The sequence below is a fragment of the Nicotiana tomentosiformis genome, chromosome 6, assembly GCF_000390325.3.
Source record: "Nicotiana tomentosiformis chromosome 6, ASM39032v3, whole genome shotgun sequence".
NCBI classification, from domain to species: domain Eukaryota; kingdom Viridiplantae; phylum Streptophyta; class Magnoliopsida; order Solanales; family Solanaceae; genus Nicotiana; species Nicotiana tomentosiformis.
The window spans coordinates 21,306,049-21,361,530 of NC_090817.1; the positions used below are offsets into that span (position 1 = coordinate 21,306,049).

The window sequence follows — 55,482 nt, forward strand, 5'->3', positions numbered from 1 at the left end:
AGAGAAGTAAGCGTGTGTGTAGAACTTAATTTCCACGCAAGTTAGTACTCCTAAACCATGTAGGAAAAATAGTTTCTAAATTTCCTTCCCATATAAATGTCTCTTTCGACTGCCAAACAAATTATCTCTTTCAATTTTTACATAATAGTTGTGTTGTTATTAGGGTTAGCAGTTCTTGCTGTTGAGAGAGTGTAGCCATGGATATAGAATCAGTTTTTCTGAACGTTTTTTCCATAAAGAAGAAGCCAGATATAATTCAGTTGATTAAAGCATCTATTCAAGTTGTTGCATTGAAACACCCAACAAAGTTTAAGAAGCACAGAGATGAAATACTAATGATGTTACTGAATCCGGAAAAACACAGTGTTGGTGATGAAGAAATCGACAGTGTTAGTGATATAGAAGAAGATGAAGAAGTCGACAGTAATGGCGGTGCTGAGTTCTCTGTTGATGATCAAGAAACATGCCATATTCTTGGGCGACAAGAAAACTACAACATCAGTAAGACCGAATCTACTGTATTGAAGGTAAAACTAAGTTTAAAGAAGACTCGAGACATTGACGACAAGGTTCAACACAAGCATGTTGATAGTGATAAAGAAAAGAAGACAGAAGCAGGAAAGTGTCAGTCCGATAATACTAAAAGCAAGAACATGAGTTGTGTTACGGGATCGGCAACCAAGAAACAGAGGCTTGAGGGAGTAGAGAATCTAAAGAAACAGAGTTATACAGTTGCAAGACAAATGCAAAAAACAACACAAAGTTCTACAGTTGCAAGACCAATGCAAAAAACAACACAAAGCATCAAAGATATGAAGAGTTCAAGAATGAAGTTTGAATCAAGTAAAAGAAAATTTGAGGAAAGGGTTGCAGAGCAAAACAAAGCGAAGAGAAGGATCATAATGGTGGACTTTCATGATATGCCTAAACCTGCTAAAGATTCGTGTGCTCCCAAACGCTGCTGGGACAGGAGGAGGAGGTTTTGAGCGAGATTCTGATTTGATTTGTTGCAAGTTTTGCCACAAGAATCTTTACTTTCCTTTTTGTCTTTGTAATTGTGGAGAGTTTCATCATTCACTTCATTTTTTTATTGAGCATTGTGTATAGCTGTTATATATTTGAAGGATCAAGTATTCATTCCCTCCTCATGTGTATTTTGGCTCCAAAGGGGTCTTTTCAGTCCTACTTTTCTGCACTCTGTCATTTGTATCAGTACTTTACTATGCCTTTCAAGTATCATTCTTTGTTTAAAACTCAGAGTTGCTTTACTGTCTTTATACTCTTAATAAATCTCTTGTAATCCAGTTTTTCCTTGCAAGGGTGTATATATGCTAAAATTAGAAAGGAAGATATGCTCTTTGATCTAACTATCTTTCTTTTCCCTTATTAAGATTTGACAATAATCAATCTTTTTCTTGTTGCTATTAGTAAATTCATGTAGTTGCAACAACAGGTGAGGTTGATAGTTGATATTTAGTGTACTTAAATAGCCAAAACTAGATTTCATACCTCCGAGGCAGATAAGCTCAAGGAGATGTTTAACAGGTTGGGAAAGTATAGATTAAATTTTCAACTCATGGTTGCATTAAACAGAGTTTGTATAGTATCAAAGGTTACTTACACGAACTTGTTAAAGATGCTTTCAAGTTATCAGGATAATGGTTCCGTTTTACGTCTACAGCATGAGATGGAACAAAAGTCACATTCTCCCACTGGTTGCTTACAGTACTCACACATGAAATGCAGTAAACCTCTCCAGAGAAGAGATAATCATCTAGCTATGCATAAAGTGAAATATATAAAGTTTCCATGTTGAAAATATTTTGATAATTCTTTTACAATTAGTGAAGTGACACCACCCAAAATGAACTTAACATGAAACAATCCATGACAGAGTTAAAGTTATGGCCTACAGTCCACTGCAGTTGTTTATTGCAAGCAAGTAGAGCAAAAATGCTGAGTGATGTTAGTACTCTAAAGAATAGTGGGGCAATGCACACTGCATCTTGCAAGCATGGCTCTGGCCAGTGAGAGTTTTCCACTACAGTTCTATTACTACCATTTTTGGCATAAGTTAAATATCATTCAACAATGTTCAAATTGATCTGTAGGCTGCATTTTTTATCATTTTTCTTGGCTGGTCGAGCCACACGACAACTAAAACATTAGGAAAACCAACAAACTAACTCCACTTTCCTGTATAAAAAATCCAAGTAAACCAGCCTACTTGAGCAACAAAAAATGAAAGTGAAGAGTCTTTTGAATTCTATATCTATTGTGCTCCTATTTTGCGGCCATACACTCATAAACTCAATCAACTCTATTTCAAATTTCCTTTATAAAGACTTGGAGTCAGGGTGCCTGAAAATAGAGTTTTTCCTTTCAGGTTCGAACGGAGAAAAAATAAAAAAGCTTGGCTAAACTAACCTTCTGACAATTGATAAAGTAAATGTAGAGGCTGGACACTTCTGATTCAACATAGCAAGGACTTCAGCGTGTCAATGTTAAATTAAGAGCACAAATTCTTAGGACAGCAAGGGAATGGAGCCTCATTTTCATATACTATGATTTTCTTGTTTCCAGATCTGCAAAAAACTAAAAAGCTTCGGTTGCTCTTAATTCCAGTATACATGGCACTATGTCAGCGGCAAAAAGTGAGTAGAGGACATAAGTGAGTAAAGGACATATGTGAATGAAACAGATTTTACCAACACCAGACTACAAAATTCTCAACATTTTATATTTAATTTAGTGTTTAACATTATGAGATCTACAACACTAACCCTAACATCCTAGAGAGTGCACCCAAACAAAACCCAATCGATTGGATGGTATAATTGGATTATGTTGAAATTAACTCATAAACGAGAATATTACTAGTCCCTCCAAAGTTTAGACAAGTTGAGCAACTTTAACTTTCGTGTTCTAACTTTGAAACCCTTATTTTCGCTGAGATGAAATCTCAGTAACTTAAAAACAACAGCTGCACCTGTTGCCAGAAGTTAATGAGAAAATTCTACAAATGACTGTAACACTGCGTATCCCAATAGATTACAGTGACTGGTTGCATCACTTTGTTGACACATTCAGATGCAGCAGCAGTCACTTTGCTAGAAGCAAAAACAAAACTTACCTACTTGACTACTTCAGTTGTTGAAAGTGATAATAATGAGAAAAGGAAACAGCTGATGAAACCATTTGCATGCATAAACTTAGTACTTCAAGTCAGACTGAAACTAAAACACAGCGCTCTCTGGCCTCACAGACCAACAACCTTAGGTAAGACAAGGGCAAAAACTTACCTAAAACTTGCGAAGATGAGATGCCACGCAAAAGACCAATCATCTCAGTTTAAATACAACCAGCTGCAGCACCACAACTCATTTTGCCAGAACCTAAAGTCCAACAGAAAATTCATCAAATGGCTAATCCTGGTCCAGTGCAGCCAAATTCAACCTTTGATGGCTAACGTGAAAAAAAGAAACATCTACCTTCCTCCTGCAACAGTAGTAAATAAGCATTTGATAACAAACCCAAATCAATCTTAGTTTCAGATAATGATAAAGGAAACGCAAAGTTAGAACAATCCCTACAAAAACATAATCTTTTTATTTGTTCTTTGGTAGGGTATGGTAGTTGTGTGTGCGCGTGGGGGGGAGGGGGGTATTCCATAGCACCAGTGAGTAGTGAAAATCCTTAATACACAAAGGATAACAAGGAAAAAATAATTTGACGCTTCAAACATCAAGCACAAAGTACAAACGCTAATAAGATGTAACAGCCAAATGAACTACAAATTTCATTAATAAGACTTGAAAATACTAATAAACCAGAGGTTTTACATATATTGATCGAAACAAGTCACTTGATTTACATCACTAACCCTAACATTCAGCAAAAAGACACAAAAAACAATGCCCTAGATCAGAGAACACGAATTAACCATAATCATAAGCGTAACAAGTTTCATCCTAAGCCCTTTCACCACGAATCCTCCTAGCGAGCTGAATGTCCTTGGGCATGATAGTGACCCTCTTGGCGTGAATGGCACAGAGATTTGTATCTTCAAAGAGGCCAACAAGGTAAGCCTCAGCAGCCTCTTGTAGGGCAGCAACAGCACTGCTTTGGAACCTCAGATCTGTCTTGAAATCCTGTGCTATTTCCCTCACTAGCCTCTGAAATGGCAACTTCCTTATCAACAACTCTGTCGATTTCTGGTACTTCCTGATTTCCCTTAAAGCTACAGTTCCAGGACGGAAACGGTGAGGTTTCTTCACTCCTCCGGTCGCCGGAGCTGACTTTCTCGCAGCCTTAGTAGCTAGCTGCTTCCTTGGAGCTTTCCCACCTGTTGATTTGCGAGCTGTTTGTTTAGTACGGGCCATTTTTGAAAATGACAGATTTTGTAGATTGCCAAAAGCTTCGATTGTCTGATAATGGTGAATTTGTGAGATGTGTAATGGGGAAGTTTTATAGGAGGGAAATGGGGCGGGAAGTTTGGGAAATTTTGAAAAGAGTTTGAATTTTTTTGAGAGTGAATGAAGTCCGTTGATTGGTTGAGATTTAGTTAACGGTGGAGATTTGAGGAGGAGATGATAGCTCGGATAGTAATCTATGTGCTACCAAAGTATCAAATCTGTAGTCGCCACGTGGATAAGCTAGTTACTCCCTAATTTGTTTTCTTTCCTACATTTTTTTTAAAACATGTTTTCTTTCTAATTGTACTTACGTGTTTACTTGTCGTTTCTATTTTTACCACAATTTAAACGCATCTAAAAAGATGAATTAAACCCATCTAAAATATTTTCTGTTTAATTGAAATTAAACTGCTTATTTCAGATAGAACCTTCAATTTCTCCATACGAAAGGTAGGATTTAAGATCTTTTTGTGCTTTCTCCATACTTGGTCGATGGATTGGAGTGGAAACGCTTTTGATAAACATAATTCTTAGCAAATATCTCTAAAACTAATTCTTCTTCTGTGATTAGTATCATCTATTCTAACCCAAGCCAAATGTAACATTTTTTACAGGCAAATGTTTACTATATTCGAGTCAACAAAAGCTTTTACTTACAATATTACAGGTTCTAAATTCATATATATGTCATCATGAAATCTAAAGAGTGAGGGCCGGCTCTAATATTTTGAGTAGTAACGTCGGTGCTTTAGGCCCCAAATTTGAGGGGGGCATTTTTAAAAAATAATATGTTTATAGGTATTTTTAAAAATAATATTTAGTATTTTTAATACAAAAGTAGAGTTGTTAACTCTATTTTAAAAGGCAGAATTGGACTCGTTCGGAGCTCGCCCTGGGCGGAGCATTCGTAAAACGCCCTTGGGGGCTGAGATTATGTGTGGGGCTTAGTTCCGTGAGATTTACACCTCGGTCGTCGGGGCTTACGCCTCGGACACGCCTAACACCCAGCGTACTAGGCTCGCCTAATAGAACTTTATGCAATTGTGTGTAACTAACATTGTAGATCCTCAAAGTTTTTTAATAAATCGTTGATTATTCAAAATTACTTTTTTCTTAATCATAAATCATTAAGTTGAGAGTATTTTATGTCATAATTAAAATAAAAATTATTGCACGTTATCCACTAAGACTGCTATGATAGTAAATTTTAACTAAATCTTTCATTTAAAAGTATTTATTTATTAACTTTTGTTATGTCTTTATTATATAATAGTCCATAATTATTTTATAATTATTTTTCTAAATATTATTTTTTCACATTTACGAGATGCAATACTTATTAATTTAATAGTTCAGTATTAGCTAGTAACTATTTACAAATAATTAGTTATCATGGTATAGTATGGTGAATTATGTGTCACTTTATTGACTTGTTGAAACTTAAAAATAAATGATGCTAGAGAATCATATTTAAATTGTGAATTATGTTTTTATATAAATTCTCCTTCAAATAGAAAGCATATTAAATAAAAGGAGAATTTAAAAAAAATATCAAATTATAATATCGAAATTCTTTCAAGATTCATTACTCCTTAAGAGATACATGTAAGATTTCGCATCGAATACATTACATTTGATGTTTGAGTTGTAACGACGTTGCAACTAATTTGCATATTATGATATATGTCATACTTTTCTATTATTCATAGTTGTATTATAATTTATAAATATTTAAAATAGATTAGTTGTTATAATTTTGTGATTTTAATGTAATTTTTATAATTATTTTTTATTTTATACTATCTTAAAATTACGCCTCGCCTCGTCAGAGGTAAAATGCCTCGCCCCACGCCCCACGCCCCACGCCCCACGCCTCACGCCCCCGCCTTTTAAAACATTAGTTGTTAATATAAAAGGAAAAAAGGCTCTTTAGATATATAAATAAAATAATAATTTAACTTACTTAAAAATTGGTAGATGAATAGTTTCCCAACGTTTTAATTTTTTACTTTTTATTCCTCCATTAGGTAACGTGTCAAATTTTTCTCTCCCGTTCTTAATTTGTTTAAGTCAATCCTTCTTTTCTTTGATCTCTTCGTAATTCAGAAAACCCTACATATTTTCTGTCTTTCTATTTAATATTTTTACTCACCTTCTTTCTCCAAGATTTTAATATTACTCATCTTATTTTTCTAAATTTGATTAGTTCAAGTGTTCAACAAATACATTTAAGCTTCTAATAGTTCGGTACTTCTATTGCTCTATAAACTCTTATCTGATATCAACAATATCTAAAGAAAGATTAAATGAGTTGGCTATATTATCACTTGAATAGGAATTATGAGAGAAAATCGTTTATAAAAAATATTATTAATAACTTTGTATCTCAAAAATCCAGATGAATAGACTTCAAATAAAAAAAATATCTTATAACTTTCTTTTAAAAATATAGGCCTCATATTAAATTTTGAATTTAAGCCTCGTAAGTGCTTGAACCGCCCCTGTAAAGAGCTCTACCACAACTATAAAAGTGATAATAGAGTTTAATCGTCAAACTATACTTCGTCGTAGGGTATTTAAAGAAAATCGATAAATCGCATCAAACTGATAAACCGATTCAAATCAAGAAAAAAAAAATCAACCAGTGCTTTGGTGTGATTTGGTTAAGAATTGAAAAACAATCTGACCATAATTAGTTTAGTTTGGTTTGGTTTTAACTAAAAAAGTCAAATCGAAATCAAACCACGCCGATATTATGTGTATGCAGTTTTTAAAAATATATTACTTTATACGTAAAAAAATTATTATAAATATTTCTTAAACTTTTCATAGTTTATATATATTTCTTAACATATTATTTCAGGGTTTTGACTTACAAATTTGAATGGTCCAATATAAGAGTGTATAGAATTATAGTCTATAGATGTCTAGTAACTCAAATAAAGCTCAAATTAAATTTTTATTATCTCTTATTAACAATATGTTTTATGAGTTTAACTATATTTATTGTTGGTGACAGTATATTTTAGCATAATACCATGATTGTTCTTATATTTTATGTTATTTTCTTAGGAAGTACATGTAATTGTACTTACTAGGATAAAAAAAAATAGTTGAAAGCACTAGCTACATATTTCGTGTTGCAGAGACCTTATCGGGAAAAAAATCGAACCAAACTGGGAAAATGGAGAAAAATAGAGACCATAAACCTTATTTTTATACTCTTCTCGTGAATAGCAGAGTATAAATCTTTAATTGATAAATTGTTTAGTTATATCTGCCAACCTTGCCAGTGAGAGTGAATTCAAAGGCCTTGTGTAACGATCGGGCCGATCGTTTTGAGTATTTTAACCCCGATCCCTTAATTTATGCTTCCTCTATATTAGATTGTTATTACATGACTTGTCGAGGCATTTGATTTTAGTTTAGGGTGAGTTTCAGAGTGAAAGGGGGACACATAGTCCCTAAGTTGGAAGGTTTAGTCGTATGAGTTGATCGCAATTTGACTTGTGTGAAGACGACTCCGAAATGAAATTTTGACGGTCCTGATAGCTCCGTTTGATGATTTTGGTCTTAGCAGCGTGTCCGAATGTTGATTTGAAAGTCCGCATGTCGTTTCGGCATGATTTCGGGAAAGTTGGAAATTGGAGGACTTTGGAAAGTTTGACCGGAGTGGACTTTATTGATATCGGGGTCGGATCTCGATTTCGAAAGTTGGAATAGGTCTTTAATGTCAATTATGACTTGTGTACAAAATTTGGTATCAATCGGAGTTGTGTTTGGTATCAATCAGCGTTGGTTTCGGAATTCGGAAGTTCATAGTTGCTTAGGCTTGAATTTGGGTTGCGTTTCATTGAATTTAAGTTGTTTGATGTAATTTTTGGCCTCGAGTAGGTCCGTTATGTGTTTTGGAACTAGTTGGTATACTCGGACGGGGTTCCGGGGCCCCCGGGTGTGATTCGGATCGAATCTGGAACAAGATTGGACTTCTGTGAATATGCTGAAGCTGGGCTGGTTCTGGTGTCTTCACACCTACGGGGGGATTGGCCGCAGGTGCGGACTCGCAAATGCGAGCCACTAGTCGTAGAAGAGGAATCGTCCTAGCCCAGCTGGGATCCCAGGTGCGATCATTTGTCCGCAGAAGCAAAATTGCGGATGCGGAAACTGCCTTAGCAGAAGCGGAATTTGTGGAAGCAGCCTTGGGCGTGACTGCAAATGCAGTCGTTTCTTCGCCTAAGTGGGCTCGCAGATGTGAGCTTTTATCTGCAGATCGCAGGTGCAGTGTCCTAGATGCGACTAAGTGACCGCATATGCGGATTCACTGGGTAGAAAAAGGAAGAATTCAGAGTGTTTGGTTCATATTTTATTTTGGGATTTTAGGAGCTCGGTTTGAGGCAAAATTTCGAGGGATTTTCATAGGAATTGTTGGGGTAAGAATTCTTGACTCGAATTTGGTTAAATTATACTAATCTATCATTATTATTATCATGTAATTAAGGATTTGATTTGAAAAAATTGGAGAAAAAAGTGTAGAAGTTCTTAGATTAAGTTTTTGGGTTTTGAAAGTCAAAATGAGCTCGATTTGGATAATTCTTGTATGGTTAGACTCGATATCGAATGGGGGTTCGAATTTTATAAATTTTATCGGGTTTCGAGACTCAGGCCCGGGTTGACTTTTTGGTGCGATTTTTCACTTCTTTGCTAAGATCGTAATTTCATTATTTAAACTAGTTTCCTATATTTATATTTATAGTATGAAATTTGCTTTGGCTAGACTCGAGCCGTTAGGAGTTGGAAAATCAAGGGAAAGTCCTTCTAGTTGATTGATTTAGCGTGGATTGAAGTAAGTGACTTGTCTAACCTTGTGGGGGAGAACCCCATAGGATTTGGTATTGTTGTGACAATTGTGATATGCAAGGCCGTGTACGCAAGGTAACGAGTGTAAGTTATAAAGTATCATTTTATTGAGTTGTTATGTTTTGACATTTGTGTTATTGTTGAGAGGATTGTTTGGTTGTTTGCACGAGGTTTCTGCCGTGTTGTCGCTACTATTTGCAAGAGGTTTCTGTCGTGTCGTTGTTACTATTGATACACATGCGGTGGTGATATTTAGCTTAAAGTATATATATTTATATATATATATATATATATATATATATCGCCTCATATTTTACTCGTGTTTCGTGAATTTCAGATGTAAAATATATTGATTTATGTTAATTCGTGGTGTTTTTATATGTAGGAATCGTCCGGAGGCAATAGGGGATGAAAGGTGCGAGATTAGAGTCAAAACGAAGAAAAAAATGAAAAATGTTGATTTCCAGCGCCACTGGCAGTGCCCCTCGCCACATGTGGCGCAGTTTACAGAAAGTTCAAAGGGCTAGCGCCCCACGCTGCCCTGGGCGCTGGTGATGAGAATTTCTCCAACTTTGCCCGGGACAAGGTTATTTTGGCCCAATACCTACCCAACGCGTATAAAAGCAAGACTAAGCCTATTTTAAGGGGGAGAGACGCCACTTTGAAGGGAAAATACACACGAGAAACATCGGGGAGCGAGGATATCTCAGTTTTCTTCATCTGTTTTTAGTATTTTCAATTATCCAACACTTGTGAAATTGTTTGATATTATCATGAGTGGCTAAAATCCATAGTTCTGGGGTTGTGATTTAGCCATGAATATTGTTGTTTAACGTTGACTTAACCTTAATCACAATTCACCAATATATGGTTGTTTCTTCAATTCTGTGATTAATTGTTTAATTGTCTGGCCATCAGTTAGGTTCTATTTACTATCTATGCTATGTTTGGGAAAGTCATGTTTAGATTAGAGAATAATGGAAGAGAGAATGATCTTAAATCTGAGGGCGGCCGGAGTTTTGGTTAAGATAGGAATATACCTAGTCACCGTGCTTAATTAAATATTGTAATCTTAATGCATTCTTAATAGATTGATTTCATAGGAATATAGGCGTTAATTTATTTTGAATAGGCGAGTAGTACTTCGAGAAAAAGCTACGAGAGCAATTGTTCGATTAATTAGCAACCATGAATTGTATGAAAGGGAGAGTTAACTAGAACACAATAGGATTGGTGAATCGATCACAACCCTGAAATATTCGTCTCTACTAAATACACAACAACTAATTTGCTGCTTGGTAATTTAGTTACTAGTTAGAATTATTGCTTAGTATAATCACACTTTTGAACTATGAAATACTTGAGTGAATAATAATTTTAGTGAAACTGGTGGGTAGTTAATGCAAGTCTCTGTAGGTTCGACACTTGACTTATCATTTTATTACTTGTACGACCACGTATACTTGCGTGTGCATTTGGGAGCAACAAGTTTTTCGCTTAAAGTATATATATTTATATGTATATCGACTCATGTTTTACTCGTGTTTCATGGATTTCGGATGTAAAATATATTGATTTATATTAATTCGTGGTGTTTTTATATGTAGGAATCATCCGGAGGCAATAGAGGGGAAAAGGTGCGAGATTAGAGCCAAACAGAGAAAAAATAAAAAAAATGTTGATTTCCAGTGCCACAGGCAGTGCCCCACGCCACCTGTGGCGAAATTTACAGAAAGTTCAAAGGGCCAGGGCTAGCGCCCCACGTTGCCCTGGGTGTTGGTGACGGGAATTTCTCCAACTTTACTCGGGACAAGGTTATTTCGGCCCAAGACCTACCCAACGCGTATAAAAGCAAGACTAAGCCTATTTTAAGGGGGGATACGCCACTTTGAAGGAAAATACACACGAGGAACATCCGGGAGTGAGGATATCTTAGTTTTCTTCATCTTTTCTTTGTATTTTCAATTATTCAACACTTGTAAATTTGTTTTGATACTATCGTGAGTGGCTAAAACCCATAGTTCTGGGGTTGTGATTTAGCCATGAATATTGTTGTTTAACATTGACTTAACCTTAATTACAATTCACCAAATATATGATTGTTTCTTCAATTCTGTGATTAATTTTTTAATTGTATGGCCAACGGTTAGGTTCTATTTACTATCTATGCTATGCTTGGGAAAGCCATATTTAGATTAGAGAAGAATTGAAAAGAGTATGATCTTAACTCTGAGGGTGGGCGAATTTGTGGTTAGGATAGGAATATACCTAGTCACCATGCTTAATTAAATATCGTAATCTTAATGCATTCTTAATAGATTGATTTCATAGGAATATAAGCGTTAATCTATTTTGAGTAGGCGAGTAGTACTTCAGGAGAAGGCTGCGAGAGCAATTGTTCGATTAATTAGCAACCATGAATGAATTGTATGAAAGGGAGAGTTAACTAGAACACAATCGGATTGATGAATCGATCACAACCCTGGAATATTTGTCTCTACTAAATACACAACAACCATTTTGTTGCTTGATAATTTAGTTACTAGTTAGAATTATTGTTTAGTATAATCACACTTTTGAACTTGGATCGACTCGATTAAATAACAATCTTGGTGAATTTAGTGGGTAGTTAATACAAGTCTCTATGGGCTCAACAACACTCGACTTATCATTTTATTACTTGTACGATCACGTATATTTGTGTGTGCGTTTGGGAGCAACAGTGGTATAAGGTCTGGGTGTTGAAACGCATGCGGTGAGATAAGGTGGGCTTGATACGCGTGGCTAGCAGGGGAACTACTAAAATCCATGCGGTGTGATAAGGTGGGCTAAAATGCGGGGTGCTATTTCGAAAAATGATTTTCAAAAATAAATGTAAAGGCTCCCGCGGTGATATAAGAAAAGACTGTGAGTTATTTAATGATTTTGGACTACGAGTCGGTATCTCAGTAGAGCCCCTTATTGATCTTTCTCTATTTGTTGTATTTATTTTGGTTGTTGTTTCCTTAATATGTAAAATCTTTGTTTTCCTTTTGTGTTGTATTAACTGCCTTGATTACGTGTTGTTAACTTTTCATAAATTCTTTATTGTTTCACTTCCTTTGTCATTATCATTATGTCATTTTGTCTTTTGTCTTGTTTCTTATTATCTCCAGTAGGGCCTTGACCTGACCTCGTCACTACTCTACCGAGGTTAGACTTGGCACTTACCGGATACCGTTGTGGTGTACTCATACTGCACTTCTACACATGTTTTGTGCAGATCCAAGTACATCTTATTATTCCCGGTACTAGCGCGTTGAGCTTGCTTTTAGAGACTTCAAGGTACACATGCCCGCATCCGCAAGCCTCGTAGTCCCCTTTTATTCAGACAGTTGTATTTCTTTCAGACTATTACTTGTAGTAAATTCTAGAATGCTCGTGAATTGTGACTCCAGATCCGGGTGGTAGCAATTAATACAGTTTTATGATACCAAATCAAAAATTCAAGGGGTCGTGTTTTGAGTTCGGATCGGACTTACAGCTCTATTTTTATAATTTTGAATTTTTTTAGCCGAATCCTCGCCCCCGTATCCATACCTCGATCCGCACCCCCGAATCATAAAATTTAGATTTTTTCGAATCCGACACTCAGATCCGTGCCCGTATCTAATGCCCGCACCCGAGTCCGAGCAACTTAGTATTTACCCAATTGACAGTAATGTATGTGTTGAAAATATTGTTTTTTCTTTACTATTAAGAGAAATGGGTATTTAATTTTGGTATCAAACCTATACAATTCCCTTTACCGTTAGCTGCTACTACTACTAAGAGAAATGGGTACTAGTCCTTGAAGAAAGAGAAGTAAGCGTGTGTGTAGAACTTAATTTCCACGCAAGTTACTCATAAACCATGTAGGAAAAATAGTTTCTAAATTTCGTGTATAAATGTGCCTTCTATCTCTTTCGACTGCCAAACAAATTATCTCTTTCAATTTTTACATAATAGTTGTGTTGTTATTAGGGTTAGCAGTTCTTGCTGTTGAGAGAGTGTAGCCATGGATATAGAATCAGTTTTTCTGAACGTTTTTTCCATAAAGAAGAAGCCAGATATAATTCAGTTGATTAAAGCATCTATTCAAGTTGTTGCATTGAAACACCCAACAAAGTTTAAGAAGCACAGAGATGAAATACTAATGATGTTACTGAATCCGGAAAAACACAGTGTTGGTGATGAAGAAATCGACAGTGTTAGTGATATAGAAGAAGATGAAGAAGTCGACAGTAATGGCGGTGCTGAGTTCTCTGTTGATGATCAAGAAACATGCCATATTCTTGGGCGACAAGAAAACTACAACATCAGTAAGACCGAATCTACTGTATTGAAGGTAAAACTAAGTTTAAAGAAGACTCGAGACATTGACGACAAGGTTCAACACAAGCATGTTGATAGTGATAAAGAAAAGAAGACAGAAGCAGGAAAGTGTCAGTCCGATAATACTAAAAGCAAGAACATGAGTTGTGTTACGGGATCGGCAACCAAGAAACAGAGGCTTGAGGGAGTAGAGAATCTAAAGAAACAGAGTTATACAGTTGCAAGACAAATGCAAAAAACAACACAAAGTTCTACAGTTGCAAGACCAATGCAAAAAACAACACAAAGCATCAAAGATATGAAGAGTTCAAGAATGAAGTTTGAATCAAGTAAAAGAAAATTTGAGGAAAGGGTTGCAGAGCAAAACAAAGCGAAGAGAAGGATCATAATGGTGGACTTTCATGATATGCCTAAACCTGCTAAAGATTCGTGTGCTCCCAAACGCTGCTGGGACAGGAGGAGGAGGTTTTGAGCGAGATTCTGATTTGATTTGTTGCAAGTTTTGCCACAAGAATCTTTAATTTCCTTTTTGTCTTGTAATTGTGGAAAGTTTCGGCATTCACTTAATTTTTTTTTATTGAGCGTTGTGTATACCTTTTATATATCTGAATGATCTTTTACTCTGAAATAGAAAATTCACAATTATAATATTTTTTAAAAAAGGCTCGAAGGATCAAGTATTCATTCCTTTCTCAGATTGTGCGGCTTTGATGTGTTTCATCATGTGTACTTTGGCTCCAAAGGGGTATTTTCATTCCTCCTTTTCTGCACTCTTTTGTATCAGTGCTTTACCATGCCTTTCATACTGTCTTTATCCTCTTAATTAATCTCTTGTATTCCTGTTTTTCCTTGCAAGGGTGTATATATGCTAAAATTAGAAAGGAAGATATGCTCTTTGGTCTAACTATCTTTCTTTTCCCTTATTAAGATTTGACAATATATATAATCAATCTGTTTCTTGTTGCTATTTGTAAGTTCATGTAGTCGCAATTACAGGTAAGGTTGCTAGTTGAAACCCTTCAAGATTTAGCATCTGCATGCCTTTATTAATTGTTTTATTAGTATTTAACACTTAAATAACTAAAGAATGGAGGGTCAATGCACACTGCAGCCTGCAAGCATGGCTCTAGCAAGTGTTCTCTATTAAGAATTTGCTACTACAGTTCTATTACTACTTTAGTACAAGCTTTATTTTTTGGCATGAGTTAACTATCATTCAACAATGTTCAGATTGATCTGTAGGCTGCATTTTTTATGATTTTTCTTGGCTGGTCGAGCCACACAACGACTAAAACATTAGGAAAGCCAACAGACTAACTCCACTTTCCTATATAAAAAATCCAAGTGAACCGGCCTATTTAAGCAACAAAAAATGAAAGTAAAGAGTCTTACGAATTCTATATCTATTGTACTCCTATTTTGCAGTCATACATTCATAAACTCAATGAGCTCTAATTTCAAATTTACTCTGAACTGGTACATTCTGAAATGGAACCTCCTCCTGAAGGTCCACCTGAGGTTCTACAATAGGTGCAACTGCTCGAGCTCTGGACTGAGCTCTACCTCGGCCTCTGGCACGACCTCGACCTCTACCCCTGGCCATAGTTGCCACCGGGGGTTCTGGTCCCTGTCCATCGGTAGAGGTATTACGTGTTCTCACAATCTGAGAGAGAATAAGAGTAAAATGGTTCAATCATCGATGATAGAATAAAATCGCACGACAGAATAAGAAAGAAGTGATATTGTTCCTAAACTTCATAGCCTCTGAGAGATAAGTACATACGTCTCCGTACCAATCCTTCAGACTCTACTAAGCTTGCTCGTGACTCGTGAGGCCTATGTAACCTAGTGCTCTGATACCAACTTTCACGACCCGAAATTTCCACCTTCGGACCGTGATGGCGCCTAACATTTTACTTGCTAGGCAAGCCAATGTTAGAATAATATTATCCATTTTTAAAATAATTTTAAATTTAATATTAACAAGGAAGCAAATGCGGAAGCAATTTGAAATAATCCATAAAAATAACGGTGTCTAAATACCATCCCAAAATTGGTGTTACAAGTGCACGAGCTTCTAGAATGAATACAAATAAAGGTCTGAATAAAATAAAGCTTTCTGAAAATAAATATACAGCTAAAGTACAATAGACGGGGACTTCAGAACTGCGGACGCCATGGAGTTATATTTCAAGTCTCCTCTGGTAGCTGAAATCCGAGCAAGTCTATGGTACGCCACAGGGACCAACTCCAAAATCTGCACAAGAAGTGCAGAGTGTAGTATCAGTACAACTGAACCCATGTACTGGTAAGTGCTGAGTCTAACCTCGACGAAGTAGTGACGAGGCTAAGACGGTTCACTTACATTAACCTGTACGCAATATTAATAACAACAACAAATAATAGAAATAAATCAGGTAACTCATTTATAATAATTGAAGCCAACCCAGCAGTAATAATCCATTATTATTTTACCCAATTCTATTGCAGCGTGCAACCCGCTCTCACAATATATTCACATTCAATTCTGTTGCAGCGTGCAACCCGCTCTCCCAATATTTTTCTTTTAATCAAGTCTGTCATATATTTATTTCAATCAAGTATATATATAGACTTTTAAATAAGTCTGTTGCGGCGTGCAATCCGATCCCCCAATAATGACTTTTCAATAAGTCTATTGCGGCGTGCAATCCGATCCCCCAATAATGACTTTTCAAATGATGATAAAGGAAATTCAAAGTTTGAACACCCTACACCACATAGAGGATTTTTAAGTCCATGTTTAACTAGTAATGTTAGAACTTAGGAACTGCTAGTATTGAGTTCCATTTCCTACAAAGACATAATCTTTTTCTTTGTTCTTTAGTAGAGTGTGGGGGTTTAATATTTCATAAGCAGAATACGAAGTGCCAAGCACCAGTAAGTAGTGAAATAGGAAAAGATAATTTCTACACAAATGATAACAAGGAAAAAATAATTTGATGTTTCTATTGAGTTCCTTCTTAACAAATAATCAAACATCAAAAGTACAAACGCTAATAAGATGTAACAGCATTAATAAGACTTCAAAATACTAATAAACCAGAGGTTTTACATATATTGATCGAAACAAGTCACTTGATTTACATCACTAACCCTAACATTCAGCAAAAAGACACAAAAAACAATGCCCTATATCAGAGAACACGAATTTATCCATAACCATAAGCGTAACAAGTTTCATCCTAAGCCCTTTCACCACGAATCCTCCTAGCGAGCTGAATGTCCTTGGGCATGATAGTGACCCTTTTCGCGTGAATGGCACAGAGATTTGTATCTTCAAAGAGTCCAACAAGGTAAGCCTCAGTAGCCTCTTGTAGGGCAGCAACAGCACTGCTTTGGAACCTCAGATCTGTCTTGAAATCCTGTGCTATTTCCCTCACTAGCCTCTGAAACGGCAACTTTCTTATCAACAACTCTGTCGATTTCTGGTACTTCCGAATTTCCCTTAAAGCTACAGTTCCGGGACGGAAACGGTGAGGTTTCTTCACTCCTCCGGTAGCCGGAGCTGACTTTCTCGCTGCCTTTGTAGCTAGCTGCTTCCTTGGAGCCTTACCACCTGTTGATTTGCGAGCTGTTTGCTTAGTACGAGCCATTTTGTAGATTGGGAAATGCTTTGACTGTGAGATAATGGTGAATTTGTGAGATGTGTAATGGGGAAGTTTTATAGGAGGGAAGTGGGGCGGGAATTTTGGGAAATTTTGAAAAGAGTTTAAAATTTTTTGGCGTTAAATTAGTTAGTCCCTTAACTTGTTTAGTAATCTATGTGCTACCAAAGTAATAAATCTTTAGTCGCCACGTGATTAAGTTAGTTAATCCCTAATTTGTTTTCTTACCGATTTTTTTAAACATGTTTTCTTTCTCAATGTACTCACGTGTTTACTTGATATGACAAGTGTCAGCACAGAAGAAAGACATGTAATTGTTTTAGGCCTCCAAACCACTGCAGTTGTTTAATGCAAGCAAGATAGTTAATAATTACTTTTATTTATTTAAATCAAAAATCATTAAATATCTACATATTTTTAAGAAAACTATTATAAAAAATGAGGATACATATATAAATAAATAATCTCAGTGTAGAGATATATACAATTTTAAAACTATTTTATTTTTTAAGATGAAATTTTTTTTGAATAATAATTCATATGGTTATGCTATATGGATAAGATCATACAACTTAAAATATTATAATATATAAAATTAAAAATTATATAGGTGAGTACATAATATGAAGTAAACAGGGAAAAAATTATAATATTAAAAACTATTAAAAATAAAGGTAGATAATTTAGAGGGTAAAATAGGTATATAGTCATGAAAGTTTGAGAAATCTAGTTGAGTGACATTCTCAGTGCTACAGAAATAGTTAAGCAGTTTTTCTATTACAAACAAAAATAAAGCATAACTTTATTAAGTAATTTTAAATAGTTGATTGATTATTTGAGTAATGGAATCGATCTTTCATGTAGTTTTAATCTGTGGTCTTTTATTGCTTATTTATGTCAGTTTGGGTACTTTATGAAACCAATATCATCGACATTGTTTCTTCATGTTATAATCTTATTAATTATGTGGCTAAGCAAGAATCGTGCATGAGTTGAAATTTATTTTTTCTGATGGAAAGAAAAAAGGGAATTTTCACCATGATCTAGCTTTTGAGTTGATTTAAGTCTAAGATCTATTTTCTTAGTCAAAATAGTATGGGCTAGCCAGTTTTTGGACCGATAATTGAAAACTAACCAGTATTTTAAATTAATTAAAAATAAATATTATTGTATGGGGAGATAAAAACTGCACGAAAATACCCTCAATTTAAACACACCCTAAATTGGAACAATAATGTATAAAACGTATACGCTTATTGTTAATTATTGGTCGCCACATTTTTTACTTTTTCATTTATCTTTTTTATTTTTTTATGTAACGCAATTGTTTTTTAGTTTTTATTTTTTTCCTCCGCTCTAATGGAGAAGAAGAAGAAGAAGAAGAAATTGGAAGGGAAGAAGAGGACATGGAGAAACGGTTAGTTTTATTTTAAGCCATTTGTTGGACGCATGACAATTTTTTTGGTTCTAAATAATTCAATTAGAGATTCTAATAATTTCCTGTTAAAAAATAAGGACAAATACAAGCTAGTTTGATAACGTTAAGAATTTATTTGAACCGAACTATAAAAGGAGAGCATGGGTAAACCGTTTTGCATAATTTAGGGGTATTAGATTGCTAAATCGTGATGAAGAATTGATGAAAGAAGATGAACAAGAGAGAGAGAGGGAGAGAGGAGAAGTTTCTCGATATTTTTTCATTCCACACAAAATTTGTACAATGTATATGTATTTATCTAACTAACTCACAGTTGTCAACTAACTATTTATACCTAACTCTAGTTAACTATTAATAACCTACTAACTTTAGTTAGCTTAAGTGACTCCATACATTGCTTCACACGTGACTCGAAGTATCTCATTATTCCCCCTCTCTCCCCTCCCCCCCCCCCCAAGCTAGGGGACATGAAGATGTTCTTCATGCCTAGCTTGGATAATAAATTATTATGTTGAGGTCTCCCAAGACCCTTATTGAGAAAGTCTGCTTGTTGAAAAGCAGTTGCAAGATATAGAGTACTGATGAGATCATTTTGCACCTTTTTCCGGATGAAGTGGCAATAAATATCGATGTGTTTGGTGCGCTCGTGTAAAACAGGGTTTGCAGCTTTCTGAAGAGCTGATTTACTGTCACAGAATATGGGATCATGTAAGGAAAGAGTGACCCCTAACTCTTTGAACAACTCAAGGAGCCAAACCAATTCAGCCACTATAGAAGCCATGCTTCTATATTCTGCTTCTGCAGAGCTCCTAGAGATAGTGGTTTGCTTCTTGGACTTCCAACAAATCAGGGAAGAACCAAATTTAACCAAATACCTTGAGAATGATCTTCTAGTATTTGGACAGGAGGCCCAAGCAGTATCACAAAAGGCAAGGAGAGACTCAGAATAAACAACTGACAATAAACCCCTAGACTAGGACAAGACTTAACATATTTAATCACCCTAAGTGCAGCCTCCCAATGAACTTGACATTCAACTCCATGAGTGTGGCAACAGGCGTGGAACCAAAAAGATCCAAATCAACAATCAACTCCAAGGCATACTTCCTCTGGTGCATGAAAATCCCCTCAGCACTCCTGGAAAATTCAATGCCTAAAAAAATACTCGAGTTCCCCCAAATCTTTGATTTTAAAGGAGGATTGCAGCACATCCTTGGTATCGTGTATTAACTAAGAATCCTCACCAGTGATAAGTTGTAACGACCCAACCGGTCGTTTCGACTTTTAGAATCCCGTTACCTTAAATAAAATTCCCCGAATATATTTTTAATGATTTATAACTTGCAGGGATGGTTGGTTCGGGATTTGGATGTGTTTGGGTTGAAATCGGAACACTTGGTTCCTTAAGTTAACCTTAAAAGGTCAAGTTTGACTTCGGTCAATATTTTAAGAAAACAACCCCGAAATCGGGATTTGACGGTTCCAATAGGTTTGTATGATGATTTTGGATTTGGACGTATGTCCGAATCGGGTTTTGGATAACCCGGGAGCGTTTTGACGCTTAATAATAAAACTCAACTATTTGAAGGTTTAAAATTATTTAAATTTGGTTTGGAGTAGGATTTTGAGTAATTGAAGTCCGTTTGGAATTCCGAGTTTTGGAATAGTTCCGTATAGTGATTTAAGACTTGCACGCAAATTTTCGTGTCATTCCGAGTAGTTTAAGTATATTTTGGCGTATTGGAAATAAATTAAAGTACTTGAAAATTTTAAGTTTGAATCAATTTGGTTTAGGGTATGATTCATAGATTTGATGTTGTTTTACGTGTTTCGAGAGTTCGAGCGAGTCCATTTTATGATTACAAACCTGTTGGTATGTTCGGGCGGGGCCCCAGGGGTCCCGAGAGTTAACCGGACGAGGCTCGGGCTAATTTTGGACTTGGGAGAAAAATGCTGAAGCTTTCTGCTTCTGGTACGTTCGCACCTGCGCTTGGACAGCCGCAGGTGCGACTCTCGCAGATGCGAGGTTCATGCGCAGAAGCGGAAAAGGGGAAGGGGAGGCCATTGCCGCAGATGCGGAATTTTGGCGCACCTGCGAATGCACAGGTGCGAGGCAGTGCGCGCAGATGCGAAAGGGGGCAGGCGATCGAAACTTGCACCTGCGAGGATTTTCCGCAGGTGCGGTACCCCTTCCGCACGTGCGAAACCACTGCTTGGCAGAATGGTTAAAAATCTGGGCTCAGACATTTTGAGCCCATTTTTCCTCCATTTTCGGGCGATTTCAGAGCTCTTGAGATGGGAGTTCAACTAACAACTTGGAAGTAAGTTAATTCTACATCCCTTGAGTTAAATACATAGATTATAGGTAGATTATAACTAGTAAATCTTAGAAATCAAAGGCTTAGATGAAAAACCTAGATTTTTATAAAAATAAGATTTTAATTACGAAAATAGTTATGGAATTAGGTAGAAATTATATATTTAAGTTCTTGAGATTATGGGTAACGTCCGAAAATTTCCAGAATCCGAGCACGTGGGCCCGGGGTGAATTTTAAGAATTTTACCATTTTGGATAGGGTAATTTATTTAATGGATGAATTTCAAATTATTGAGCATATATTAATTATTGTGTATAATATTTGGATAGTTTCGGATCTTTCGGCGTCAAATCGAGAATTCAACGCGACGTGGTAATCGGAAAGAGGACTTTGAGATGAGGTAAGTCTCTTGTCTAATCTTGTAAGGGAAAATTACCCCGTAGGGATTAAATTGAATAATTGTTGCTAATTGCAGGGGATACGTACGCACGAGGTGACGAGAGTCCATGCGTAGCTACTATAAATGCTAAAGTCAGGGTAGTTTAAGACTCAAAGCATGAATTACTTGTGTAAATTATATTTCCTGATTAATTAATATCAAATTGATATATATGAATATATTGTGAATTGTTAGATAAAGATATTAAATGATGAAAATCTCATATGCTTGATTTTCTTTTTGAAACAATTAATTGTTAAAAGAAATTGTCTTTCCGGAGGTACATAAAAAATGTGCTCCTTTCTTGTGGAGCGGGCCGAATGTCCCGACAGGATAGATGCATATATGGATTGCGCCGCACGTCCCTCAGCAGTGTACACGACACTCTGGATCGGGCCGTACGTCCTCGGCAGAAATCGTGCTTAATAATAATAATTACATGATACTTTAATAGTTTATTTCAGCCTGCGAAGCAAATTGATAAATTGAAAAATCCTTAGAATTTAATGAATTATTATTCTTGCTTGTTAAAGAATTAATTGTTATTTATGTAAATGATATTTAATTGATAAATTGGAAAATTTATTTGAATTGAAGGAATTTAATTAATATATAGAGAATTGTTGCATTTGAAGGAATTTGATTATTTTCGCTGATTAAATAAATTGTTTAAAATTCTGTAAATCATGCTAATTTAAATATCCTAGTTGTATTTCAATTATTATTATTGACTCATAGTGAGTGTCAAAGTCGGTCATCTCGTCTCTACCACTTCGAGATTAGGCTTGATACTTACTGGGTACACGTTGTTTTCATACTCATACTACACTTGCTGCACATTTAATTGTGCAGGTACATATATGTATAGCGGCCTTGTGGGCGCAGAGGTGTAGTTAATAATTGTGGGGACATAGGTGAGCTGCATTCTATATTACGATCCGCAGCTAACAGAGTCTCCTTCAGAGTTATTATATTTTCCTGTCTAATTTGTATTCTGGACAGATGCTGTATTTTATTTTTAATTTCCTAGTAAATGCTCATGCACTTGTGACACCGGGGTTTGGGAATGGTTGTGAGTTATTTAGAAATTTAGCTGCAAAAATATTTATCATTTACTCTATGAGTTTTATCTCTGCAGTTTTTATTAAAGAAAATTTTTATTTCAAAAATACTAAAATGGGTAATTAAGTTAATTGATTATGGTTGGCTTGCCTAACAGTAGTGTCCGGCGCCATCACGGCCTTTTTGGATTTTGGGTCGTGACAACATGGTATCAGAGCACTAGGTTCACATAGGTCTCACGAGTCATGAGCAAGTCTAGTAGAGTCTTGCGGATCGGTACGGAGACGTCTGTGCTTATCTTTGAGAGGCTACAAGGTTGTTAGGAGTACTTTCTTTTTTTTATTCCTCATCGTGCGATTCGATTCCTTTTGAGGCTTATGCCTACATTTCTTTCCTATTCAATCTTATGCGACGTGAAGCGCTTGTTATAAATTGGGGATCGAGAAAATTCTTTTAATGGTACTACAGCTGTAGTACATGATGCTTCTCCCTATGTAATTAATTGGGCTATTTTCGTCGCCTTGCGGAAGACCGCTCTATCATTTCAGTTCAGTATCAATACTACCTTTGAGATTTGGAATTGATTGTTATGTCGATTCATGTGTTATTATCGCATAGTATTTATGTAATGGTAAAATGCCAGTCTATGTGTCAGGGCAGTAAACGACTTGAAAGAAGGTTTTCTCAGTACATGATTCATAGGTTCCATGTTTTAATTTCAGCGGAGAAAAGGCAATTAGACTATGAATGTTCAGGTTTGGGGTTGATGGAGTAACGAAGCTTGATATTTTTTGAGTGTGGTAGAGTTCTCAATTTTGATGTGGTGTCGGCGCCTTATAAGATGCGTTAAGTTTCTCCAGTGTTATGGTTTTCTTCAACTCGCCTTCACGACGGGGTGTTAGGAATTGGTATAGGGGAAGCAGTCATTAGAGATCGCGGTGCACAGTGATTCAGGATTGAAGCAACGTTCTAGTATTGATGTCTCGAGAAGGATGATCGTCAGAAAGGTTTAAAGTTGGTAACGAGCTATTGGTTCAAGAGCTACAGAGACGGATTTTGAGTTAAGGCAACAACTGGGCAGCGAAGGATGAGGAAGGACATATGGAAGGTGCCTTGCGTTGTTTAGGTTCCGAAAAGGCCAAGTGTAAGAAAACAGAAGTCGAGTAGTTGCTTAAAGGAGAAGTGTTTGACCAAAGTGGGAGAGTGGCAAAGTAGCATATGGGTTACGTGGTAGGATGATTACACGTCTTGAGGAAACGTTTTGAGTGATTTGGGATGTAGAATGGACAGTGACTGGGTCTACAGACTTAAATTATAATATTAGCCGCTACATTAAGGAAGATTTGATACAACAGGAGGGAGTTGCTTGATATGAAGAAGGATACAACATGACTTTGGATTGGAATGTATTGTCGCACCTTTAGCTGATGTCCATGAGGAGTGAACAGACTGATGCAGCTGGTGAATGAGCTTGGACTCAGGATGATCTACTGATTTCGTAGTAATTGCACCCAGTGCAGTGACGTTGGATTATGTCAGCTTGTAAATTCCACATGTGGGTTATCTCATGTGAGCAGGTTAGCGGTTGCGTGGTGTTGACTAAGCTTATGCGAAGATAAGCTTAGAATTCTACTGGCTACCCGGTAAGAGATTAATATGTAAATGGGGCTAGTGGGTCAGAGTGTTTATTAAAGGTTAATAGAAGGATTTCGAGAAAATTTGGCGAGTTACGTGTACAGGAACATGTCAACGATGAAGAAAGAATCTCGGTGGATTCCAAAATTTTGTAATTGTAGCTTCAAGCTAAGTGGGAGAGCCCCACCGTCTATGATTGGATTGTATAGTGTTAACTTGTGCGGTTTCTGGTTATCGGTGTATTGGTGGGTCATTGCAACTAAGTAAAGAAAACATCGGTGGTAATTTGAGCAAAGTATTTGAGGAGTGTGAGCCATATTTGGCCTAATTAATTTATATTCAGGTTTTTGGAAGACTCAGAGTTTATGCTTCGTGTAGATGTAATGCACAGGAAAGTGAAATAGTTGGATGTTTCCTTGATAAGGTGGCCATGTGCTAGCAGGGCCTTGGAATTGATCATGTTTGGGAACAAGTCAGAGCAAGTGACTCTCAATAACGGTCCTAGTGGATTCAAAAAATTAAAGTGTGGTGTCTAAGGATCTCGAGTCTATAGTATGGTTGAGTATCGAGCTTTTGCAGCAGATTATGAAATGGGGCTTAGAGTACTCTAAGTTATCTTCAGGTTGCGGTGTACCATTGGAAAAAACGGAAGAAAATAACTTCGAATTCATAAAAGAAGTATCAAAATGGGTGTACCAGTTGAAGATGTAAAAAGTGTGCTCATGAAGGGATATGAGATAATTAGTGAGTTTTGAAATATCATGGTCTCGTGAAATAAGGTCACTTGGGATGAGTGCGGATTTGAGTTCGTGATGTAATGAATGGAGCTATTATTTCTAAGGAAAGCTGAGAGTAAATTGAGAAAAGACGAATCGACTAACAATGGATGAATCGGCACGATGGTGGCAATGATTAGTTCCTTTAGCGCATTGAATTATGCATGTGATTTGTGGCGGTACGTGCGAGGCTTGACGAACGCTGTAATTGATTTTATTTGGAGGAATTCAAGTATTATGACATGTTATGTGTAAAGGGATCCCAGAAGAATTATGGTGGTTTAGACCACTACCTGAGGCCGGTATTTTCTACGGATATGAGAATTCAGTCACGTGTTGCAATGGTTCTCTTGAAATGAGTTAAGAAGAAGGTTTCTATATGATGAAGTGTTTACCCTATTAGTGGTTCGGGAGTTATAATAGAATTCTTGTACTCCTGTGCATTGGCATGGTTAAGTGCACTAAGTAGCTTGGGATTCGAAAGTTGAGGATTTAAGATTTCGGTTCGGTGTTGACAAGGATGTCATGAGCTCGGATGAGCAGGAAAGAGATTTAGATGTATAAAGTAAGATGGTATTGTTTTTGTCATCATCTAAGGTCGATGTCAGGTGTAAGAGACCTTGTGTATTGATTTGTGGATTCTTGATATGCTTTACAACATTAGTGTAACCGGTAGCATGGATGTGCAGACTTGTTACCTGGTGCGGAAGGTCGTGGGAGTGTGTCTCACGGAAAGATTGTGTAAGAGTGACATGTAGTCACTTGATTGAGTGAAGATTGAAACCAAGTATGAAGATTGTGGTAATATCGCTGAATCAAGAATTTATGCATGGAGGGCGCTTGGTTCATTTGGTTGTCGACTGTGGAAGTATTGTTCTGGTTATGATGGATATTCTTGTATGTTATGGGAAAAGGGGTTATTATGGATACTTGAAAGGTTATTAGCCTAGTACGATGCGATCAGAATCGACTTGAGTTCTGTGGATGGATTTGAATATGAATATGGGCTCTATATCAGGCCGGATGTGTTCATTTCAGTATAACCGCTCCCTATGGAGGAATATTCAGACATTGGATGTCGTTTTGTCATCGGTTATTTCATGTAATACTATATTATACCGTGTGAGTTGCGAAACGGCTTGATAATTTTCTTATGTGTTGAGGTTCCGCATAGCGATGGTGTTATGTGAGAAGGATGGCTTTCGAGATTTAGATCATATATCGCACCTTAGTTGTGCTTGAGTTTTGTAGCGTATGGCGCTGTCGGTCCTTCCAAGGATGGTATTATGCACTCAGCGTGCTTGTGTCCGATGTTCGGATATTTTGTAAGTAATGAGCATTCTAGCTCGGTAAGTATTTTCTTATAGATTTTTATGTGCGGATCAAGTTGCACGCCGCAATAGTGTGATGTTGAGTACAATTCCCTATATTATATTTTGTGTGTTTTTGTGTCCCATTTTCTAGGGAAGGTTCATGACATTTTTTTTCCAGTTATTTAATTAGTCACATGGGTTGAGTAATCCTTCCCATAGTCTATTTTCCTTATGTATCGCAATCGAGTCCGTAGCTTATTAGCTCATTGTGGCGTCATATGAGACATTTTGTCATGTCTGAGGTGGCTTATTGCCTGAGCAGCTTATACTAAGTGAGACGAGGTTATTAGATCTGGGATCAGTAAAATCGGATTATATGAAGTATAATAAAGAGCAAATACCATTATTTGGTCCATAATGAGGCAATGGTTCTTGTCAGAAGGAGAAACTCAATAATTTGTTGACTCAGCAGTTGGTTATGAATTTCTACACATTTCTTCCATCGTGGAAGTAATTCAAGAGTTGGAACATGAATTATAGGTATCATGAGGTATGTTGTGAACATCAGATTCGTGAAATTTTGGTTATCGTTATCGGAGGATGTTATTATAGTCATGTGAATGATGTGGTGCATGGTCTAAATTCAACAAAGGTATGCAATCCTGTATTGGTGCATCGTGTAGTGATTGATACGCATTCATAGGTTGGAAACAGGCATGGTGGATAATTCTGGATGTTAGAATTGGCCTCTAAGGCTTATTTGCCTAAATAAAGGGGAGAATATTCAGATTGGCTCGAGTTAATGTGCTCAACTGGGGTGTGGTAGCACGGGTAGGTGCACGAGGTGTTAAACAGTAATTTTGGATAACTTCGGAACACTCCTTAGCACGTTCGAGGACGAACGTATATTTAAGTGGGAGAGAATGTAACGACCCAACCGGTCGTTTCGACTTTTAGAACCCCGTTACCTTAAATAAAACTCCCCAAATATATTTTTAATGATTTATGACTTGCGGGGATGGTTGGTTCGGGATTTGGATGTGTTTGGGTTGAAATAAGAACACTTGGTTCCTTAAGTTAACCTTAAAATGCCAAGTTTGACTTCGGTCAACATTTTGAGAAAACGACCCCGGAATCGGGATTTGACGGTTCCAATAGGTTTGTATGATGATTTTGGACTTGGGCGTATGTCCGAATCGGGTTTTGGATAACCCGAGAGCGTTTTGACGCTTAATAGTAAAAATCAACTATTTGAAGGTTTAAAATTCTTTAAATTTGGTTTGGAGTAGGATTTTTAGTAATTGAAGTCTGTTTGGAATTCCGAGTTTGGGAATAGTTCCGTATAGTGATTTAAGACTTGCATGCAAATTTTCGTGTCATTCCGACTAGTTTAAGTACATTTCGGCGCATTGGAAGTAAATTAAAGAACTTGAAAATTATAAGTTTGAATCAATTTGGTTTAGGGTATGATTATTAGATTTGATGTTGTTTTACGTGTTCCGAGAGTTCGAACGAGTCCGTTTTATGATTACAAACCTGTTGGTATATTCGTGCGGGGGCCCGGGGTTCCCGAAGGTTAACCGGACGAGGCTCGGACTAATTTCGAACTTGGGAGAAAAATGGTGAAGCTTTCTGCTTTTGTACGATCGCACATGCGCTTGGACAGCCGCAGGTGCGACTCTCGCAGATGCGAGGTTCATGCACAGAAGCGGAAAAAGGGAAGGGGAGGCCACTGCCGCAGATGCGAAATTTTGGCGCACCTGCGAACGCACAGGTGCGAGGCAGTGCGTGCAGATGCGAAAGGGGGCAGGCGATCGAAACTCGTAGCACCTACGAGGATTTTCCGCAGGTGCGAAAGCCGCAGGTGCGGTACCCCTTCCGCAGGTGCGAAACCACTGCTTGGCAGAATGGTTAAAAATCGGGGCTCAGACATTTTGAGCCCATTTTTCCTCCATTTTCGGGCGATTTCAGAGCTCTTGAGATGGGAGTTCAACTAACAACTTGAAAGTAAGTTAATTCTACACCCCTTGAGTTAGATACATAGATTATAGGTAGATTATAACTAGTAAATCTTAGAAATCAAAGGCTTAGATGAAAAACCTAGATTTTTATAAAAATAAGATTTTAACTACGAAAATAGTTATGGAATTAGGTAGAAATTATATATTTAAGTTCTTGAGATTATGGGTAACGTTTTCATCCGAAAATTTCCAGAATCCGAGCACGTGGGCCCGGGGTGAATTTTAGGAATTTTACCATTTTGGATAGGGTAATTTATTTAATGGATGAATTTCGAATTATTGAGCATATATTAATTATTGTATATAATATTTGGATAGTTTCGGATCTTTTGGTGTCCAATCGAGAATTCAACGCGACGTGGTAATCGGAAAGAGGACTTTGAGACGAGGTAAGTCTCTTGTCTAATCTTGTGATGGGAAAATTACCCTATAGGGATTAAATTGAATAATTATTGCTAATTGCGGGGGATACGTACGCACGAGGTGACGAGAGTCCGTGCGTAGCTACTATAAATGCTAAAGTCCGGGTAGTTTAAGACTCAAAGCATGAATTACTTATGTAAATTGCATTTCCTAATTAATTAATATTAAATTGATATATATGAATATACTGTGAATTGTTAGATAAAGATATTAAATAATGAAAATCTCATATGCTTGATTTTCTGTTTAAATCAATTAATTGTTAAAAGAAATTGTCCTTCCTCCCGAATTTATATCAAAATAAATATACTCTCCTTTCGGAGGTGCATAAAAAAATGTCCTCCTTTCTTGTGGAGCGGGCCGAATGCCCCGGCAAGATAGATGCATATATGGATTGCGCCGCACGTCCCTCGGCAGTGTACACGACACTCTGGATCGGGCCGTACATCCTCGGCAGAAATCGTGCTTAATAATAATAATTACATGATACTTTAATAGTTTATTTCAGCCTGCGAAGCAAATTGATAAATTGGAAAATCCTTAGAATTTAATGAATTATTATTCTTGCTTGTTAAAGAATTAATTGTTATTTATGTAAATGATATTTAGTTGATAAATTGGAAAATTTATTTGAATTGAAGGAATTTAATTAATATATAGAGAATTGTTGCATTTGAAGGAATTTGATTATTTTCGCTGATTAAAAAAATTGTTTAAAATTCTGTAAATCATGCTGATTTAAATATCCTAGTTGTATTTTAATTATTATTATTGACCCATAGTGAGTGTCAAAGTCGGTCATCTCATCTCTACCACTTCAAGATTAGGCTTGATACTTACTGGGTACACGTTATTTTCGTACTCATACTGCACTTGCTGCATATTTTATTGTGCAGGTACATATATGTATAGAGGCCTTGTGGGCGCAGAGGTGTGGTTAATAATTATGGGGGACATAGGTGAGCTGCATTCTATATTACGATCTGCAGCTAACAGAGTCTCTTACAAAGTTATTATATTTTCCTATCTAATTTGTATTCTGGATAGATGTTGTATTTTATTTTTAATTCCCTAGTAAATGCTCATGCACTTGTGACACCGGATTTTGGGAATGGTTGTGAATTGTTTAGAAATTTAGCTGCAAAAATATTTATCATTTACTCTATGAGTTTTATCTCTACAATTTTTATTAAAGAAAATTTTTATTTCAAAAATACTAAAATGGGTAATTAAGTTAATTGATTATGGTTGGCTTGCCTGACAGTGGTGTCCGGCGCCATCACAGCCTTTTTGGATTTTGGGTCATGACATAAGTAAATCATCAACATAAATCAAAATTATAACTATCTTCCCTGCCACTTTCTTAGTGAAGATGGAGTTGTCGCGCCCCTTTTTCTTGCGAAATCGGGTTTCGACATGTGAAAACTATTTTAAGGAGGTATTAAAATAGGAGAGTCGCCACCTAAAGGTTTAAGGTGCGTTAGGGCACCTATTATGCAAATGACTCTGTTTGACTAGTCAACGCCACCAAAGATGAGTCATGTGAATCCTATAGGCATGTTGGCTACCCTTTAATGCAAACTTTAGACATACATGTTTCCCCTTCTTATCAATTCCCCAAGTGTTTATACAAAGGTTATTACAGGCTCAAATACGAGTAAAAATACAAATGTCACATAACAGCGATAAGAGGCACACAGCAGGCCCAAGTAAAATATATACCCAGTATTGCCTGGGCCTTCAATATCTCTTACACGGCATACCCAGGCATTCAACAAAGATCCACATTCAATACACGACTCAGGGATCCATAGAGGAGTCCAGAACTAGTTTACTCAACCATGGCACCAAGTGTTGCATCACTTGAACCAACCAATTCAGGTACACAACACATAATAGGGGGAAGTAGAGTGAATAGGAACAATTTTGAGATTGAGGGAGTGACTAAGGACAAGCCCTGGTGTGTCAGAGTTCACAAGGGTCTCAATTGGACCCTGAGCAGTGCTCACACTAGGGAGGCCAATAATAGAACTTATGTAGCCTTGGCTTTCAGCCGGCTAAGAATGAAGAGTTCAGAATAGCATAAGTTGCCAGTGAGGAAAATGGACAAAAGTTAGGAGATACATTCATATCCTAAAGTAGACATAGCCAAATTGAGCATATATAGTAATTAATAAAATATGCCAATAGGTTCGGCAAGACAGCAAAGCACCACATAGATAGCCTCACATTGAAAGAAATTGGGGAAGAAACAGGTTTGCAAGATATACATAGATTATCATTCATGACATTAAACCAATTGAGACCTAAGAGGTTCAGATTAAGCTAAGCATGCATCTTAGTATCATAAGACAAACATGTTAATTCTCATCAGGAGGCAAGATTGCATTGGAACATGATAGGGAGCACACATTATGACAGTCCAAGCAATCACTGAAGGAACAGGGGATTAAGACATATTGGGGGGCATATTAGCAGGGAAGCAAGATCACAGTTGAGGGAAAAGGTCTTATAACATTAAAACACATTATGTATGCAAGACAAGCATCATAGAGATTCAGTACATAGTGAAGAGTAAGCTCATGTTAAATAGCACATGTAGGTATTCTAGCATCGACACAGTAGACAATTTACCTAAAGAAGGTCCAGATTGTGCTAAGTATAGGTCTTGATGTTATGAAGCAGTCATGCTAATTTTGCAATAGGTTAGCATTTAGACATGAGAAAAGCAAATTATAACTACTGGTGAATCAGGGAAGGGTTTAAACATGCTAAAGGCATATTGATAGAGAGAAGGGTCAAACATGTTAGATAAGCAAGCTACCACAGAAATTCAAAATATGTTGGAAAACAGGCTTGTGCCATATAGTGGGTGTGCATATCCATGCTTTTGAACTCACTACACTAGTCGACTAAAGAAGTATAAATTATGCGAGTAAGGCATATTCAAGTAACAAGATTAATAGCAAAAGACTAAATTAAACACCAGAAGATGCTAACAAGTGTAAGAGTCCCAAACAGTAATAATTTCTAGCACATTGACTGGTCGGGACTTAATAGAACCTGGTTTAGGCATGCTTGAAGCTAAAGGCTAAATAGACCTAAAGAGTAGAGGAAAGTAAACGGAATTACACACAAAAGAAATCCAGAAAACATGCTGAACTGACCAATCTCAGGAATGAAAATGTATACAAATCATAGATGCCTAGGAACGAAATTGCAAAGTATAGTGACTCGCCAGTTAAGCGAAGAACAGTAAAGAATATGTTTCCACAGAAAACCCAGGATCCCTAATGCATCAAAGTTTCCAAGAGTTTCGATGAACTCAGGGCAGTGCTCGCGCCAAGAACGGGTTAAGTAACAAGATGCTAATGGCCTTGGCTTTCAGCCGGCCAATACAGAATACCAAGCAAGAGAGTAGCAAAAACCTCAAACTTTTAGTGAAGAAATCAATTTTTTCAAAAGTTTCCCCTCCAGAAGGGAAAATGAGGGGGTTTATATAGCAGTCAAAAATCAAACAAACACATAAGTAAATGGAGTAAGTTAAGCAACAAATAAGGAAAGACAACATGCAAATCAATTTGAAATCGATTTAAGAGAGGAATCAGGTAAACCCTAGTTTTTTAGGGAAAGTGTAAATCAGCAGAAATCAAAACGAAATCGGACTCACACAGTGTAGAATCAGACGCGTGTAGACGAAATACGGTCCAGATTCAAGAAATAGGACTCATTCGGATAGAATCGGAGAGATGGTACTTGCCATGTTTAGACAAGTACCAAGTAACACCATAATCTTGCAAGTAACGACGAGATAACGCGTAAAGGGCAAATAAATCAGAGAGGGAATCCATAATTTACTCGGATTTGGAGAAGATTAGGCAGGTGACTAGGGTTTCTGAAGAGATAGGCGAGACAGAGAGAGTTTAGAGGCGGCAGGTAAAGGGGAAATTGGGTCTTTAGGGTTTAGGGTGAAGGGTAATATAAAATAGGTAGGTTAATTATGGGTCGTTGATCATTTGAGATCAACGGCCAGGATCACAAGGGAAACGGGGCGGGTTATTTGAAACGGGTTCCGTCCGAGTTTGAGACTAAGGGTCGTTTGGCTTTGGGATGGGATGGACTGGGCTAAGGTTTAGGTAGTTTTGGGCCACTAATGTAGTCCAAAATTGGTTAGAATGGGCTATTATTTAAATACCCAAAATTTTATCAAAATAATTTATAAAAAATGCTTAATAAATAAATGAAAATATTATTTGTGCACTGAAATGCTTAAACTAATAACTTAGTATTATAAAAAAAATATAGATATGTTATTTTGACACAACTAATATAAAATAAAGAGCAATTGTGTATGAATATAGGTCATTATTGCAAAATTAGATAAATAGCTTTAAAATGCTAATATAATTATATGGAATGAAATAAAATATTTGAAACATATATTATAGGTGCAAAATAATAATTTTAGGTAACTAAGTCATCACAAAATAATTTAAAGGGATAATTACTAGATATTTATATAATTTAAATGCAAGATAACTAATTTAAGAGCTCCAAAAATATGAAAAATTATAGGAAATGCTTGTATAGATTTGTAAACTAAATAATGATGCATAAAATTCTACTTTGAAGGCATGTATATATTTTGAAAAAATATGAGGGCAAAATTGGGTATCAACAACTGCCCCCCCTTTACCTGGGAATGAAGAAAGAGTTATCGGGTAAAGAATATGATGACTAATTTTGGCCGAATTGAGTGAGGGATGGTGTGATTTGAAAAATGGGGGCCGAACCTTGGTTCCTGAGTTGCCTACATATCCCTGGTGTTACGGGAATCAGGTCGTGTGTAGTTCTGGATCCAACGGTGAACTAAACCGATGGAGTTGTCATAGGAACGGTCGTATGCTTCGGAAAGGGTTATTTTGGGTAGGACAAGATCAGATGAATTTGCGCGAAATCATGAATGTGACTCTGAAATGTTATGGATGTATCTCAAAACGAGTATCTGGACGGTTATCAAGTAAAAGTGGGTAATTGATGGTGCTTGGTTGCGTTTGAAATAATTGCAGGATGTCAATACTGAACGGAAACTAGAGCGAAGATTGCTCCCGTTAGGAGAACAGTTACTTCCTGGATTACCTGCAAAACTTAAAACACGATGCACGTAAGTATATATGGATTATTGCGAGAATTAAAATATGATGCAAATTCCCTTTGGACCATGAAAGTTGTCTTTGGACGGTGAGTATGATGTCCTTAGACCATGACGTCCTGGGCCATGAATCATGTGATAAGGGATTCATAGGCCTTGAAATGATGTCCACGGGCCATGAAAATGGTGCCTCTGAACCATGACGCCTTTGAATAATGATGTGCAATGCTGAGAGATCCTCAGGCCATGGAATGGTGTCTTCTGACTATGAGGATGATGCCTTCGGACTATGATGCCTTTGGACAAAATGGCGATATTTCAGCCTATGAAGTGCAAAGATGTGACACTTGGTCACATGCGAAGATGAGACAAGACAAGTCTTAGTCTTGTGTAAGATGAGGGCAGTGCTTAGCCCTAGGTGAACAGAGGATAGTGATAGGTCTTAGGTGGCGTAGTGGGGATAGTATTTAATCCCGAGGAAAAGGCAGTGCTTAGACATATGCAAGAGGGGGCAGGGCTTAGCCTCATGCAAAAAAGGAAACAGCGCTTAGTCTCATGCGAGTAAGGGAAGCAGTGCTTAGCTTCATGCAAAATAGGAGACAATGCTTAGTCTCATGCAAAGAAGGCAGTGCTTAGCCTTATGCAGTTAAGGAGGCAATGCTTAGCCTTATGCAGTTAAGGAGGCGATGCTTATCCTCGTGCAAATATGAGACAATGCTTAGTCTCATGCAAAGAAAGGATACAATACTTAGTCTCATGCAAGGAAAGGCGGTGCTTAGCCTTATGCAATTAAGGAGACAATGCTTAGCCTTATACAAATAGGAGACAATGCTTAGTCTCATGCAAAGAAAGGAGACAATGCTTAGTGTCATGCAAGGAAAGGAAGTGCTTAGCCTTATGCAATTAGGGAGGCAATGCTTAGCCTCATGCAAAGAATAGGAGGCAAGTGGAAAAGCATTTCTTAGTTGAAGATATTTGTGCTAGATAATCTGAAGGCAGTGTCTTGATGTATCTGCGAGTATCGTTATCTTATTGTACCTGCATTCAAAGAAAAATTGTGAGTTATGTGGGGGAAGGTTGGTTCGTGTTTCTGTCTTCTGCCTTGCCTGTGTTCCTGTCTTTAGATCATGTTTGATTTACCCTGGGTAACATCTAGCTGTTTATAGAAATAAAGTTTTTCGAAAGAAATGCATGCATTTGATGCATGTAGTTATTTAAAATATAGTAGTATGCAATATCAACTAAGTTAGATGAACCAATGACTGTGACATATTTTAGAGACATTGTGACTTCCTTGCTCTAGAATTTTGAGGGTCCTCCTCAAAATTCTGCCCCAGTTTAAAAGCAATTCTTTGATTGTTCTGCGTATGACGAAATTGTGTGGACTTGCTTTAGAATTTTGAGGGTCCTCCTCAAAATTCTACCCCAGTTTCTAACCATGGCAAAAATGAAGATTTTATTGAGATGTGACCGAACCCATAGGGCTACCTACGTATCTCCTCTTAAAAGGGAATCAGGTCAAGCGTAGTTCAGTTACATCAGATGAAGAAATGTAAACAATCTAAACATAGTATCTCTTGACTGCGTCTGAGTTTATAAGTTTTGGCCAAATTTCTCCGTCCATCTCTGCGAGTATGAGCGCTCCTCCTGTTAGTACTCTGTGAACCATGTAGGGCCCTTTCCAATTGGGTGAAAATTTCCCTTTGGCTTCATCTTGATGCGGAAAGATTCGTTTCAGCAACAGCTGCCCCAGTGTGAATTGTCTAGGCCTGACCCTTTTGTTGAAAGCTCTGGACATTCTGTTATGGTAAAGATGGCCGTGACATACTGCGTTCATTCTTTTTCCGTCAATGAGAGCCAGTTGCTCATAACGACTTCGTATCTATTCTGTATCACTGAGTTCAGTCTCTTGTATGATTCTCAAAGAAGGAATTTCTACTTCGGCGGGAATGACGGCTTCAGTGCCATAGACCAGCAAATAAGGAGTTGCCCCAATTGATGTGCGAACCGTGGTACAATATCCAAGTAGGGTAAATGGTAACTTCTCGTGCCATTGTTTGTGATTGTCTACCGTCATCCTTAATATCTTCTTGATGTTTTTATTAGCGGCTTCCACATCTTCATTCATTTGTGGCATGTATGCTGTGGAATTCTTATGCTTGATCTTGAAGGTTTCACACATGGATTTCATCAAATCACTGTTAAGTTTGGTGGCGTTGTCGGTAATGATTGACTCCGGTGCCCCGAATCAATAGACAATACGATCCCTAACGAAATCTGCGACGACCTTTTTAGTTACAGCCTTGTAAGATGCGGCTTCAACCCATTTTGTGAAATAGTCTATGGCCACTAGAATGAACTTGTGCCCATTTAAAGCGGCGGGTTCGATAGGACCGATGGCATCCATCCCCCAAGCAGAGAAAGGCCAAGGTGCACTTCTTGCATTGAGTTCATTGGGTGGCACTCGTATCATATCCACATGTACTTGGTATTGATGACACTTTTGGACATACCTGATGCAGCCTGTTTCCATAGTCATCCAAAAATATCCTGCTCTTAATATCTTCTTACTTAAAACAAAGCCATTCATGTGTGGTCCGCAAGTTCCGGCATGTATCTCTTCGAGCAATTTGGATGCTTCCTTGGCATCGACACACCGTAATAATCCTAGATCTGGAGTCCTTCTGTATAGAATTCCTCCACTTTAGAAGAAATGGTTGGACAATCTTCGAAGTGTGCGTTTCTGAGTATGATTTGCGTGCTTCGAGTACTCTCTTTTTGCCAAGTATTCTTTGATGTCATGAAACCACGGATTGCCATCAGTTTCTTCTTCAACATGAGCACAATAAGCTGGCTGATTATGGATCCCTACTGGAAAAGTATCGATGAAATTCTTGTCTGGGTGTTGTATCATGGAAGATAGAGTGGCCAACGCATCTACGAACTCATTCTGGATTCTCAGAACATGTTTGAACTCTATTTTTGTGAATCTCTTCATCAACTATTGTACGTAGTACAAATATGGCAATATTTTGGTATTCTTTGTAGCACATTCTCCTAGAACCTGATGTACCAAAAGGTCTGAATCTCCAATTACCAGCAATTCCTGAACGTTCATGTCAATGGCCAACTTGAGCCCCAAGATGCAGGCCTCATATTCTACCATATTGTTGGTACATGGAAACCTGAGCTTTGCGGATACTAGATAGTGTTGACCTGTTTCTCACACTAAAATTGCTCCAATACCTACTCCTTTGAAATTTGCAGCTCCATCGAATAACATTCTCCAACCGTCATAGGTTTCAGTGATATCTTCTCCTACGAATGATATCTCTTCATCGGGAAAATACATTTTCAGTGGTTCGTATTCTCCACCCACAGGATTTTCTGCCAGATGATCTGCCAACGCCCCTTGACCGCCTTCTGAGTTACATAGATGATGCCGAACTCACTCAGTAGTATCTGCCATTTTGCCAACTTTCCCGTAGGCATGGGTTTCTGGAAGATGTATTTTAACGGATCCATTCTTGATATGAGATATGTGGTGTAGGCACAGAAGTAGTGCCTCAACTTTTGAGCTATCCACGTCAAAGCGCAACAGGTGCGCTCCAGCAAAGAATATCATACTTCGTAGGGTGTGAACTTCTTACTTAGATAGTATATGGCATGTTCCTTTCTTTCCATCTCGTCGTGTTGTCCCAAGACAGCCGAAAGCCCCATCCAGTATAGATAAATAGAGTAGCAGAGGTCTCCAAGTTCTGGTAGGACTAGAACGGGTGGTTTGGATAAATATTCCTTGATCTTGTCAAAGGCTTTCTAGCATTCTTCAGTCCAACTTGTTGCAGCGTCTTTCTTTAATATTTTGAAAATCGGTTCACAAATCACAGTTGATTGTGCTATGAAACGGCTGATGTAATTGAGACGCCCCAAGAAACTCATCACATCTTTCTTGTTCTTCGGAGGTGGCAAATCTTGGATAGCCTTGACCTTTGACGGGTCTAGCTCAATTCCTCGGCGGCTGACGATGAACCCTAACAACTTTCCAGCAGGGAATCCAAAGGCACATTTTGTGGGATTTAGTTTCAGGTTGTATCTTCAAAGTCGATCAAAGAATTTCCTCAAATCTGCCATATGATTTGTAGTTCTCTTAGATTTGATGATGACGCCATCCACGTACACCTCTATCTCCTTGTGTATCATGTCGTGAAAAATGGTTGTCATGGCCCTCATATAGGTGGCTCCAGCATTCTTTAGGCCAAACTGCATCATTTTGTAACAATATACTCCCCACAGTGTAATAAAGGCTGTCTTTTCAGCATCCTCTTTATCCATCTAGATCTGATGATATCCCGCGAAGCAATCGACAAAAGAATTGGAGTTCATGCTTGGCACAGTTGTCAATCAGTATGTGTATATTGAGCAAAGGGAAATCATCTTTGGGACTTGCTTTGTTTAAATCCCGATAGTCGACACACACCCTGACCTTCCCATCTTTCTTTGGAACCGGCACAATGTTAGCCAACCAGGTCGGATATTCAACCACTCTGAGAACCTTGGCTTTGATTTGCTTGGTGACTTCCTCCTTTATTTTCACACTCATATCTGGTTTGAACTTCCTGAGCTTTTGCTTTACAGGTGGACACATAGGGTTGGTAGGTAGTTTATGAGCCACTATGGACGTGCTCAAACCGGTCATATCATCATAGGACCATGCAAAAATATCATCATACTCCTTCAAGAACTGGATGTATTCTTCTTTCTTTGACGGTGATAGGTGAATGCTTATACGCGTTTCCTTGACTATTTCGGAATCTCCCAAATTAACTGTTTTGGTCTCATCCAAATTGGACTTAGGCTTGTTTTCAAAGTTTTCCACTTCTCTGATAATTTCCTCGGTTATTATATCCTCTTCCAGATCCTTTGAATCACTATCCTTATGTTGCGTTATCTCATTACATGTCACAGGCGTAGGTTCATCGAGATAGGTAATAATAATGTTGTAGAGTAAAATGTAAAGAATAATAATAAATACTAAAATAACAATGCATTAGATAAATCTTGAAAATGTCAAACAAGTACGGCTCGATGACTCGAGCAATTATTTCAACACAAAATATGCTTAAAACAAAATATTGAAAATGTCATAAATGCCCATAAAATTGTGTTTCAAAAATAAATGATACTAATTGCCAGGCTACCCAGGAACTCGACGGACCCTTGATGGTGCAGCAGTCTAATTCTTGAGAACAACTCCCTTCTGCATTGTTTGAATAATAAGGCATTCCTCCTCCTCCTCCTCAACTATCGCACCGCAATCCATGTCTCCGTCATCCAGAAATAGATTCCTTATGCCAGCTAGAACTTCTTATTCTTCGGACTCCTACATCATGTCAGCTTGATGAAATGACTGGCTCAAATATGGTACTTATTGCTCTAGAGGGTAATAAGGACCACGCCATGGTGGCGACCAATTTTGATACTCGTACCAGGTGTATTCATACCCAAGTCCAAAAGTTGTGTCATGGCGCTGTAGCTGTATCGGTTTGGTGACCCCCTGGAGATTCTTAACGATACCCTTGCCAGGTTCATACCCTTTCCATGCCAATATGCCTTCTATCTTACTGCTCCACCATTTGTTCTTTTCAATTGCGTTGACGCGCTCGATGCGATGATATGTTTCTCCACCTAACTTCCTTCTATTCTCGATGACCGGAACAGTTTGATTAGTGTAAATGGGATTACTTCTGTCCCCATGGATGATCATTTCCTTATGGTTCCACTCAAACTTCACGACCTGATGTAGAGTAGAAGCTACAGCCCCAACGACATGTATCCAAGGTCGTCCCAATAATAGGTTGTAGGTAGCAGATATGTCCAATACTTGAAACTCAACATCAAACCAGGTTGGGCCCATCTGTAGACTGAGGTTGGTCTCCCCAATTGTGGCCCTTTGAGACCTATCAAATGCTTTCACATTCATACTTCCTGCTCATATCTCGTGCAGGCCTTTACCCAATCTTTTCAGAGTATTTAGTGGATATATGTTGAGACTCGAACCCCCATCTATCAGGACTCTGGCAATGAACTTGTCCTCAAACTGCACTGTGATATGCAGTCCCCTGTTGTGACTTAGTCCTTCTGGTGGCAGCTCGTCTTCATGAAAAGTGATCTTGTGGCTTTCCAACACTTGCCCTATCATATTGGCCATCTCTCCACTGGTGACGTTGTTGGGTACATAGGCTTTATTCAACACCTTCATCATGGCATTCCTATGTGCCTCAGAGTTTTGCAGTAGTGATAAAATGGATATCTGAGCAGGGGTTTTGTTCAGTTGATCAACCATAGAATACTCTCTTGCCTGCACCCTTCTCCAAAGATCATCTGGGCCAGTCTCAATGACATGCGGTTTAGAGGTGGCTTCTTTGATTGTTCCTCCCAAATACTCGAGTGTATAAATCCTACCAGTTCTGGTCATGCCTTGCGCTGCACCTGTTTCTTCCATTTTTGCCTTTCCTTTCCTTCTTGCATCCTCAACATAATCCCATGGTATAGCATTAGACTTAAAAGATGGCGTATGTGCTACAATCACGGTGAAGGGTGTTGTTACTTCAACCTCAAATGGAGTTGGTGCAGCTACCTCAACTTCAATTGGTGCCTGAGTCTGTACCATGATAAGTGTGAGAGTGAGTGGAGATGTTTCAGAATTATCCCTTTCTCGAATGAGTCCAATTGACCCCTCTGAGTCCCATTCTTCATCAGTCGCTATTACGTTTACCCCTCCACCCCTGTGATCTGGGAAAGGATTGTTACAGACGCTGGGTGCAACCTCATTTGCCTGTATGACTTTGGTGTCAATTAATGTCTGAATCTTATCCTTCAAAGTATGACATTCATCAATAGTATAACTTTTTATGCCTGAGTGATAGGAACATGTCTTATTTGGGTTAATCCACTGGGAAGAGTTTTCCATAGCAACAGCAGTAATGGGAGTGATATAACCGGCAACCTTCAGTCTCTCGTACAACTGGTCTATAGGTTCAGCAATTGGGGTGTATTGTCTTGGTGGTTTGCGGTCAAAACTTGGTCTAGGTTTTTGGTAGTTTTGGCGGGCTGGTGGTGAGTGGTAGTATGCTGGTTAGGTGTTATAGGTATGGTAAGTGGTAGTAGGTTGTTGGTATCTGAAAGGTGAAGGCTGATATGTGGGTGGAGGTGTTTGGTATGTACGAGGAGACATTGGACCTTGGGCTACCATCACCGCACCTACTTCTTTCTTCTTGGAGATACCTCTTGACTGTAAGGCTTTAATTGTGGCTTGGAGTGCTTCAAAATTTGTCACCATTCCGCTTTTGATCCCTTCTTCTATTCTTTCTCCCAATTTGATGATGTCAGAAAATTTATGATTTTCAATAACCATTAGTCTTTCATAGTATTGCGGATCCCGAGCTCTGACGAAGAACTTACTCATCTGTTCTTCTTCCAGTACTGGCCTTACTTTTGCATCTTCATACCTCCACCGAGTAGCATACTCGCAGAAAGTTTCTGTTAGCCTCTTCTTGAGATTGTGAACGTAGAAAACGTCTAGTGCGTTTTCTGTGTTAAACCTAAATCGATCCATGAAATCTGATGCCATGCTCACCCAATTAACCCATTTCTTTGGGTTCTGAATGATGTACCAAGCCAGGGCATCTCCGGTGAGGCTCCTCATGAATAGCTTCATGTGGATTCTGTCATCCCTTCCAACTCCTACAAGTTTGTCATAATATGTTCTCAAGTGCACCTTCGGATCACCAGTTCCGTCGAATATTTCGCACTTAGGATGTTTGTAACCCTCTGGTAGTTCTACATCTGGATGAATAAACACATCTTCATTATTCAAACCCTCAATGACTTTGCCCCCTTCGACACTTTGAACTCTGCCAGTAAGTTTCTTGAGTTCCTCCGCCATGTTCTTGATGAGCAGGTCCTTCTTGGCGGATTAGGGTATGTATAGGTTCTGTTGTGGGATGTGGGGTAAGGTTTCCACATATATGGGATTGCTTTGGTAGACTCCGGGAATCTGGGCGTAATGGTGGTCATTGATTGAGTTTTGCGGGTCAGGAATAGGTTGTGGTGCATTTTGAGGGGTGTGGTATATGGTTGTTTGTGGGTATTGAGTTGGGTGGTGATGGTGTTGTTGAGGAGTAGGCACCGGTGGAGGGTTTTGGTTTTGAGGAGGTGTGGCGTATTGATGTGGTGCGGAAGGATTTAGTGAATTTTGTGTGTTTTGGGGAGGTACCGGGTTTTGGGCATTTGTGTTTTGTCGATTAAGGTCGGGGACGTTTAGGGTGAGGGAAAGGTTTGCCAAGTTCCGAACCTGCTCAAGTTCCCCTTGTAGCTCCAATATTTTCTGTTCCAGACGTAGGACCAATTCATTCTGTGCTGGAGTATTCCGTCCGTCCGAGGTTTCAACGTTCTCTGCATTGTCCTTTCTGATACCGCTTAAATAGTCCATTTTTTCTTTTCCTTGCTTCTGCCTTTAGGATCAATTAGTGGAGGAGGAGGTGGAGGACCTCTGGATCTAGTGTGATATGCGGATGATGCCAGTATATACGAACCAACCTTGGGGAAGGGGAATAATCAAAAGAAAGTAAAACAAAAGGTAACCAAGTCAGTAAGGGATATTGAAAGAATGCTTGCAATATTGAACATGCTCTGCAAAATCATGTAACAGAATCGCGTCCTAATTTGGGGGGACCTCGTTGTGCCCGGAGTAGGCCTAAGCGACACATAGACTTGGAGAAAATTGATGCCAATAATTGTTTCATTTCATTAATGCGAAAATGAGTCAAATCCTTACTAAAACGACAATAATAAGAAAGTCAATAATGGCATTTGCCTTATTACATTCGAAATCCAAAACTAAGCTAGAAAGCAGTAAAGAACATCATTTCCTAATCTACTTGGTCCTAGAAGGACCTTCTCCATGCTTGGCCTTCTTGGATCCATCAATCAAGTTCCACAGGTCGCGCATGTCCAATAGTAGGTAAGCCCTTGCTAGGTACCCTCCCTCATTGCCTTCCGTATTCTGACAATCCGAGAGCTGCTTCCTCATCTTCCCTTAAAGTTCCATTAACCCTTGATCCAAATATTCCAATTTTTCTGTTGATTTAGTAGCAATTTCTTTCCATTCGCCGATGGCTTCCATATCCATTTTGTGATGTTCCAAATGTCTAGCTTCAGACTCGAAAACCCTCTTGCGCAGCATCCTATACTTAACTTATGCTTCAGCAACGTCATCTATAACCCTATTTTTTATATTAATCCATGGCTTGACATCTCCCGTTATATCATCTACCAACCATGATGGGTAGAAGTATACATGGTCGGCATGGTACCTGTCTGGATCGATAGTGTCTTTCTCTACAACGACCTTTTGATTCCACATATGCTTCGCCTCGAACTTGAACGTAATGATGTTCCCTTTAAAGTCTGCTTTATACTGGACTATGTTGGAAACTTGAGGTATAACCTGCTTTCTTCCCGCTTGCCTCATTAATCTTATATGAGAATAAGGATAGATTCATCTTAACCCGATCAGCACTAAATAAGTGGTTTCTCTTGACATGATAATGAAATCGCCGCTAGGGAACCATTCGAACATCCAATGTACCCTTTCGTCAGTCAAATTGCTGAAGAAACGCACCCAGCTCACAGCATTTTCAAGTTGCGCGAACCTATCTGGGATAAATGTCATTCGTTTTGGATGATGGTAGGCTATGTAGTCATTCAATGGTCGTCGCAGAAGTTCCTGACGACATTCATCTCTCTGGAAATGTTCTAATAACCAAACATGTAGCAACAGATTACAGCCCTCGAAATGAACATACCCCTGCTTGTATCGATCTAGAGCTCGGTATATTTCGGCCAAGATCATAGGGATGATAGTGTAAGTTTGTCCTTCAATTCCTTCCATTAGAGTCCTAGCGACCATGGCTAAGCGAGTGTGGATCCTCCCCCTTTTCATCGAAAATATCAGCAACCCCAAGAAACAGATAATGAACACAAAAACTTGGCGGTGTGTCCAACCCAAAGAAGTAATGGCAAGTTCATCACGGTGAAGGCGATATGACTTGCTATGCCCATAACGTTCATGAAGGAATTCAAATGGTATGTATGACTCCTTCAGACAGAGTAATTCATCATTTTTCTTGAAACCCATCATTTTCAAAAAACCGCGGGGAGTGCAATTTTCTGGTACTAATAAACTCGGACTATCCCGTGGCAGCCTAGCGAAGCCTCCTATTTCCTCTAAGAGAGGGATCATCTCTACATTACCAAAGTGAAAGACATCTCTTTTCTCATCCCAAAACATAGTGGCGACCTCAATCAATGCGTTATTTGGCCGAATGTCCAATAAGGAAGGTAAATTTTTGAGGACCCTTTTCATATAATTATGGTCACTAGGTGAGAGGTTCTTCCACCAATCAAGCAGAAAAGGTGGGATGTTTTGAACCATGCCGAACCTGGGGACTTCGTGCCTCATTTTCTGCAAAACAAATAGAGTTAGCCCTTTCCCCCTCCGGGTCTGACTATTTACACATTAATGATCAACATACCGGTGTGTTTTCTCCAAGTAATGCACATAACATGATGGTGTCCATTGGGATTATGGAAATCCCGTCGGGCTTTGGACAAGGCTTATCTTAGTGGATTATCATGTGGACAACGTTCTAACCCATACTAGGTTTGACATGATGCATGCACAATTGATATTGGAGCGAGATTTCTATAAGGGTCTAGACTGGTATTCTCAAGTGGACAACTTGAGAAGGAAAGGCACGGAACCATCGACTGCACCGTTAATCGACTAGTTTACCGCTAATAAGCCTTTACAATTTAAAGGGTAATTTTCGGAAGAGCGCGAACACTCATCAAGTGTCACTATGGTATTAGTTGGGCACGAGTGGAATATAATGTGGATCATGCTTTATGCAAAGATAATAATACATTGCCAAGTATTTAAATGATAAATATGTAAAAAGCGAAAAATACAGTATTAAGGTAAAACATAAAAGAGAGACAAAGGAAGAAGTTAGTCCGTGGATGATATGCGAGAATGTAATAAAGCAAACAATATAGTAGTCTTTAAACAAATGAAGAGCATTTAGAGAAAATAAGGGAGAATAGGGAAAGGGATGTGCATGTCGTAACAAATTTAAGAAAATAATGGTGGAGAAAGGAAGGGACGTACATGTTATAACAGGTTTAAACAAGTAAAGGTAAACGGGAAAGGGATGTGCATGTAATCAAAATTTAACAAATAAAGATGGAAAGGAATGTGCGTTTCATAACAAAGAAAACTAATCAACACAAACCAAGTTCATTATGGTAAGAACCTAAGTATCCCCAACAGAGTCGTCATGCTGTCGCGCCCCCTTTTTCTCGCGAAATCGTGTTTCGACATGTGACAACTCTTTTAAGGAGGTATTAAAAGAGGAGAGCCACCACCTAACGGTTTAAGGTACGTTATGGCACCTATTATGCAAATGACTCTGTTTGACTAGTCAACGCCACCAAAGATTGGGTAAGGGCTCAAGTTACCTCAAAGAGAAGGTGTTAGGCACTCCTCGAGGTCCACAATTGTGGGTCCCGGCTGAGCTTAAGATTATGTGGATTACGATTAAGCTAGGTGATCAAATAAACAAAGGGAGTTCAGAAGTCACAGAACTTTATTACAACATGATTAATACAGATCTTGGTGCGAATATAGGGATACAACTATTTAGATCTAATAATAACATATAAAGAAGAAGGGGGTCCTAAGTTTTTTAGCCTAAAGGATCACCCCGTGCAACATAAATAATACTTCATAACTCCTTCAAGATGGGGTATTACACATATTATTCAGCGAGCACAGACTATCATCTCCTGCTACCCGATTACTATGTTAATGTTGTTACCTAAAAGCGTTCTAATTCAATTATAGGTCGTACCCTATGCGTGCATTACATGTCCCATACCTATGGTCCAGGAGCTATTGGACCTTTATTTAGGGTGGTTCTAGACTTAAACTTAGGCTGCTCAAAATGATAAAACTAGGCAACATACAAAACACATTGGACTTCAAATATGGCAATAAAGGGGGGTTCAAGTTTGCCTCCGCACTTAAGCAATAAATGCACGCAAACACATATGCCAATCATGAATCTGCAGAATCCTATAGACATGCGTTCTAGGCGATCAAAGTATGCATGTAATTTCAGATACAGGATATAGCTTATAGACAGAATCATGCGGGTATTATAAGCTAATTATTGAGAGTTTTAAGTTACCAATCCTATATGTATGATGCCTAGGTGATCTACGTAGTTGGGTATAACAGAATCTGCTGGGAAGAGCCCCAGAATTATCCAGATTTTCCTAACTGTGACGATTGGGAACATTGTTTAAGTAGTCTATATTAACCAATTAACAAGAAATTATTTTCTATAGGCAGGATCTCTAACAATTGAAGATTAGAACTTGTTTTATCTATACTTAGTCCTATAAAGAAGATTTCTAGTGAACAATGTGATACAATAGCAATGAAGTGATCAAAATCCTGTAGGCATGATTTCTAGCGAATAACTGAAGTGAATTGAAGGAAAATTCATTAACACTTATTCCTATAGGCTGGTTTACTAGTAACACGTCGCAGTGAGAATAATGGCAACATTCATATTTGCTAGCAGATAGCGTGTGTGTGTACTTGTCCTAATGGCATGATTTCTAACAGTGCAACCAAGATTAAAGGCATATACATAGCAGGTTGGATAAGTCATGTGAATCCTATAGGCATGTTGGCTACCCTTTCACGCAAACTTTAGACATACATGTTTCTCATTCTTATCAATTCCCCAAGTGTTTATACAAAAGTTATTACAGGCTCAAATACGAGTAAAAATACAAATGTCACATAACAGCGATAAGAGGCCCACAGCAAGCCCAAATAAAATATATACCCAGTATTGCCTGGGCCTTCAATATCTCTTATACGGCATACCCAGGCATTCAACAAAGATCCACATTCAATACACGACTCAGGGATCCATAGAGGAGTCCAGAACTAGTTTACTCAACCATGGCACCAAGTGTTGCATCACTTGAACCAACCAATTCAGGTACACAACACATAATAGGGGGAAGTAGAGTGAATAGGAACAATTTTGAGATTGAGGGAGTGACTAAGGACAAGCCCTGGTGTGTCAGAGTTCACAAGGGTCTCAATTGGACCCCGAGCAATGCTCACACTAGGAAGGCCAATCATAGAACCTAGGTAGCCTTGGCTTTCAGCCGGCTAAGAATGAAGAGTTCAGAATAGCATAAGTTGCCAATGAAGAAAATGGACAGAAGTTAGGAGATACATTTATATCCTAAAGTAGACATAGCCAAATTGAGCATATAGAGTAATTAATCAAATAGGCCAGTAGGTTCAGCAGGACAACAAAGCACCACATAGATAGCCTCATATTGAAAGAAATTGGGGAAGAAACAGGTTTGCAAGATATACATAGATTATCATTCATGGCATTAAACCAATTGAGACCTAAGAGGTTCTGATTAAGCTAAGCATTCATCTTAGTATCATAATACAAACATGTTAATTCTCATCAGGAGGCAAGATTGCATTAGAACATGATAGGGAGCACACATTATGACTGTCCAAGCAATCACTGAAGGAACAGGGGATTAAGACATACTGGGGCATATTAGCAGGGAAGCAAGATCACAGTTGAGGGAAAAGGTCTTATAACATTAAAACACATTATGTATGCAAGACAAGCATCATAGAAATTCAGTACAGAGTGAAGAGTAAGCTCATGTTAAATAGCACATGTAGGTATTCTAGCATCGACACGGTAGACTATTTACCTAAAGAAGGTTCAGATTGTGCTAAGTATAGGTCTTGATCTTATGAAGCAGTCATGCTAATTTGGCAATAGGGCAGCATTTAGACATGAGAAAAGCAAATTATAACTACTGGTGACCATAGATGACTTGGAACAAAATTGCAAAGTATAGTGACCCATCCGTTAAGCGAAGAACAATAAAGAATATGTTTCCATAGAAAACCCAGGATCCCTAATGCGTCAAAGTTCCCAAGAGTTTCGATGAACTCATGGCAGTGCTCGCACCAAGAACGGGTTAAGTAACAAGATGCTAATGGCCTTGGCTTTCAGCCAGCCAATACAGAATACCAAGCAAGAGAGTAGCAAAAATCTCAAAATTTTAGTAAAGAAATCGATTTTTTCAAAAGTCTCCCCTCCAGAAGGGAAAATGAGTTGGTTTAAAATCGAACAAACACATAAGGAAACAGAGTAAATTAAGCAACAAACAAGGAAAGACAACATGCAAATCAATTTGAAATCGATTTAAGAGAGGAATCCGGTAAACCCTAGTTTTTTAGGAAAAGTGTAAATCAGCAAAAATCCAAACGAAATCAAACTCACACAGTGTAGAATCAGACGCGTGTAGACGAAATTCGGTCCAGATTTAAGAAATAGGACTCATTTGGACAGAATCGGAAAGATGGTACTTGCCATGTTTAGGCAAGTACCAAGTAATACCATAATCTTGCAAGTAACAACGAGATAACGCGTAAAAGGCAAATAAATTACAGAGGAAATCCATGATTTACTCAGATTTGGAGAAGATTGGGGAGGCGACTAGGGTTTCTAAAGAGAGAGGCGAGACAGAGAGAGTTTAGAGGCGGCGGGTAAAGGGAAAAATGGGTCTTTAGGGTTTAGGGTGAGGGGTAATATAAAACGGGTAGGTTAATTATGGGTCGTTGATCATTTGAGATCAACTGCCAGGATCACAAGGGAAACGGGGCGGGTTTTTTTAGACAGGTACCGTCCGAGTTTGAGGCTAAGGGTCATTTGGCTTTAGGCTGGGATGGACTGGACTAAGGTTTAGGTAGTTTTAGGCTACTAATGTAGTCCAAAATTGGTTAGAATGGGCTATTATTTAAATACCCAAAATTTTATCAAAATAATTTATAAAAAATGCTTAGTAAATAAATGAAAATATTATTTACGCACTGAAATGCTTAAACTAATAACTTAGTATTATAAAAAATATAAATATGCTATTTTGACACAACTAATATAAAATAAAAAAGCAATTGTGTATGAATATAGGTCATTATTGTAAAATTAGATAAATAGCTTTAAAATGCTAATATAATTATATGGAATGAAATAAAATATTTGAAACATATATTATAGGTGCAAAATAATAATTTTAGGTAACTAAGTCAACATAAAATAATTTAAAGGGATAATTACTAGATATTTATATAATTTAAATGCAAGAAAATTAATTTAAGAGCTCTAAAAATATGGAAAATTATAAGAAAAATACTTGTATATATTTGTAAACTAAATAATGATGCATAAATACTATTTTTAAGGCATGTATATATTTTGAAAAAATATGAGGGCAAAATTGGGTATCAACATGAGTAATCTAGATGACTTTGTTGAAAGCGAGAAGAAACAAGAGCAGTTGTCAATTTAATGTTCTACTGTCAAGAAGCATGCTTAAGTCCATAGAGTGACTTAAGCAACTTGCAAACTAGTGACTTGTTTGAGGAATCAGAAAAACCTTGAGGCGTAGTCATGTACACTTTCTCAGATAAATCCCCTTGCAAAAATGCATTGTAAACATCCATATGATGCACAGTCCAGTGCCTAGATGCTGCCAAGGATATAATACTTCTGACAGTGACCATCTTTACTATAAGAAAGAACGTTTCTTGATAATTCAATCCTTCCTTCTGATTATATCTCTTTGCAACAAGTCGAGATTTAAACCTCTCCACTTCGCCATTGGCCTTATATTTGATTTCGTAAACACACTTGCAACCTATAGCCTTCTTGTCTAGATGCTTTGATTTCTGCATGCATTGCTTCCACCCACATATTGTCTTTAGCAGTTTCATGGTAGGATTGTGGCTCCTCTGCCGCAGAAAAATTGAAAAGATAACTCTCATATTTGGAGAATAAACCCGCATAGTTGAGAACATCTGATAATGGATACTTTGTCTGCCCTTGTCAGGTCTAACATAATCCTTAAGCCACATGGGATGCCTTGAAACTATGGTAGATTTCCTAACATCCTCATGTGTGAGAGAGGATGTTGTGGAAATAGGTGCACCCTCAAACTCTGTTGAGTTTGTGTATGTAGTATGTGAGGAAGAATTAGAATGAACTTTATGCTCGACTGATCTACATGAAACATGAGCAACAATTGAAGCATCAGAAGCTTCTAGTGCAGAGATAAGTTGCACTACCTGCTCTGATGTGGAAACAATGCTAGTGGGAAATGAATTATCAACTACATTAGTTGATCAAGTGGAATGATCATCCATAAGAATGTTGTCAGAGCCATTTGATAAATTTTTTAAAGGAAATGCATTTTCATGAAAGATAACATCCCCGCTGATGAATAATTCAGCAGTCTCCGGATTTAACAGCTGATAACCCTTTTGATGAGGAGCATAACCAAGTAAGATATATTTCACAACTCTGGGAAGAAATTTATCTTATCTGGGCAGGTAAGTAGCAAACCACAAGCATCCAATGACTCTTATGTGAGATAAGGAAGGTGGATTATTATAAAGCATTTCATAGGGTGATTTATAACCAATAACAGAAGAGGGAACTCTATTGATTATATAAACTGTTGTCTCCACACAATGCCCCCAATATTGAGTTGGTATATGCCCCTGAAATTTGATAACTCTGATTGTTTTCAAAATGTGTCGATGCCTCCTTTCCACCACCCATTTTGCTGAGGAGTGTATAGACAAGAGCTTTGTGTACTATTCCATTATACTGAAATAACTCCTTGCAACTATTATTAAAAAACTCACTCTCATTATCTGACCTAACTATTTCAACTGATTTTTCAAATTGTGTCTTAACCATAATCAGGAAATTTTTTAGCAGGAAAACAACATCAGATTTAAATCTCATTAAGAACATCCAGGTTCACCTTGTACAATCATCAACCAAAGTAAAGAAATATCTCGTCCCATTGTGAGTAGAAACTCTGTAAGGACCCCAAACATCCACATGAATCAAGTGAAAACTATCAAGGCTCCTACTCTGACTTATTGAAAATGGCATCCTAGTTTGTCTAGCTAATGGACAACTACACATTTATTCAATTGAGGACTTGTACAACTCTTTAGGCTATTAATTCTCCTGAGTACCTGCATAGGCACATGTCCCATTCGTTTGTGCCACATAACTGCATTCTCTGTATTAACAACTGCAAAAGAGTTATGAATCTTCTATGTTTGATATGCCCCTGTCATGGAAAACATGTACAGGCCATCTTCTTCCTTACCAATCTTCTTCACCCTCCCAGACAAAAGATTTTGGAAGACACAGAAGGTAGGAAAGAAAGCCACAAAATAGTTCAATTTTTTTGTCACTTTAGAGACAGACACAAAAGATTGAACCTAAAGACTGGTACACAAAGAACATACTGAAGTACATCACCTCCACTGAGTTGACTGGTTCCTACATGTGTTACTGAGGCTGAGTCCCCTATAGGCAATTGCACATATCCTGCATTTCCTACTAATGTTCCATTATGTAATAGATCCTTATTACCAGTCATAAGATTTGTAGCCCCTATATCTATTATCCACTTAAAAATTTTGATGTAATGAACGCTATTACAAAAGTAGTTACCTGCCATATGTGTACTGGCATCACCTCCAATAGCAGTTCTGTCCAGCATTTGTAAGATCTGTGCAACATGTTCCTAAGTAAACAATTGGGCAGGCATCTGAGTAAGTGTTGTAGTAGTGTTCATGGGTATCTTGTTTCCCTCCAATTGAGATATATTTGGCTTTCGTTTGGCCTTGGAATCTGCCAGATAACCAATTAGCTGATAATATTTTTTCTTTAAGGGTGTGTTTGGTATGAAGGAAAATATTTTTTAATTTTTTTATGTTTGGTTGGCTTAAATATTTTGGAAAATATTTTCCTCATGAACTCATTTTCCTCCAATTGGAGGAAAATATTTTCCCTATGAAGAGAAGGGAAAATATTTTCCAAAACTCTTTTTCAACCATCCCCACCCTATTTTCAATCCCCACCAACCCACCCCATACCTCCACCCCAACCCTCGCCCCACCCCCACCTCCTCCTTTAAATGAAATATTATTAATATTACTTTCTTTTTATATTATAGATAGAGTATTTTTTTTTCATTTCAACAAATGAATATTTTATTTTTATGATATAATTTTAACAAAAAAAGTATTTTCTTTTCATGATTTAGTAAAAAATATTTTCTTTCATTTAAAAAAAAAGAGCATTTTCTTTTCATGATGTAGAAAAAGTATTTTTTTCCATTTCAACAAAATGAGTACTTTATTTTCATGTTGTAGAAAAAGTACTTTCTTTTTCAACCAAAAAAAAGGGGGTATTTTCTTTTAGTTATGGAATATAAATTTCAAACTTGTTTTTGCGTACAAATGTAAAGCAGTACATTAGTTCCTTTCGGTTTGTGTGAATTTTTAGAAGAATAATTAAATTCTTGAAGAAAATAGAGTCCTGAAAATGATGGTCTTTGGGGGGGGGGGGGGGAAGAGCACGGGAAACATGAGAACTTGGGGAAAGAGGGTGAGGAAAGTAGCATAAAGAATTATTTTCCTATAAAATATTTTCTACTCTCTAATCAAACATTATAAAATATTTTTCGGAAAAAAGATTTCACTCACCAACCAAACAATGGAAAATAAGTGATAAAACCACTCATTTTCCATGAAATCATGTTCTAAGAAAATATTTTCCATGAAAAATATTTTCCTTCGTATCAAACACACCCTAAGTGTCATGTTTTGCCACAATGATCGCACTTCATTAGCTTGTAACAGCCTTCCTTAGTGTGTCCTTTCGGGTGGCAAAACTCACATTCCATATTGTAGTTCCTCTTTTGTTTATTGCGTGATTGTGTTGTGAACATGGTTGTTGGTTCATTGTGTCCAAAATTGCCCAGAAAGTTGCCCCCAATTATTCTCCTACTTTCATCTTGGAGAACCATTGCATATGCTTGATTAATGGTTAGAACATTAGGCATCAATAGGATTTGTCCTCAAGCTTGCTCAAAACTATCATTTAGACCCATCAAAAATTGTATTAAGCGTTGAAATTCATATTGATCAACATACTCCTTGGAAGATGGTGGTGGGAGGATTGAATCGTATTCCGCCCACAAATCCTTCAACTTTGTAAAATATACTGACACAGAGGATAATACCTGCATTGAGGTAAAAATTTTCTTATGCGGAATTGCAGATAATAGAGTCTCGATGCATTTACCTTGTCAAACCTCTCTCACAATTCAGCCCAAATCGTCTGTGCATTCGAAGAAAACAGTACATTAGTGTGCAATTCCTTACTCACATTACTCATTAGTCAGAAAGTAACAATGGCATTACATCTCTCCCATTGATTCCCCAATTCTACACCAAAATCAGCTTTGCATGTGGATCCATCAACGACGCAAAGTTTATTTTTTCCCAACAATGCAACTTTCATCGCACGACTCCAGATTGTATAATTTTTCATTCCTATTAGTAGTAATCCGACGGATATCGATTCTGGTCCATCGCACGGATGTAGATAGAGTGGATGATTAAGATCGAGATTCATTGTTCCTTCACTGGTCGCAGTGCTGATGTCGTTGTTCATGGTGGCTCCACTAAGCTCTGAATTGCTCGAATTTTCCCCAATCGCCATCATTGACACAGAAGAAGAAGAAGAAGAAGAAGAAGAAGAAGAAGAAGAAGAGGAAGAGGAAGAAGAAGAAGAAGTTTCTCGATATTATTTCATTCCCACACAGAATCTGTACAGTATATATGTATTTATCTAACTAACTAAATGACAATTGTCAACTAACTATTTGTGTCTAACTCTAGTTAAGTATTAACAACTTACTCACTACAGTTAACTTAAGTGACTCCACACATTGCTTCACACGTGAATGGAAGTATCTCATTAATATTTGAATATTTTCCATATATAGGAATAAATATTATCGTTGTGTCACTCACAACTATATATCTTTTGCCTTTGGAGGCTGCACTTTACCCTCAAAGTGAAATTTTTGAAGTGAATCAAGATTAATTTAGCCTCAAAATGGGGATCGGGACCTAAAAACTAATCACAAATATATTTTTCTTACTTAAAAGTTTAAATATAATATTCTTAGGTAACTATTATACACGAATAAATGTATTAACAAACAAGTATTAAATAAGCGAAAACCGTCGGTCAATGTAGTAAATTCCATCACAAAGTTATATACTGATATTCTAAATGTAGGTTTATTCTAATTTTACTCAACTAAAATATAGGTTTTTAAGATGTTATAACTAATTTATTGACCGATAATAAAAATTGTGATTGCCAAGTGTAATAAATTAACTCTTCGTGCTATATGCATGTTTAACTAAATTCTTTATTCTTAGGGAATAAACATATTAGATCTTTATTTTTCCGAAATAAAGAATTTGTTTATAGTTAAACATAGTGTAGCTTTATAAAATAATATCATATAGGAAAAATGTAATGTAATATCTTAATTCAGTATGTTTAACCAATTGGAAGTAACATATGTGTTGAACAAATTTTTTTTTCTTTAGTATTAAGAGAAATGGGTAATTAATTTCCGTAACAAACCTATACTATTCCCTTTCCGTCATTTCTACCAGTACCAGCTGACTTTGATAGTAATTTTCTTGGTTTTGATTTGAAAATCCTTTGCCTTTTTTCATATAGTTTTAATTTGTGATTTGTTTTTGTTGCTTATTTATGTCTGTTTGGGTACTTTATGTAACCAATATCACTAGCACTACTTCTTCATTTTATAATCTTATATTATATTATGTGGGATGGCTATGATCGTGCATGACTTAAAAGTATTTTTTTGATCGGAAGGAAAAAAGGGCAATCCTCCCCTCATGATCTAACTTTTGGCTTTAGTTAAACTTAAGATCCATTTTTAGTCAAAATAGCATAGGCTGACCAGTTTTTAGAGCGGTAATTGAAAAATAACTAATATTTGTAAATTAATTAAAAAATAGCTATTATTTTTTGCGAATATAAAATCTGTACGAAAATACCCTAAACCGAAACACATCCTAAACGGGAACAACAATGTACAAAACGTCTACGCTTATTGTTAATTATTAATCGTCACATTTTTAACTTTTTTATTTATCTTTTTTATTTTTTGATGTAACGCAATTGTTTTTTATTTTTTGCTCCGCTCTAGTGGAGAAGAAGAAGAAGAATAAAAAAAAAAAAAAATGGAAGGGAAGAAGAGAACATGGAGAAACGATTGGTTTTATTTTAAGCCATCTATTGGACACATGGCAATATTTTGGTGCTAAATAATTCAATTAGAGATTCTAATAATTTTCTGTGAAATAATAAGGACAAATATAAGCTAGTTAGGTAATGTTAAGAACTTATTTGGACCGAACTATAAAAGGAGAGTGTGGGTAAACCAATATATGCATAATTTAGGGATATATTTGGATATTTTTCATATATAGGAATAAATATTATCACTATGCCACTCACGCTT

At 37.5% G+C, this 55,482-nt stretch overlaps 3 protein-coding genes across 3 annotated transcripts; all 3 read right to left on the minus strand.

The window, feature by feature from the left end:
• Positions 1-3,775: 3,775 nt before the first annotated feature.
• Positions 3,776-4,453, minus strand: LOC104102959 (histone H3.2). The gene has a single exon (XM_009610819.4). The coding sequence runs from the start codon at positions 4,380-4,382 to the stop codon at positions 3,972-3,974; it is 411 nt and encodes a 136-aa protein (XP_009609114.2). The 5' UTR covers positions 4,383-4,453; the 3' UTR covers positions 3,776-3,971.
• A 12,243-nt stretch (positions 4,454-16,696) lies between these two features.
• On the minus strand, positions 16,697-17,293 carry LOC104093996 (histone H3.2-like). The gene has a single exon (XM_009599834.4). The coding sequence runs from the start codon at positions 17,258-17,260 to the stop codon at positions 16,850-16,852; it is 411 nt and encodes a 136-aa protein (XP_009598129.1). The 5' UTR covers positions 17,261-17,293; the 3' UTR covers positions 16,697-16,849.
• A 32,103-nt stretch (positions 17,294-49,396) lies between these two features.
• Positions 49,397-51,621, minus strand: LOC138893662 (uncharacterized). The gene is made up of 2 exons (XM_070178311.1): positions 51,573-51,621; positions 49,397-50,205 (listed from the first exon to the last, which is right to left on the minus strand). Exons 1-2 carry the CDS (start codon positions 51,619-51,621, stop codon positions 49,397-49,399), a joined length of 858 nt encoding a protein of 285 aa, XP_070034412.1.
• Between the last annotated feature and the right edge of the window lie 3,861 nt (positions 51,622-55,482).

Bases quoted from the DNA above. Each gene is read 5' to 3' on its own strand.
- LOC138893662 (XM_070178311.1), bottom strand. From the start codon at position 51,621: ATGCTGGACAGAACTGCTATTGGAGGTGATGCCAGTACACATATGGCA. The intron at 50,206-51,572 runs GTAACTACTTTT...CAACTAATGTAG, and splicing joins TGCCAGTACACATATGGCAG to TTGATAATTCATTTCCCACT.
- LOC104093996 (XM_009599834.4), bottom strand. From the start codon at position 17,260: ATGGCTCGTACTAAGCAAACAGCTCGCAAATCAACAGGTGGTAAGGCT.
- LOC104102959 (XM_009610819.4), bottom strand. From the start codon at position 4,382: ATGGCCCGTACTAAACAAACAGCTCGCAAATCAACAGGTGGGAAAGCT.